This window comes from Oncorhynchus nerka, linkage group LG11 (genome assembly GCF_034236695.1).
Source record: "Oncorhynchus nerka isolate Pitt River linkage group LG11, Oner_Uvic_2.0, whole genome shotgun sequence".
Classification (NCBI taxonomy): Eukaryota; Metazoa; Chordata; class Actinopteri; order Salmoniformes; family Salmonidae; genus Oncorhynchus; species Oncorhynchus nerka.
Genome location: NC_088406.1, coordinates 665,162 through 726,109, shown reverse-complemented (window position 1 = coordinate 726,109; position 60,948 = coordinate 665,162). Strand labels below are relative to the sequence as shown.

The 60,948-nt window shown below is 41.0% G+C and overlaps 1 protein-coding gene across 1 annotated transcript; it reads right to left on the bottom strand.

Annotated features, from left to right (window-relative positions):
* Nucleotides 1–968: 968 nt before the first annotated feature.
* On the bottom strand, nt 969–25,221 carry ttc36 (tetratricopeptide repeat domain 36). Its single transcript, XM_065024145.1, has 3 exons — nt 25,044–25,221; nt 5,929–6,117; nt 969–1,353 (listed from the first exon to the last, which is right to left on the bottom strand). Exons 1-3 carry the CDS (start codon nt 25,147–25,149, stop codon nt 1,085–1,087), a joined length of 564 nt encoding a protein of 187 aa, XP_064880217.1. The 5' UTR covers nt 25,150–25,221; the 3' UTR covers nt 969–1,084.
* Between the last annotated feature and the right edge of the window lie 35,727 nt (nt 25,222–60,948).

The following is a 60,948-nucleotide window of genomic DNA, read 5'->3' as shown; positions in this document are numbered from 1 at the left end:
CCAGTTGGAGATAACATGATTTATCTACCTGGAAAGCATTTTAAACCTCTCCACAGGTCAGTCTACAATACCATAGGTGCCTAACAGTCACTATTACTGCAACAAACACACTCAACAGGTTTTGACTCTCTCCACCGCACCTGCTGTGTCGACCTCTGAATGCTCGGCTATGAAAAGCCAACTGACATTTCCTCCTGGGGAACTGACCTGGTGCTGACCTCTACAACCACTGTGATTATTATGAACTGACCTCTACAACCACTGGGATTATTGTTTGATCTATGAACGTTTGAACATCTTGAAGAACAATCTGGCCTTAATGGCCATGTACTCTTATAATCTCCACCCAGTACAGCCAGAAGAGGACTGGCCACCCCTCAGAGCCTGGTTCCTCTCTACCCAGTACAGCCAGAAGAGGATTGGCCACCCCTCAGAGCCTGGTTCCTCTCTACCCGGCACAGCCAGAGGACTGGCCACCCCTCAGAGCCTGGTTCCTCTCTACCCGGCACAGCCAGAGGACTGGCCACCCCTCAGAGCCTGGTTCCTCTCTACCCAGTACAGCCAGAAGAGGACTGGCCACCCCTCAGAGCCTGGTTCTTCTCTACCCAGTACAGCCAGAAGAGGACTGGCCATCCCTCAGAGCCTGCTTCCTCTCTACCCAGTACAGCCAGAAGAGGACTGGCCACCCCTCAGAGCCTGGTTCCTCTCTACCCAGTACAGCCAGTAGAGGACTGGCCACCCCTTGGACCCTGCTTCCTCTCTAGGTTTCTTCCTAGGTTTCTGCCTTTCTAGGGAGTTTTTCCTAGCCACTGTGCTTCTACTTCTGCATTGCTTGCTGTTTTGGGTTCTAGGCTGGGTGTCTGTATAGTACTTTGTGACATCTGCTAACGTAAACAGGGCTTTATAAATACATTTTATTGAATGAATTCCACAGAATGACTCAGGATAACTCAATAAAATCTTTCACCTTCAATAAAACGTAAACGTTTATTAATTCATTTCTCAAGACAACAATTAATGCATGCACAAGTGATACAAATGTATTTGGTTTGCCAGTGTTGGGGTGGTAAGTCTTGTCCTTTGACTACTGTGTCTCTGACACCTCCGGGTTGCGTAGCTTGTTGATGACCTCCGTCAGCATGCGGTTGCAGAGGGCAGCGTACGGATTCAGAACCACTACCTGTTGCCGGGCGAACTCACTGCCCAGGACGGCTGCCCTCTTGAAGTCCTCCCGGGCCTTATCATCCTGGCAGGCCAGCCTCAGCAGCAAGCCTCTCTGGACCAGAGCCTGACACGCTGTACGCCCTACACCCCCACTCAGAGCGATGGCACGCTCCAGGTCCTCTAGGGCTCCTGGAGGAAAACAGAACCCACAGATAATAATAAGCTCCAGGTCCTCTAGGGCTCCTGGAGGAGTACAGAACCCACAGATAATAATAAGCTCCAGGTCCTCTAGGGCTCCTGGAGGAATACAGAACCCACAGATAATAATAAGCTCCAGGTCCTCTAGGGCTCCTGGAGGAATACAGAACCCATAGATAATGATAAGCTCCAGGTCCTCTAGGGCTCCTGGAGGAATACAGAACCCACAGATAATAATAAGCTCCAGGTCCTCTAGGGCTCCTGGAGGAATACAGAACCCACAGATAATGATAAGCTCCAGGTCCTCTAGGGCTCCTGGAGGAATACAGAACCCACAGATAATAATAAGCTCCAGGTCCTCTAGGGCTCCTGGAGGAATACAGAACCCATAGATAATGATAAGCTCCAGGTCCTCTAGGGCTCCTGGAGGAAAACAGAACCCACAGATAATAATAAGCTCCAGGTCCTCTAGGGCTCCTGGAGGAGTACAGAACCCACAGATAATAATAAGCTCCAGGTCCTCTAGGGCTCCTGGAGGAATACAGAACCCACAGATAATAATAAGCTCCAGGTCCTCTAGGGCTCCTGGAGGAGAACAGAACCCATCCTCCAGGTCCTCTAGGGCTCCTGGAGGAATACAGAACCCATAGATAATGATAAGCTCCAGGTCCTCTAGGGCTCCTGGAGGAATACAGAACCCATAGATAATGATAAGCTCCAGGTCCTCTAGGGCTCCTGGAGGAATACAGAACCCATAGATAACGATAAGCTCCAGGTCCTCTAGGGCTCCTGGAGGAATACAGAACCCATAGATAATGATAAGCTCCAGGTCCTCTAGGGCTCCTGGAGGAGAACAGAACCCATAGATAACAGCTCCAGGTCCTCTACTCCTGGAGGAATACAGAACCCATAGATAATGATAAGCTCCAGGTCCTCTAGGGCTCCTGGAGGAATACAGAACCCATAGATAATGATAAGCTCCAGGTCCTCTAGGGCTCCTGGAGGAGAACAGAACCCATAGATAAGCTCCAGGTCCTCTAGGGCTCCTGGAGGAATACAGAACCCATAGATACCTCCAGGTCCTCTAGGGCTCCTGGAGGAATACAGAACCCATAGATAAGCTCCAGGTCCTCTAGGGCTCCTGGAGGAAAACAGAACCCACAGATAATAATAAGCTCCAGGTCCTCTAGGGCTCCTGGAGGAGTACAGAACCCACAGATAATAATAAGCTCCAGGTCCTCTAGGGCTCCTGGAGGAATACAGAACCCACAGATAATAATAAGCTCCAGGTCCTCTAGGGCTCCTGGAGGAGAACAGAACCCATAGATAACGATAAGCTCCAGGTCCTCTAGGGCTCCTGGAGGAATACAGAACCCATAGATAATGATAAGCTCCAGGTCCTCTAGGGCTCCTGGAGGAATACAGAACCCATAGATACCTCCAGGTCCTCTAGGGCTCCTGGAGGAATACAGAACCCATAGATAACGATAAGCTCCAGGTCCTCTAGGGCTCCTGGAGGAATACAGAACCCATCTCCAGGTCCTCTAGGGCTCCTGGAGGAGAACAGAACCCATAGATAACGATAAGCTCCAGGTCCTCTAGGGCTCCTGGAGGAATACAGAACCCATAGATAATGATAAGCTCCAGGTCCTCTAGGGCTCCTGGAGGAATACAGAACCCATAGATAATGATAAGCTCCAGGTCCTCTAGGGCTCCTGGAGGAATACAGAACCCATAGATAACGATAAGCTCCAGGTCCTCTAGGGCTCCTGGAGGAATACAGAACCCATAGATAATGATAAGCTCCAGGTCCTCTAGGGCTCCTGGAGGAATACAGAACCCATAGATAATGATAAGCTCCAGGTCCTCTAGGGCTCCTGGAGGAATACAGAACCCATAGATAATGATAAGCTCCAGGTCCTCTAGGGCTCCTGGAGGAATACAGAACCCATAGATAATGATAAGCTCCAGGTCCTCTAGGGCTCCTGGAGGAATACAGAACCCACAGATAATAATAAGCTCCAGGTCCTCTAGGGCTCCTGGAGGAGAACAGAACCCATAGATAACGATAAGCTCCAGGTCCTCTAGGGCTCCTGGAGGAATACAGAACCCATAGATAACGATAAGCTCCAGGTCCTCTAGGGCTCCTGGAGGAATACAGAACCCATAGATAACGATAAGCTCCAGGTCCTCTAGGGCTCCTGGAGGAGAACAGAACCCATAGATAACGATAAGCTCCAGGTCCTCTAGGGCTCCTGGAGGAATACAGAAGCCACAGATGATGCAAGCGGCGAGAACAAGTGTTTGTATGTAGACATTAACAGGGTTACTTTCAAGGACATGTGGTTTTAAGATGAAAATGTGGTTGATATGATCACAAAAATCCCCATAAATGTATATTAGGTAGAACACTGTCACCGCATGTGGTTGATTTCAGAGACATATTTCATAACGTACTGTAACGTACTGAAATAAGGTAACTGTAAATTATGTCGATTGTAAACCACAATGGAAAGCTGCATAGTGGGTGATATGAAAGTGAAAAGTATGGTGACTGGCCCTTCTACAATGCCTTGCAAAAGTATTCACCCGCTTGGCGTTTTTCCTATTTTGTTGCATTACAACCTGTAATATAAATAGATTTCTATTTAGATTTCATGTAATGGACAGACACAAAATAGTCCAAATTGGTGAAGTGGAAAAAAAAACTTCAAAAACGGAAAGTGGTACGTGTATATGCATTCACCCCTTGAAGCACCTAAATAAGATCTGGTGCAACCAATTACCTTCAGAAGTCACATAATTAGTTAAATAAAGTCCACCTGTGTGCAATCTAAGTGTCACATGATCTGTCACATGATCTCAGTATATATACACCTGTTCAGAGTCTGGGGCCTTTCTGGGGACTTTCAGAAGCAGCACCATGAAGACCAAGGACTTCTCCACTAAGCAAAGGGCACCACCAAGCATGCGGCACCATTAACAAAATTGAAAGAATATGGCACCACAACAAACCTGCCAAGAGAGGGTCGCCCACCAAATCTCACAGACCAGGCAAGGAGGGCATTAATCAGAGAGGCAACAAGGAAACCAAATATAACCCTGAAGGAGCTGCAAAGCTCCACTGCGGAGATTGGAGTATCTGTCCATAGGGCCACTTTAAGCCATACACTCCACAGAGCTGGGCTTTACGGAGGAGTGGCCAGAAGAAAATAAGTAAACATGTTTGGTGTTCCCCAAAAGGTATGTGGGAGACTCCCCAACCATATGAACAAGGCAGTTAACCCACTGTTCCTAGGCCGTCATTGAAAATAAGAATTTGTTCTTAACTGACTTGCCTAGTTAAATAAAGGTAACAAAAAAAAATACCAAAAAAATGGAAGAAGGTCTGGTCAGATGAGACTAAAATGTATTTTTTTGGCCATCAAGGAAATCTGGCGCAAACACAACACCTCTCATCACCCCAGGAATACCACCCCGAAGGTGGAGCATGGTGGTGGCAGCATCATGCTGTGGGGATGTTTTTCATCGGCAGGGATTGGGAAACTCGTCAGAATTGAAGGAATGATGGATGGCACTAAATACAGGGAAATTCTTGAGGGAAACCTGTTTCAGTCTTCAAGAGATTTGAGACTTGGATGGAGGATCACCTTCCAGCAGGACAATGACCCTAAACATCCTGCTAAAGCAACACTCGAGCGGTTTAAGGGGAAACATTTAAATGTCTTGGAATGGCCTAGTCAAAGCTCAGACCTCAAGCCAATTGAGAATCTGTGGTATGACTTAAAGATTGCTGTACACCAGCGGAACCCATCCAACTTGAAGGAGCTGGAGCAGTTTTGCCTTGAAGAATGGGGAAAAAATTGCGGTGGCTAGATGTGCCAAGCTTACCCCAAAAAGAAAAGGTGGCTCTAAAAAGTATTGACTTTGTCACGCCCTGGTTGAAGTATATTGTGTTTGTCTTTATTTATTTGGTCAGGCCGGGGTGTGACATGGGTTTATTGTGGTGTGTTTTGTCTTGGGGTTTTGTGGGGTGTTGGGTGTGTGGCTTAGTGGGGGTATCTAGCAAAGTCTATGGCTGTCTGGAGTGGTTCTCAATCAGAGGCAGGTGGTTATCGTTGTCTCTGATTGGGAACCATATTTAGGCAGCCATATTCTTTGAGTGTTTTGTGGGTGATTGTTCCTGTCTTTGTGTTTGCACCAGATAGGGCTGTTTCGGTTTTCACATTTCATTATCTTCATGTATAGTTTTTTCCTTCATTAAAATATCATGAATCATCATCACACTGCATTTTGGTCCGACTCTCCTTCACCACAAGAAAGCCGTTACAGACTTTGAGGGGGTGAATTGTTATCCAAGCTCAAGTTTTTAGTTTTTTGTCTGATTTCTTGTTTGTTTCACAATAAAAAAAAATGGCATCTTCAAAGTGTGTTGAGTAAATCAAATGATACAAATACACCAAAAATCCATTTAATTCCAGGTTGTAAGAAAACAAAATAGAAGAAATGCCAAGGGGGTGAATAGTTTCCCAAGCCACTGTATAGGTGGCCTCAGCAGCCTACTACCTTCTGTGTCCTCCTGGAGTCGTCTGGTCTGGGCCCTGTTGTTGTAGCCAGAGGCTCTCTGCGGCAGTGTGTCTATGGCCTGGCTGAACCATTCCAGAGCTGTGGGTAGATCCCCAGCCTCTGCTGCTGCAACCCCCTCCATCTCCAGCTCTTTGACCTGCTGTAGTAGCCCAACCTCAAAGCCACTGTCTGGAGGAGACAGATAAACAGTGTTCTAATGGAATGACAGGTGTTATGGTATAGAAGACTGGACAACAATAACAGTGGTGTCACCAGACATTCATACACACAGGAATAATCCAGTTTTGAAATGCTCTGGAGTCAGAATAATATAATAATATAATATGTTACAAAATGATGAACATGAAACAGCACATCACCCCAACACACGACAACCACCAACACACAAGACAACCACCAACACACAACAACCACCAACACACAAGACAACCACCAACACACAACAACCACCAACACACGACAACCACCAACACACGACGACCACCAACACACGAAAACCACCAACACACACGACAACCACCAACACACACAACAACCACCAACACACAAGACAACCACCAACACACAACAACCACCAACACACAAGACAACCACCAACACACAACACCCACCAACACACAAGACAACCACCAACACAAGCAACAACCACCAACACACGACAACCACCAACACACGAAAACCACCAACACACACGACAACCACCAACACACACAACAACCACCAACACACACGACAACCACAACCACACAACACCACCAACACACAACCACCAACACACACAACAACCACCAACACACACAAGACAACCACCAACACACACAACCACCAACACACGACAACCAACAACACACACAACCACCAACACACACGACAACCACCAACACACACGACAACCACCAACACACGACAACCACCAACACACAAGACAACCACCAACACACGACAACGACCAACACACAAGACAACCACCAACACACGACAACCACCAACACACGACAACCACCAACACACACAACCACCAACACACAAGACAACCACCAACACACACAACCGCCAACACACACAACCACCAACACACGACAAACCAACACAAGACAACCACCAACACACACGACAACCACCAACACACACGACAACCACCAACACACGACAACCACCAACACAACATGATAACTACTAACACACATGATAACCACCAACACACGACAACCACCAACACACAAGACAACCACCAACACACAAGACAACCAACACACACGACAACGACCAACACACAAGACAACCACCAACACACGACAACCACCAACACACGACAACCACCAACACACGACAACCACCAATACAAAAGACAACCACCAACACACACAACAACCAACACACGACAACCACCAACACACACAACCACCAACACACAAGACAACCACCAACACACACAACCGCCAACACACACAACCACCAACACACGACAAACCAACACACGACAACCACCAACACACACAACAACCACCAACACACACAACAACCACCAACAACAACACCAACCAACACAACAACCACCAACACACACAACCACCAACACACACAACCACCAACACACGACAACCACCAACACACACAACAACCACCAACACACACAACAACCACCAACACACACAACAACCACCAACACACACAACAGCCACCAACACACACAACAGCCACCAACACACACAACAACCACCAACACACACAACAACCACCAACACACACAACCACCAACACACACAACCACCAACACACGACAACCACCAACACACACAACAACCACCAACACACACAACAACCACCAACACACACAACAACCACCAACACACACAACAGCCACCAACACACACAACAGCCACCAACACACACAACAACCACCAACACACACAACAACCACCAACACACACAACCACCAACACACACAACCACCAACACACGACAACCACCAACACACACAACAACCACCAACACACACAACAGCCACCAACACAACACAACAACCACCAACACACACAACAGCCACCAACACACACAACAGCCACCAACACACACAACCACCAACACACATGATAACCACCAACACTAACACAACTACTAACACACTACTAACACACATAACACTAACACATAACTACTAACACACATGATAACTACTAACACACATGATAACTACTAACACACATGATAACTACTAACTAACAACACTAACACACATGATAACTACTAACACACATGATAACTACTAACACACATAAACTACTAACACACATGATAACTACTAACACACACACTATAATAACTACTAACACACATGATAACTACTAACACACATGACTACTAACACACATGACACACATAACTACTAACACACATGATAACACTGACACATAACTACTAACACATGATAACTACTAACACACATGATAACTACTAACACACATGATAACTACTAACACACATGATAACTACTAACACACATGATAACTACTAACACACATGATAACTACTAACACATACTAACACACACATGATAACTACTAACACACATGATAACTACTAACACACATGATAACTACTAACACACATGATAACTACTAACACACATAACTACTAACACACATGATAACTACTAACACACATGACAACTACTAACACACATAACTAACTAACAACACATAACTACTAACACACATGACTACTAACACACATGATAACTACTAACACACATGACTACTAACACACATGATAACTACTAACACACATAACTACTAACACACATGACTACTAACACACATGATAACTACTAACACACATGACTACTAACACACATGATAACTACTAACACACATGATAACTACTAACACACATGATAACTACTAACACACATGACTACTAACACACATGATAACTACTAACACACATAACTACTAACACACATGACTACTAACACACATGATAACTACTAACACACATGATAACTACTAACACACATGACTACTAACACACATGATAACTACTAACACACATGATAACTACTAACACACATAACTACTAACACACATGATACTAACACACATAACTAACACATGATAACTACTAACACACATGACTACTAACACACATGATAACTACTAACACACATAACTACTAACACACATGATAACTACTAACACACATGATAACTACTAACACACATGATAACTACTAACACACATGATAACTACTAACACACATAACTACTAACACACATGATAACTACTAACACACATAACTACTAACACACATGACTACTAACACACATGATAACTACTAACACACATGACTACTAACACACATGACTACTAACACACATGATGACTACTAACACACATGACTACTAACACACATGATAACTACTAACACACATAACTACTAACACACATGATAACTACTAACACACATGATAACTACTAACACACATGACTACTAACACACATGATAACTACTAACACACATAACTACTAACACACATGATAACTACACATGATAACTATAACACATATAACTACTAACACACATAACTACTAACACACATGATACTAACACACATGACTACTAACATGATAACTACTAACACATGATAACTACTAACACACATAACTACTAACACACATGATAACTACTAACACACATGACTACTAACACACATGAACTACTAACACACATAACTACTAACACACATGATAACTACTAACACACATGATAACTACTAACACACATGACTACTAACACACATGATAACTACTAACACACATGACTACTAACACACATGACTACTAACACACATGACTACTAACACACATGATAACTACTAACACACATAACTACTAACACACATAACTACTAACACACATAACATAACACATGATAACTACTAACACACATGATAACTACTAACACACATGATAACTACTAACACACATAACTACTAACACACATGATAACTACTAACACACATGATAACTACTAACACACATGATAACTACTAACACACATGATAACTACTAACACACATGATAACTACTAACACACATGATAACTACTAACACACATGATAACTACTAACACACATAACTACTAACACACATGATAACTACTAACACACATGACTACTAACACACATGACTACTAACACACATGATAACTACTAACACACATGACTACTAACACACATACTACTAACACACATGATAACTACTAACACACATAACTACTAACACACATGATAACTACTAACACACATGATAACTACTAACACACATGACTACTAACACACATAACTACTAACACACATGATAACTACTAACACACATGATAACTACTAACACACATGATAACTACTAACACACATGATAACTACTAACACACATGATAACTACTAACACACATGACTACTAACACACATGATACTACTAACACACATGATAACTACTAACACACATGATAACTACTAACACATGATACTACTAACACACATGATACTACTAACACACATGATAACTACTAACACACATGATAACTACTAACACACATGATAACTACTAACACACATGACTACTAACACACATGACTACTAACACACATGACTACTAACACACATGATAACTACTAACACACATGACTACTAACACACATGATAACTACTAACACACATGATAACTACTAACACACATGACTACTAACACACATGATACTAACTACTAACACACATGATAACTACTAACACACATGAACTACTAACACACATAACTACTAACACACTATGATAACTACTAACTACACACATGACTACTAACACACATGATAACTACTAACACACATGATAACTACTAACACACATGATAACTACTAACACACATGACTACTAACACACATGATAACTACTAACACACATGACTACTAACACACATGATAACTACTAACACACATGATAACTACTAACACACATGATAACTACTAACACACATGACTACTAACACACATAACTACTAACACACATGATAACTACTAACACACATGACTACTAACACACATGATAACTACTAACACACATGATAACTACTAACACACATGATAACTACTAACACACATGATAACTACTAACACACTACTAACACACATAACTACTAACACACATGATAACTACTAACACACATGATAACTACTAACACACATGACTACTAACACACATGATAACTACTAACACACATGACTACTAACACACATGACTACTAACACACATGATAACTACTAACACACATGATAACTACTAACACACATGACTACTAACACACATGACTACTAACACACATGATAACTACTAACACACATGACTACTAACACACATGATAACTACTAACACACATGACTACTAACACACATGACTACTAACACACATAACTACTAACACACATAACTACTAACACACATGATAACTACTAACACACATGATAACTACTAACACACATGATAACTACTAACACACATGAAACTACTAACACACATGATAACTACTAACACACATGATAACTACTAACACATGATAACTACTAACACATATAACTACTAACACATGATACTACTAACACACATGATAACTACTAACACACATGACTACTAACACACATGATAACTACTAACACACACATAACTACTAACACACATAACTACTAACACACATAACTACTAACACACATGATAACTACTAACACACATGATACTACTAACACACATGATAACTACTAACACACATAACTACACACATAACTACTAACACACATGATAACTACTAACACACATAACTACTAACACACATGACTACTAACACACATGATAACTACTAACACACATGATAACTACTAACACACATGATAACTACTAACACACATGACTACTAACACACATGATAACTACTAACACACATGACTACTAACACACATGACTACTAACACACATGATAACTACTAACACACATGATAACTACTAACACACATGACTACTAACACACATAACTACTAACACACATGATAACTACTAACACACATGATAACTACTAACACACATGAACTACTAACACACATGATAACTAACACACATGAACTAACACACATGAACTACTAACACACATGACTACTACACACATGATAACTACTAACACACATGACTAACACACATGATACTAACTACTACTAACACACATGATACTAAACACACATAACTACTAACACACATGATAACTACTAACACACATGACTACTACACTACTAACACACATGACTACTAACACACATGACTACTAACACACATAACTACTAACACACATGATAACTACTAACACACATGACTACTAACACACATGATAACTACTAACACACATGATAACTACTAACACACATGATAACTACTAACACACATGATAACTACTAACACACATGATAACTACTAACACACATGACTAACTAACTACTACACACATGATAACTACTAACACACATGATACTACTAACACACATGATAACTACTAACACACACATAACTACTAACACACATAACTACTAACACACATGATAACTACTAACACACATGATAACTACTAACACACATGATAACTACACACATGATAACTACTAACACACATGACTACTAACACACATGATAACTACTAACACACATGATAACTACTAACACACATGATAACTACTAACACACATGACTACTAACTACTAACACACATGATAACTACTAACACACATGATAACTACTAACACACATAACTACTAACACACAACTACTAACACACATAACTACTAACACACATGATAACTACTAACACACATGATAACTACTAACACACATGACTACTAACACACAACTATAACACACATACTAAACACACATGATAACTACTAACACACATGACTACTAAACACACATGATAACTACTAACACACATGATAACTACTAACACACATGATAACTACTAACACACATGATAACTAACTACTAAACACACATGATAACTACTAACACACATGATAACTACTAACACACATGATAACTACTAACACACATGATAACTACTAACACACATGATAACTACTAACACACATGATAACTACTAACACACATGATAACTACTAACACACATGATAACTACTAACACACATGATAACTACTAACACACATGATAACTACTAACACACATGATAACTACTAACACACATGATAACTACTAACACACATGATAACTACTAACACACATGATAACTACTAACACACATGACTACTAACACACATGATAAACACACATACTACTAACACACATGACTACTAACACACATGAACTACTAACACACATGATAACTACTAACACACATAACTACTAACACACATGACTACTAACACACATGATAACTACTAACACATGATAACATGACACATAACTACTAACACACATGATAACTACTAACACACATGATAACTACTAACACACATGATAACTACTAACACACATAACTACTAACACACATAACTACTAACACACATGACTACTAACACACATGATAACTACTAACACACATAACTACTAACACACATGATAACTACTAACACACATGATAACTACTAACACACATGACTACTAACACACATAACTACTAACACACATGACTACTAACACACATAACTACTAACACACATGATAACTACTAACACACATGACTACTAACACACATGATAACTACTAACACACATGACTACTAACACACATGACTACTAACACACATAACTACTAACACACATGATAACTACTAACACACATGACTACTAACACACATGACTACTAACACACATGATAACTACTAACACACATGACTACTAACTGATAACTACTAACACACATGATAACTACTAACACACATGATAACTACTAACACACATGACTACTAACACACATGATAACTACTAACACACATGATAACTACTAACACACATGATAACTACTAACACACATGACTACTAACACACATGAACTACTAACACACATGATAACTACTAACACACATAACTACTAACACACATATAACTACTAACACACATAACTACTAACACACATGATAACTACTAACACACATGATAACTACTAACACACATGATAACTACTAACACACATGATAACTACTAACACACATGATAACTAACTACTAACACACATGATAACTACTAACACACATGATAACTACTAACACACATGATAACTACTAACACACATGATAACTACTAACACACATAACTACTAACACACATGATAACTACTAACACACATGATAACTACTAACACACATGACTACTAACACACATAACTACTAACACACATGATAACTACTAACACACATAACTACTAACACACATGATAACTACTAACACACATGATAACTACTAACACACATAACTACTAACACACATAACTACTAACACACATGATAACTACTAACACACATGACTACTAACACACATGACTACTACTAACACACATGACTACTAACACACATAACTACTAACACACATGACTACTAACACACATGATAACTACTAACACACATGACTACTAACACACATGACTACTAACACACATAACTACTAACACACATGATAACTACTAACACACATGACTACTAACACACATGATAACTACTAACACACATGATAACTACTAACACACATAACTACTGACTACTAACACACATGATAACTACTAACACACATGATAACTACTAACACACATGATAACTACTAACACACATGATAACTACTAACACACATGATAACTACTAACACACATGACTACTAACACACATGATAACTACTAACACACATGATAACTACTAACACACATAACTACTAACACACATGATAACTACTAACACACATGATAACTACTAACACACATGATAACTACTAACACACATGATAACTACTAACACACATGACTACTAACACACATGACTACTAACACACATGATAACTACTAACACACATAACTACTAACACACATGACTACTAACACACATGACTACTAACACACATAACTACTAACACACATGATAACTACTAACACACATGATAACTACTAACACACATGATAACTACTAACACACATGATAACTACTAACACACATGATAACTACTAACACACATGATAACTACTAACACACATGATAACTACTAACACACATAACTACTAACACACATAACTACTAACACACATAACTACTACTAACTACTAACACATGATAACTACTAACACACATGATAACTACTAACACACATGATAACTACTAACACACATGATAACTACTAACACACATAACTACTAACACACATGACTACTAACACACATGACTACTAACACACATGACTACTAACACACATAACTACTAACACACATGATAACTACTAACACACATAACTACTAACACACATAACTACTAACACACATAACTACTAACACACATGATAACTACTAACACACATGATAACTACTAACACACATGATAACTACTAACACACATGATAACTACTAACACACATGACTACTAACACACATGATAACTACTAACACACATAACTACTAACACACATGACTACTAACACATACTAAACACACATGACTACTAACACACATAACTACTAACACACATGATAACTACTAACACATGATAACTACTAACACACATGATAACTACTAACACACATGATAACTACTAACACACATAACTACTAACACACATGATAACTACTAACACACATGATAACTACTAACACACATAACTACTAACACACATGATAACTACTAACACACATGACTACTAACACACATGATAACTACTAACACACATGATAACTACTAACACACATAACTACTAACACACATAACTACTAACACACATGATAACTACTAACACACATGATAACTACTAACACACATGATAACTAACTAACACACATAACTACTAACACACATGACTACTACTAACACACATGATAACTACTAACACATAACTACACATGATAACTACTAACACACATAACTACTAACACACATGACTACTAACACACATGATAACTACTAACACACATGAAACTACTAACACACATGATAACTACTAACACACATAACTACTAACACACATAACTACTAACACACATGATAACTACTAACACACATGATAACTACTAACACACATGACTACTAACACATGATAACTACTAACACACATGATAACTACTAACACACATGACTACTAACACACATAACTAACTACTAACACACATAACACACATAACTACTAACACACATGATAACTACTAACACACATGATAACTACTAACACACATGAACTACTAACACACATAACTACAACACACATGACTACTACTAACACACATAACTACTAACACACATGATAACTACTAACACACATGATAACTACTAACACACATGACTACTAACACACATGATAACTACTAACACACATGATAACTACTAACTACATAACACACATGATAACTACTAACACACATGACTACTAACACACATGATAACTACTAACACACATAACTACTAACACACATGATAACTACTAACACACATAACTACTAACACACATGATAACTACTAACACACATGATAACTACTAACACACATGATAACTACTAACACACATGACTACTAACACACATGATAACTACTAACACACATGACTACTAACACACATGACTACTAACACACATAACTACTAACACACATGACTACTAACACACATAACTACTAACACACATGATAACTACTAACACACATACTACTAACACACATGATAACTACTAACACACATGATAACTACTAACACACATGATAACTACTAACACACATAACTACTAACACACATGATAACTACTAACACACATGACTACTAACACACATGACTACTAACACACATGATAACTACTAACACACATGACTACTAACACACATGATAACTACTAACACACATGATAACTACTAACACACATGATAACTACTAACACACATAACTACTAACACACATGACTACTAACACACATAACTACTAACACACATAACTACTAACACACATGACTACTAACACACATGATAACTACTAACACACATGACTACTAACACACACTAACACACATACTACTAACACACATGATAACTACTAACACACATGATAACTACTAACACACATGATAACTACTAACACACATGACTACTAACACACATGATAACTACTAACACACATGATAACTACTAACACACATGACTACTAACACACATGATAACTACTAACACACATGATAACTACTAACACACATGAACTACTAACACACATGATAACTACTAACACACATGATAACTACTAACACACATAACTACTAACACACATGATAACTACTAACACACATGACTACTAACACACATGATAACTACTAACACACATGATAACTACTAACACACATGACTACTAACACACATGATAACTACTAACACACATGATAACTACTAACACACATGATAACTACTAACACACATAACTACTAACTACTAAACACACATGAACTAACACACATAACACACATAACTACTAACACACATGATAACTACTAACACACATGATAACTACTAACACACATAACTACTAACACACATGATAACTACTAACACACTATAACACACATACTACTAACACACATAACTACTAACACACATGATAACTACTAACACACATAACTACTAACACACATAACTACTAACACACATAACTACTAACACACATGATAACTACTAACACACATGACTACTAACACACATGACTACTAACACACATGATAACTACTAACACACATAACTACTAACACACATGATAACTACTAACACACATAACTACTAACACACATGATAACTACTAACACACATGATAACTACTAACACACATAACTACTAACACACATGATAACTACTAACACACATAACTACTAACACACATGACTACTAACACACATGATAACTACTAACACACATGATAACTACTAACACACATGATAACTACTAACACACATGATAACTACTAACACACATGACTACTAACACACATGATAACTACTAACACACATAACTACACACATAACTACTAACACACATAACTACTAACACACATGATAACTACTAACACACATGATAACTACTAACACACATGATAACTACTAACACACATGACTACTAACACACATGACTACTAACACACATGATAACTACTAACACACATGATAACTACTAACACACATGATAACTACTAACACACATGATAACTACTAACAACACATGATAACTACTAACACACATGATAAACACACATACTAAACACACATGACTACTAACACACATGACTACTAACACACATGATAACTACTAACACACATAACTACTAACACACATGATAACTACTAACACACATGATAACTACTAACACACATGACTACTAACACACATGATAACTACTAACACACATAACTACTAACACACATGATAACTACTAACACACATGACTACTAACACACATAACTACTAACACACATGATAACTACTAACACACATGACTACTAACACACATGATAACTACTAACACACATGACTACTAACACACATGACTACTAACACACATGACTACTAACACACATGATAACTACTAACACACATGATAACTACTAACACACATGATAACTACTAACACACATGATAACTACTAACACACATGACTACTAACACACATGACTAAACACACACTAACACACATGAACTACTAACACACATGATAACTACTAACACACATGATAACTACTAACACACATGATAACTACTAACACACATGACTACTAACACACATGATAACTACTAACACACATGATAACTACTAACACACATGATAACTACTAACACACATGATAACTACTAACACACATGATAACTACTAACACACATGACTACTAACACACATAACTACTAACACACATGATAACTACTAACACACATGATAACTACTAACACACATGATAACTACTAACACACATGATAACTACTAACACACATAACTACTAACACACATGATAACTACTAACACACATAACTACTAACACACATAACTACTAACACACATGATAACTACTAACACACATGATAACTACTAACACACATGACTAAACTAACTAACACATGATAACTACTAACACACATGATAACTACTAACACACATGATAACTACTAACACACATGATAACTACTAACACACATGACTACTAACACACATGATAACTACTAACACACATGATAACTACTAACACACATGACTACTAACACACATGATAACTACTAACACACATAACTACTAACACACATGATAACTACTAACACACATGATAACTACTAACACACATAACTACTAACACACATGATAACTACTAACACACATAACTACTAACACACATGATAACTACTAACACACATAACTACTAACACACATAACTACTAACACACATAACTACTAACACACATGATAACTACTAACACACATAACTACTAACACACATGATAACTACTAACACACATGATAACTACTAACACACATGACTACTAACACACATGATAACTACTAACACACATGAACACACACAATAACTACTAACACACATGATAACTACTAACACACATGATAACTACTAACACACATGATAACTACTAACACACATAACTACTAACACACATGATAACTACTAACACACATGATAACTACTAACACACATGACTACTAACACACATAACTACTAACACACATGATAACTACTAACACACATGATAACTACTAACACACATAACTACTAACACACATGACTACTAACACAACTACTAACACACATGACACATGACTACTAACACACATGATAACTACTAACACACATGATAACTACTAACACACATGACTACTAACACACATGACTACTAACACACATAACTACTAACACACATGATAACTACTAACACACATAACTACTAACACACATGACTACTAACACACATGATAACTACTAACACACATGACTACTAACACACATGACTACTAACACACATGATAACTACTAACACACATGATAACTACTAACACACATGATAACTACTAACACACATAACTACTAACACACATGACTACTAACACACATGATAACTACTAACACACATGATAACTACTAACACACATGATAACTACTAACACACATGATAACTACTAACACACATGATAACTACTAACACACATGATAACTACTAACACACATAACTACTAACACACATGATAACTACTAACACACATGATAACTACTAACACACATGATAACTACTAACACACATAACTACTAACACACATGATAACTACTAACACACATAACTACTAACACACATGATAACTACTAACACACATGACTACTAACACACATGACTACTAACACACATGATAACTACTAACACACATGATAACTACTAACACACATGATAACTACTAACACACATAACTACTAACACACATGATAACTACTAACACACATGACTACTAACACACATAACTACTAACACACATGATAACTACTAACACACATGACTACTAACACACATAACTACTAACACACATGATAACTACTAACACACATGATAACTACTAACACACATAACTACTAACACATGATAACTACTAACACACATGATAACTACTAACACAACACATAACTACTAACACACATGATAACTACTAACACACATGACTACTAACACACATGACTACTAACACACATGATAACTACTAACACACATGACTACTAACTACTAACACACATGATAACTACTAACACACATGATAACTACTAACACACATGACTACTAACACACATGATAACTACTAACACACATGACTACTAACACACATAACACTACATGATAACTACTAACACACATGAACTACTAACACACATGATAACTACTAACACACATGACTACTAACACACATGATAACTACTAACACACATGATAACTACTAACACACATGACTACTAACACACATGATAACTACTAACACACATGATAACTACTAACACACATGACTACTAACACACATGATAACTACTAACACACATGACTACTAACACACATGACTACTAACACACATGATAACTACTAACACACATGATAACTACTAACACACATGACTACTAACACACATGATAACTACTAACACACATGACTACTAACACACATGATAACTACTAACACACATGATAACTACTAACACACATAACTACTAACACACATGATAACTACTAACACACATGATAACTACTAACACACATGATAACTACTAACACACATAACTACTAACACACATGACTACTAACACACATAACTACTAACACACATAACTACTAACACACATGATAACTACTAACACACATGATAACTACTAACACACATGATAACTACTAACACACATGATAACTACTAACACACATGACTACTAACACACATAACTACTAACACACATGATAACTACTAACACACATGATAACTACTAACACACATGATAACTACTAACACACATGATAACTACTAACACACATGACTACTAACACACATGATAACTACTACTACTAACACACATGATAACTACTAACACACATGATACTACTAACACACATGATAACTACTAACACACATGATAACTACTAACACATGATAACTACTAACACACATGATAACTACTAACACACATGATAACTACTAACACATGATAACTACTAACACACATGACTACTAACACACATGATAACTACTAACACACATAACTACTAACACACATGATAACTACTAACACACATGACTACTAACACACATAACTACTAACACACATGACTACTAACACACATGACTACTAACACACATGACTACTAACACACATGATAACTACTAACACACATGATAACTACTAACACACATGATAACTACTAACACACATGACTACTAACACACATGATAACTACTAACACACATGATAACTACTAACACACATGACTACTAACACACATGATAACTACTAACACACATGACTACTAACACACATGACTACTAACACACATGATAACTACTAACACACATAACTACTAACACACATGATAACTACTAACACACATGATAACTACTAACACACATGATAACTACTAACACACATGACTACTAACACACATAACTACTAACACACATGACTACTAACACACATAACTACTAACACACATGATAACTACTAACACACATGATAACTACTAACACACATGATAACTACTAACACACATGATAACTACTAACACACATGATAACTACTAACACACATGATAACTACTAACACACATAACTACTAACACACATGATAACTACTAACACACATGACTACTAACACACATGATAACTACTAACACACATGATAACTACTAACACACATGACTACTAACACACATAACTACTAACACACATGATAACTACTAACACACATGATAACTACTAACACACATGATAACTACTAACACACATGATAACTACTAACACACATGACTACTAACACACATGATAACTACTAACACACATAACTACTAACACACATGATAACTACTAACACACATGACTAACTACTAACACACATGATAACTACTAACACACATGACTACTAACACACATGATAACTACTAACACACATGATAACTACTAACACACATGATAACTACTAACACACATGATAACTACTAACACACATGACTACTAACACACATGACTACTAACACACATAACTACTAACACACATGATAACTACTAACACACATAACTACTAACACACATTATAACTACTAACACACATGATAACTACTAACACACATGATAACTACTAACACACATGATAACTACTAACACACATAACTACTAACACACATGATAACTACTAACACACATGATAACTACTAACACACATGATAACTACTAACACACATGATAACTACTAACACACATGATAACTACTAACACACATGACTACTAACACACATGACTACTAACACACATAACTACTAACACACATAACTACTAACACACATGATAACTACTAACACATGATAACTACTAACACACATAACTACTAACACACATGATAACTACTAACACACATGATAACTACTAACACACATGACTACTAACACACATGATAACTACTAACACACATGATAACTACTAACACACATAACTACTAACACACATGACTACTAACACACATAACTACTAACACACATGATAACTACTAACACACATGATAACTACTAACACACATGACTACTAACACACATGACTACTAACACATGATAAACACACATAACTACTAACACACATGATAACTACTAACACACATGACTACTAACACACATGATAACTACTAACACACATGACTACTAACACACATGATAACTACTAACACACATGATAACTACTAACACACATGACTACTAACACACATGATAACTACTAACACACATGACTACTAACACACATGACTACTAACACACATGACTACTAACACACATGATAACTACTAACACACATGATAACTACTAACACACATGATAACTACTAACACACATGATAACTACTAACACACATGATAACTACTAACACACATGACTACTAACACACATGACTACTAACACACATGATAACTACTAACACACATGATAACTACTAACACACATGATAACTACTAACACACATGATAACTACTAACACACATGATAACTACTAACACACATGATAACTACTAACACACATGACTACTAACACACATGATAACTACTAACACACATGATAACTACTAACACACATGATAACTACTAACACACATGACTACTAACACACATGACTACTAACACACATGATAACTACTAACACACATGATAACTACTAACACACATGATAACTACTAACACACATGATAACTACTAACACACATGATAACTACTAACACACATGATAACTACTAACACACATGATAACTACTAACACACATGATAACTACTAACACACATGATAACTACTAACACACATGATAACTACTAACACACATGATAACTACTAACACACATGACTACTAACACACATGATAACTACTAACACACATGATAACTACTAACACACATAACTACTAACACACATGATAACTACTAACACACATAACTACTAACACACATGATAACTACTAACACACATGATAACTACTAACACACATAACTACTAACACACATGATAACTACTAACACACATGATAACTACTAACACACATAACTACTAACACACATGATAACTACTAACACACATGACTACTAACACACATGACTACTAACACACATGATAACTACTAACACACATGATAACTACTAACACACATGACTACTAACACACATAACTACTAACACACATGATAACTACTAACACACATAACTACTAACACACATGACTACTAACACACATGATAACTACTAACACACATAACTACTAACACACTTGACTACTAACACACATGATAACTACTAACACACATAACTACTAACACACATGACTACTAACACACATGATAACTACTAACACACATAACTACTAACACACTTGACTACTAACACACATGATAACTACTAACACACATAACTACTAACACACATGACTACTAACACACATGATAACTACTAACACACACGATAACTACTAACACACACGATAACTACTAACACACATGACTACTAACACACATGACTACTAACACACATGATAACTACTAACACACATGATAACTACTAACACACATGATAAATCCATTGTAAAAAAAGGTGTTCACCATCGTCTGTCAGTTCCTCCTCTTGGTTTAATCCAGGGACGTCTCCTGGAGGGCTGGTGGGGTTAAAGATGGCCTGAAGTACAGCTCTGTCATGGGCTGAAGCCATTGTTACAGATGGGTGGATAGCAGAAGGCAGAGTAGTGGAATTGCGATCCTAAGTGGTGGGTGAGGGGTGCATTTTCTGCTCAAATTCTCACAGATTTCTCCTCAACCAATCGAAGCAGGGGGTGGAAACAGGCAGACTTTGAGATCATTGGGCAGAGAGGACATCTGTATTTGGTTAACTCTGCTGAGAGTGTATACTTTGAAACACTGGACACACGCACACAGAGAAATCCCCACTGACACATGATATTGAGCAACATTGAATGGATATTTTTACGTTTGTTTTCAGTGTATCAGACTAAGTTGATTTGAAGACGTTTATATGTTTAAGTTTAAATGGTGCTGGAATAGAGGAGGCAGTGCTCCTGTTTCTCTCACACACACACACACACACACACACACACACACACACACACACACACACACACACACACACACAGGTATCTTGTTTGTACATGACTGTAAAGATCAGCCACTTTCACAATTATAGTGACGTTAAATGTATGAAGTGTATTAAATATGGAGTCTGAAACATTAACAGTTTAGTTACAACAGTATCTTTGTTCTTCCAGATGTGTTTCCATATTCACAAAGAGACAGACCTCTATATACCTGACCAGACAGGCCTCTATATATATCTGACCAGACAGGCCTCTATATACCTGACCAGACAGGCCTCTATATACCTGACCAGACAGGCCTCTATATACCTGACCAGACAGGCCTCTATATATCTGACCAGACAGGCCTCTATATACCTGACCAGACAGGCCTCTATATACCTGACAAGTCAGGCCTCTATATATCTGACCAGACAGGCCTCTATATATCTGACCAGACAGGCCTCTATATACCTGACCAGACAGGCCTCTATATACCTGACCAGACAGGCCTCTATATATCTGACCAGACAGGCCTCTGTATATCTGACCAGACAGACCTCTATATATCTGACCAGACAGGCCTCTATATATCTGACCAGACAGACCTCTATATAACTGACCAGACAGGCCTCTATATAACTGACCAGAAAGACCTCTATATATCTGACCAGACAGACCTCTATATACTGTATCTGACCAGACAGGCCTCTATATACCTGACCAGACAGGCCTCTATATAACTGACCAGACAGGCCTCTATATAACTGAGCAGACAGACCTCTATATATCTGACCAGACAGGCCTCTATATATCTGACCAGACAGGCCTCTATATAACTGACCAGACAGGCCTCTATATAACTGACCAGAAAGACCTCTATATATCTGACCAGACAGACATATATATACTGTATCTGACCAGACAGGCCTCTATATACCTGACCAGACAGACCTCTATATACCTGACCAGACAGGCCTCTATATATCTGACCAGACATACCTCTATATACCTGACCAGACAGGCCTCCATATACCTCACCAGACAGGCCTCTATATATCTGACCAGACAGATCTTTATATACTGTATCTGACCAGACAGGCCTCTATATACCTGACCGGACAGGCCTCTATAAATTTGACCAGACAGGCCTCTATAAATTTGACCAGACAGGCCTCTATAAATTTGACCAGACAGGCCTCTATATATCTGACCAGACAGGCCTCTATATATCTGACCAGACAGGCCTCTATATATCTGACCAGACAGGCCTCTATAAATTTGACCAGACAGACCTCTATATACCTGACCAGACAGGCCTCTATACACCTGACCAGACAGACCTCTATACACCTGACCAGACATACCTCTATATATCTGACCAGTCAGGTCTCTATATACCTGACCAGACAGAAAGACAGACGTCTATATATCTGACCAGACAGACCTCTATATATCTGACCAGACAGCCCCCTATATACCTGACCATACAGACCTCTATATATCTGACCAGACAGACCTCTATATACCTGACAGACAGAAAGACAGATCTCTATATTCCTGACATACAGAAAGACAGACCTCTGTATACCTGACCAGCTACCTTACCAGCCAACCCCCTGACTACAGTAGACAGACCTCCAGCTACCTTACCAGCCAACCCCCTGACTACAGTAGACAGACCTCCAGCTACCTTACCAGCCAACCCCCTGACTACAGTAGACAGACCTCCAGCTACCTTACCAGCCAACCCCCTGACTACAGTAGACAGACCTCCAGCTACCTTACCAGCCAACCCCCTGACTACAGTAGACAGACCTCCAGCTACCTTACCAGCCAACCCCTGACTACAGTAGACAGACCTCTGTATACCTGACCAGCCGTCCACTCACTACAATACAGACCTCTAGCTACATGGCCAGCCAACCCCCTGACTACAGTAGACAGACCTCCAGCTACCTTACCAGCCAACCCCCTGACTACAGTAGACAGACCTCCAGCTACCTTACCAGCCAATCCCCTGACTACATTAGACAGACCTCCAGCTACCTTACCAGCCAACCCCCTGACTACAGTAGACAGACCTCCAGCTACCTTACCAGCCAACCCCCTGACTACAGTAGACAGACCTCCAGCTACCTTCCCAGCCAACCCCCTGACTACAGTAGACAGTCCTCTGTATACCTGACCAGCCGTCCACTCACTACAATACCTACCTCTAGCTACCTGACCAGCCAATCCCCTGACTACAGTAGAGAGACAGACAGACCTCTAGCTACCTGACCAGCCATCCACTGACTACAGTAGAGAGACAGCCAGACTTCTAGCTACCTGACCAGCCATCCACTGACTGCAGTAGAGAGACAGACAGACTTCTAGCTACCTGACCAGCCATCCACTGACTACAGTAGAGAGACAGACAGACCTCTAGCTACCTGACCAGCCATCCACTGACTGCAGTAGAGAGACAGACAGACCTCTAGCTGCCTGACCAGCCATCCACTGACTACAGTAGAGAGACAGACAGACCTCTAGCTGCCTGACCAGCCATCCACTGACTGCAGTAGAGAGACAGACAGACTTCTAGCTACCTGACCAGCCATCCACTGACTACAGTAGAGAGACAGACAGACCTCTAGCTACCTGACCAGCCATCCACTGACTGCAGTAGAGAGACAGACAGACCTCTAGCTACCTGACCAGATTATCCTCTGCTTCCGTGACTCCAGTGTAAAACACAAATGCATGGAGACCATATGTTAATCTCCTCTGACCAGCCATCCACTGACTACAGTGGAGAGACAGACAGACGGAGACCATATGTTAATCTCCTCTGCCCAGACGTCCATGTACATGATACGTAGCTCTGCATGTCCATGTCTTCATGTGTTCATGGTCACACTTCTTTACATGATGCTATTCCAAGTAGGCCTGCTTTGGCAGCAGTTCAGCAGAGTGGTGCTTCACCTGCCGTTATTCAAAGTAGGCCTGCTTTGGCAGCATGTCAGCAGAGTGGTGCTTCACCTGCCGTTATTCAAAGTAGGCCTGCTTTGGCAGCAGGTCAGCAGAGTGGTGCTTCACCTGCCGTTATTCAAAGTAGGCCTGCTTTGGCAGCATGTCAGCAGAGTGGTGCTTCACCTGCCGTTATTCAAAGTAGGCCTGCTTTGGCAGCATGTCAGCAGAGTGGTGCTTCACCTGCCGTTATTCAAAGTAGGCCTGCTTTGGCAGCAGTTCAGCAGAGTGGTGCTTCACCTGCCGTTATTCAAAGTAGGCCTGCTTTGGCAGCAGTTCAGCAGAGTGGTGCTTCACCTGCCGTTATTCAAAGTAGGCCTGCTTTGGCAGCATGTCAGCAGAGTGGTGCTTCACCTGCCGTTATTCAAAGTAGGCCTGCTTTGGCAGCATGTCAGCAGAGTGGTGCTTCACCTGCCGTTATTCAAAGTAGGCCTGCTTTGGCAGCAGGTCAGCAGAGTGGTGCTTCACCTGCCGTTATTCAAACCAGGCCTGCTTTGGCAGCATGTCAGCAGAGTGGTGCTTCACCTGCCGTTATTCAAACCAGGCCTGCTTTGGCAGCATGTCAGCAGAGTGGTGCTTCACCTGCCGTTATTCAAAGTAGGCCTGCTTTGGCAGCATGTCAGCAGAGTGGTGCTTCACCTGCCGTTATACAAAGTAGGCCTGCTTTGGCAGCAGGTCAGCAGAGTGGTGCTTCACCTGCTGTTATCGGACAATTCACATCCATGAAATACATCAATCAACTGATTTCTGTTGATCTGTTGAGCTGCCTGACTCTTTCTAGAGAGAACAGAATAACATGATACAACTATTATATACAGACCGAGCCGACAAGGTAAAAAATATGTCGATGTGCCCTTGAGCAAGGTACTTGACCCTAATTACTACCATGGCTGACTCTGTAAAACAACACGTTTCACTGCAGCTAACCGGTTACATGATTAATGTTAGTATCATTATGTGAGGCAGTAGGAAGTGACATGTGGGCCCACAGTGCAGCCTTGTTGATGCTCCCACGGTAATGTAGTACTGTTGGCCCAAAGTGCAGCCTTGTTGATGCTCCCACGGTAATGTAGTACTGTTGGCCCAAAGTGCAGCCTTGTTGATGCTCCCACGGTAATGTAGTACTCTTGGCCCAAAGTACCTTGTTGATGGTTCAACGGTAATGTAGTACTCTTGGCCCACAGTGCAGCCTTGTTGATGCTCCCACGGTAATGTAGTAATGTGGGCCCACAGTGCAGCCTTGTTGATGGTTCAACGGTAATGTAGTACTCTTGGCCCACAGTGCAGCCTTGTTGATGCTCCCACGGTAATGTAGTAATGTGGGCCCACAGTGCAGCCTTGTTGATGGTTCAACGGTAATGTAGTACTCTTGGCCCACAGTGCAGCCTTGTTGATGCTCCCACGGTAATGTAGTACTGTTGGCCCACAGTGCAGCCTTGTTGATGCTCCCACGGTAATGTAGTACTGTTGGCCCACAGTGCAGCCTTGTTGATGCTCCCACGGTAATGTAGTACTGTGGGCCCACAGTGCAGCCTGTCTAGACTCCCACGGTAATGTAGTAATGTGGGCCCACAGTGCAGCCTTGTTGATGCTCCCATGGTAATGTAGTAATGTGGGCCCACAATGCAGCCTTGTTGATGCTCCCACGGTAATGTAGTAATGTTGGCCTACAGTGCAGCCTTGTTGATGCTCCCACGGTAATGTAGTACTGTTGGCCCACAGTGCAGCCTGTCTAGACTCCCACGGTAATGTAGTAATGTGGGCCTACAGTGCAGCCTTGTTGATGCTCCCACGGTAATGTAGTACTGTTGGCCCACAGTGCAGCCTTCTTGATGCTCCCACGGTAATGTAGTACTGTTGGCCCACAGTGCAGCCTTCTTGATGCTCCCACGGTAATGTAGTACTGTTGGCCCACAGTGCAGCCTTGTTGATGCTCCCACGGTAATGTAGTACTGTTGGCCCACAGTGCAGCCTTCTTGATGCTCCCACGGTAATGTAGTACTGTTGGCCCACAGTGCAGCCTTCTTGATGCTCCCACGGTAATGTAGTACTGTTGGCCCACAGTGCAGCCTTGTTGATGCTCCCACGGTAATGTAGTACTGTTGGCCCACAGTGCAGCCTTCTTGATGCTCCCACGGTAATGTAGTACTGTTGGCCCACAGTGCAGCCTTGTTGATGCTCCCACGGTAATGTAGTACTGTTGGCCCACAGTGCAGCCTTGTTGATGCTCCCACGGTAATGTAGTACTCTTGGCCCAAAGTGCCTTGTTGATGGTTCAACAGTAATGTAGTAATGTGGGCCCACAGTGCAGCCTTGTTGACACTCCCACGGTAATGTTGAAATATAAGTCCCACAGTCCAGCCTTACGGCTGTAGTGCTCTGAAGGAAGGGGCCGTGGCAAGAGGTCAGAGTTCTAGGGAGTTGCATCAAGGCCACCCGTAACATCCAAATAGGACTGCAGGACAGAGACAACTGGTGGCAGTATGATCTTCACTTCTCTATTTTACATTCGCCTCCACTCTTCGACCACACACAGTAACTTTTGGGCTCATCATGGGTCTCATTTATACACGTGTATGCACAAGATATCACCCACAACATGACGTACCCGTTTTTACGCAAAACCTGGCATTTGCAAAAACTGAAATTGACGTGAGAATGTGATGATCCTCCAGTTGACTTTAGCCCACGCTACGCACAAGTTTCTACTGGTTAGCCCACGCTACACAAAGGTTTCTACTGGTTAGACAACGCTACACAAAGGTTTCTACTGGTTAGCCCACGCTACACAAAGGTTTCTACTGGTTAGCCCACACTACACAAAGGTTTCTACTGGTTAGCCCACGCTACACAGGTTTCTACTGGTTAGCCCACGCTACACAAAGGTTTCTACTGGTTAGCCCACGCTACACACAGGTTTCTACTGGTTAGCCCACGCTACACAGGTTTCTACTGGTTAGCCCACGCTACACAGGTTTCTACTGGTTAGCCCACGCTACACAAAGGTTTCTACTGGTTAGACAACGCTACGCACAAGTTTCTACTGGTTAGCCCACGCTACACAAAGGTTTCTACTGGTTAGCCCACGCTACACAAAGGTTTCTACTGGTTAGCCCACACTAAACAAAGGTTTCTACTGGTTAGCCCACGCTACACAGGTTTCTACTGGTTAGCCCACGCTACACAAAAGTTTCTACTGGTTAGCCCACGCTACACACAGGTTTCTACTGGTTAGCCCACGCTACACAGGTTTCTACTGGTTAGCCCACGCTACACAAAGGTTTCTACTGGTTAGACAACGCTACGCACAAGTTTCTACTGGTTAGCCCACGCTACACAAAGGTTTCTACTGGTTAGCCCACGCTACACAAAGGTTTCTACTGGTTAGCCCACGCTACACAAAGGTTTCTACTGGTTATCCCACGCTACACAAAGGTTTCTACTTGTTAGACAACGCTCACACAAGTTTCTACTGGTCAGCCCACGCTACACAGGTTTCTACTGATCAGCCCACTCTACGCACCGGGTGTTGTTTGTGGAGGATGAGGGCAGCAGCAGATATCTCAGATAAGGGGGTTTTATAAATAAACATCAACCAGTGGTCTTGCGATGGGTATACAGAGATGACCAGTTCACAGAGGAGTATAGGGTGCAGTTATGTGTCCTAGTGAGAAGTCCTTAGAGGTGCATTGGTGACAAATCTGATGGCTGAATGGTAAAGAAATTCTAGCTGCTCGAGAGTAAGTCGTGATTAAAAAAACTCTGGCATGTGGAACTTGTCGTTAACAACCACATCATCAACTTTAAGGGACATGGGCAGCTGTGAGGTGGGTTTATTCTCCACGTCTTTAACCATTTTCCAGAACTTCTTGGGGTTAGACCCACAGAGACAGAGAGAGAGCTGCTCCTTAAAGTAACTCACTTTGGGCCCACTGGATAGCACGAGTGCATTTTATTCTCATATGCCTGAACGAGAGCCAGTCAACCTGAGTATGTGTGTGCCGAGCCGTGCTCCAAATGAAATTCTTGAGGTGGAGTAACTCTGCCAGATCACAGTCGAAGCAGGAGCTGAACCTGTTTGCAATTATATTTTTCTTTATGGGAATTAACAATACCACTGAAAATATTTAAGTTAAATAATGTCTAAGCATCTTGAACAGAGGGGATCAAGCTGATTCTATACCGATTTACAGAGGCCAGGTCATGAAGGAAGGCTTGCTCATTAAAGGTTTTTAGTAAGCTTCTATGACAAATCAAAACAGGTCATTAGAGAAAACACCAGACTGACACCTATCAGGATTATTAGTGGGGATAACATCTAGGAGAGTAGCCTTGTCTTGGTGTTCGGAGTCAGACCTTGTGGGATTGGTAATAATCTGAGAAAGAGTTAGGGAGTCCCATTGCTTTAGGACTTGGTCAGGTGGTTTAAGCATGTCCCAGTTTAGGTCACCTAGCAGGACAAATTGAGACTAAGTGTAAGGGGTCTGTAGAGAACTTCGGGCAGGTAGGGTACAGGTAGGGTACAGGTAGGGTACAGGCAGGGTACAGGCAGGGTACAGGTAGGGTACAGGTAGGGTACAGGTAGGGTGCAGGTAGGGTACAGGTAGGGTACAGGTAGGGTACAGGCAGGGTGCAGGCAGGGTACAGGTAGGGTACAGGTAGGGTACAGGCAGGGTGCAGGCAGGGTACAGGTAGGGTACAGGCAGGGTGCAGGCAGGTTACAGGTAGGGTACAGGTAGTGTACAGTTAGTGTACAGGTAGTGTACAGGTAGGGAACAGGTAGTGTACAGGTAGGGTACAGGTAGGGTACAGGCAGGGTACAGGTAAGGTACAGGTAGGGTACAGGTAGGGTACAGGTAGGGTACAGGTAGTGTACAGGTAGGGTACAGGTAGAGTACAGGTAGGGTACAGGTAGGGTACAGGCAGGGTACAGGTAAGGTACAGGTAGGGTACAGGTAGGGTACAGGTAGTGTACAGGTAGGGTACAGGTAGGGTACAGGTAGGGTACAGATAGGGTACAGGTAGGGTACAGGTAGGGTACAGGCAGGGTACAGATAGGGTACAGGTAGGGTACAGGTAGGGTACTGGTAGGGTACAGGTAGGGTACAGGCAGGGTACAGATAGGGTACAGGTAGGGTACAGATAGGGTACAGGTAGGGTACAGGTAGGGTACAGATAGGGTACAGATAGGGTACAGGTAAGGTACAGGTAGGGTACAGGTAGGGTACAGGTAGGGTACAGGTAGGGTACAGGCAGGGTACATATAGGTTACAGGTAGGGTACAGGTAGGGTACAGGTAGAGTACAGGTAGGGTACAGGTAGGGTACAAATAGGGTACAAGTAGGGTACAGGTAGGGTACAGGTAGGGTACAGGTAGGGTACAGGCAGGGTACAGATAGGGTACAGGTAAGGTACAGGTAGGGTACAGGTAGGGTACAGGCAGGGTACAGATAAGGTACAGGTAGGGTACAGATAGGGTACAGGTAGGGTACAGATAGGGTACAGATAGGGTACAGGTAGGGTACAGGTAAGGTACAGGTAGGGTACAGGTAGGGTACAGGCAGGGTACAGATAGGGTACAGGTAGGGTACAGATAGGGTACAGGTAGGGTACAGGTAGGGTACAGGTAGGGTACAGACAGGGTACAGATAGGGTACAGGTAAGGTACAGGTAGGGTACAGGCAGGGTACAGGTAGGGTACAGGTAGGGTACAGGCAGGGTACAGATAAGGTAGAGGCAGGGTACAGATAGGGTACAGGTAAGGTACAGGTAGGGTACAGGCAGGGTACAGGTAGGGTACAGGTAGGGTACAGGCAGGGTACAGATAGGGTACAGGTAAGGTACAGGTAGGGTACAGGCAGGGTACAGGTAGGGTACAGGCAGGGTACAGGTAGGGTAGAGGCAGGGTACAGGTAGGGTACAGGCAGGGTACAGGTAGGGTACAGGCAGGGTACAGGTAGGGTACAGGCAGGGTACAGGCAGGGTACAGGTAAGGTACAGGTAGGGTACAGGCAGGGTACAGGTAAGGTACAGGTAGGATACAGGTAGTGTACAGGTAGTGTACAGGTAGGGTACAGGTAGGGTACAGGCAGGGTACAGGCAGGGTACAGATAGGGTACAGGTAAGGTACAGGTAGGGTACAGGCAGGGTACAGGTAGGGTACAGGCAGGGTACAGGTAGGGTACAGGTAGGGTACAGGTAGAGTACAGATAGGGTACAGGTAGGGTACAGGTAGGGTACAGGCAGGGTACAGGTAGGGTACAGGTAAGGTACAGGTAGGGTACAGGTAGGGTACAGGTAGGGTACAGGCAGGGTACAGATAAGGTACAGGTAGGGTACAGATAGGGTACAGGTAGGGTACAGATAGGGTACAGGTAAGGTACAGGTAGGGTACAGGTAGGGTACAGGCAGGGTACAGATAGGGTACAGGTAGGGTACAGATAGGGTACAGGTAGGGTACAGGTAGGGTACAGGTAGGGTACAGACAGGGTACAGATAGGGTACAGGTAAGGTACAGGTAGGGTACAGGCAGGGTACAGGTAGGGTACAGGTAGGGTACAGGCAGGGTACAGATAAGGTAGAGGCAGGGTACAGATAGGGTACAGGTAAGGTACAGGTAGGGTACAGGCAGGTTACAGGCAGGGTACAGGTAAGGTACAGGTAGGGTACAGGCAGGGTACAGGTAGGGTACAGGCAGGGTACAGGTAGGGTAGAGGCAGGGTACAGGTAGGGTACAGGCAGGGTACAGGTAGGGTACAGGCAGGGTACAGGTAGGGTACAGGCAGGGTACAGGCAGGGTACAGGTAAGGTACAGGTAGGGTACAGGCAGGGTACAGGTAGGGTACAGGTAAGGTACAGGTAGGGTACAGGTAGTGTACAGGTAGTGTACAGGTAGGGTACAGGTAGGGTACAGGCAGGGTACAGGCAGGGTACAGATAGGGTACAGGTAAGGTACAGGTAGGGTACAGGCAGGGTACAGGTAGGGTACAGGTAGGGTACAGGCAGGGTACAGATAGTGTACAGGTAAGGTACAGGTAGGGTACAGGCAGGGTACAGATAGGGTACAGGTAAGGTACAGGTAGGGTACAGGTAGGGTACAGGCAGGGTACAGGTAGTGTACAGGCAGGGTACAGGTAGGGTACAGGCAGGGTACAGGCAGGGTACAGCTAAGGTACAGCTAAGGTACAAGTAGGGTATAGGTAGGGTACAGGCCGGTGCTGATGATGGACGTTAACACCCAGCAACAGTCAACAATGTAGATTTAAAAGTGTAATGCTTAAAACCAGCTAATCAATTTGTTTGAGGACAGACCTGGTGGAGACAACCCAGCACTGAAGGTGATCCTTGGTGAAGATTGCCACTCCACCACCTTTCGAAGATCTGTCTTTCCGAAAAGGTTATAAACAGAAAGGTTAACATATTCAAAACACTCTTCCTTAACCACGTCTCAGTAATGACCAACACATCTGGATTGGAGCTGAACCCACACTTTCAGATTGCACAAGCACATTTCTATATATCATCAGCAGTAATACAATCAAGGCATGGCAGAGGACAGGGAGAGCTCTGCAGTGCTGATTTATGACATCTGAATGTGCATCAGAGGCCAAGACTGTGTAACCAATAGAAAGTCAGAGTTCCGTGTGGGAACAAAAACAGTCTGTCCCACAGTTGGATAAACAAGCAAGTTCATAGTCCACAAAGCTCAAAGGAGTCATGAGGCAAATAACCCAAGAAAGAAATAACGACTTGGGGATAGACATTGTCAGTTCAAAGAGTCACTCACCCCAACAAGATAACTTGAGAGAGTAGGTCTCTATGAGTCCAGTATGCTAAACTATTCTTAGATAAAAATAAATAAATAAAAATAGTAAGCCTATACTACTTAGAGTTTCTAATTAAGCTCACATAATAAGATTCACAAGTTAAGTAGCCTACCTAAAATTCCGATCAGTCCAAAGCCTGCTGTGTGTACGTGTACGTGTGCTGGAGGCGAGCGACAGCTCGGGAGAGTAACGGGGGTACCTGTACCAGAGTGAGGGAGACCGGCCAGGGCAGATGGTGAACAGATCGCCAGGTGGAATCCAAGCAGCAGTGCAGCAGGATTAGGTGTCACCCGTTTGGGAGCAAGCTAGCTAATGTAGCTAGCAACGTTTTCCACATGCAAAAATAGGTTTTTGCTTCAGTTTCGGTGATAGGTCCAAACAAAGTTGTCCTGTGGAGATTACGGGGATTTCTGAGGTGATCAAAGCAACAACATTGATTCTTGTTGAGGTTATTTAGAACCGAAGTACCTGCCTGCCAATCAGTTCAACATTTCATATAAACTAATATCTACCGTTGAAGTCAGAAGTTTACATACACCTTCGCCAAATACATTTAAACTCAGTTTTTCACAATTCCTGATATTTAATCTGAGTAAAAAAATCCCTGTTTTAGGTCAGTTAGGATCACCACTTTATTTAAAAAATGTGAAATGTCAGAATAATAGTAAGAGAGAATGATTTATTTCTGCTTTTATTTATTTCATCACATTCCCAGTGGGACATAACTTTACATACACTCAATTAATATTTTGTAGCATTGCCTTTAAATTGTTTAACTTGGGTCAAACATTTTGGGTAGCCTTCCACAAGCTTCCCACAACAACTTGGGTGAATTTTGGCCCATTCCTCCTGACAGAGCTGGTGTAACTGAGTCAGGTTTGTAGGCCTCCTTAATCACACACAATCTTTCAGTTCTGCCCACACATTTTCTATAGGATTGAGGTCAGTGCTTTGTGATGGCCACTCCAATACCTTGACTTTGATGTCTTTAATCCATTTTGCCACAACCTTGGAAGTATGCTCGGGGTCATTGTCCATTTGGAAGACCCATTTGCGACCAAGATTTACCCTGACTGATGTATTGAGATGTTGCTTCAATATATCCACATAATTTTCCACCCTCATGATGCTATCTATTTTGTGAAGTGCACCAGTCCCTCTTGCAGCAAAGCAAACTCACAATATGATGCTGCCACCCCCGTGCTTCAGGGTTGGGATGGTGTTCTTCAGCTTGCAAGCCTCCCCCTTTTTCCTCCAAACATAACAATAGTCATTATGGCCTAACAGTTCTATTTTTGTTTCATCAGACCAAAGGACATTTCTCCAAAAGGTATGATCTTTGTCCCAATGTGCAGTTGCAAACCGTTGTCTGGCTTTTTTATGGCGGTTTTGGAGCAGTGGCTTCGTCCTTGCTGAGTGGCCTTTCAGGTTATGTCGATATAGGACACGTTTTACTGTGGATCTAGATACTGTTGTACCCGTTTCCAACAGCATCTTCACAAGGTCCTTTACTGTTGTTCTGGGATTGATTTGCACTTTTCACACTAAAGTACGTTCCTCTCTAGGAGACAGAATGCGTCTCCTTCCTGAGCGGTATGACGACTGTGTGGTCTCATGGTGTTTATACTTGTGTACTATTGTTTGTACAGATGAACGTGGTATCTTCAGGCATTTGGAAATTGCTCCCAAGGATGAACCAGACTTGTGGATGTCTACAAAAAAAAATTCTGAGGTCTTGGCTGATTTATTTAGATTTTCCCATGTCAAGAAAAGAGGCACTGAGTTTGAAGGTAGGCCTTGAAATACATCCACAGGTACACCTCCAATTGACTCAAATGATTTCAATTAGCCTATCAGAAGCTTCTAAAGTCATGACATCTAACCGACTTGCCAAAACTATAGTTTGTTAACAAGAAATGTGTGAAGTGGACAAAAAACTAGTTTTAATGACTCCAACCTAAGTGTATGCAAACTTCCAACTTCAACTGTATAGATATATATCTATATACACACACACACACACACACACACACACACACACACACACACACACACACACAAAGCATTCAGACCCCTCGACTTTTCCACATTTTGTTACATTACAGCCATATTCTAAAATGGATGACATTTTAGAATAAGACAAAGCAAAGAGGTTTTTAGAATTTAAAAAAAAATAAATAATAAATTACAACTTAAATATCACATTTACATAAGTATTCAGACCCTTTACTCAGTACTTGGTTGAAGCATCTTTCACAGCGATTTCAGCCTCTTCTTGGGTATAACTATACAAGGTTGGTACACCTGCATTTTGAGAGTTTCTTCCATTCTTTGGGGAGCTTTGCTGCAGAGCTATTTCAGGTCTCTCCAGAGATGTCTGAGCTCTAGCTGGATGGACAATCATAGACTTGTCCCGAGGCCACTCCTGCTTTGTAAGTCGCTCTGGATAAGAGCGTCTGCTAATTGACTTAAATGTAATGTAATGTATGCTTAGGGATGTTGTCCAGTTGGAAGATGAACCTTCGCCCCACTTTAAGATCGTGGGCACTCTGGAGCAGGTTTTCATCAAATAAAATGAAATTTTATTGGTCACAAACACATGGTTAGCAGATGTTAATGCGAGAGTAGCAAAATGCTTGTGCTTCTACTTCCGACAGTAATATTTAATAACAAGTAATCTAACAATTCCACAACAACTTCCTGATTCACACAAATCTAAATGGTGAATGAAAATATGTACATATAAATATATGGATGAGCGATGGCCGAGCGGCATAGGCAAGGTGCAATAGATGGTATAAAATACATTATATACATGTGATATGAGTAATGTAAGATATGTAAACATTTTTAAAGGTTTTTGAGAAAACAAAGTTTGCTGCTTCAGTGTCTTTAGATATTGTTGTCAGATGTTACTATTGAATACTGAAGTATAATTACAAGCATTTCATAAGTGTCAAAGGCTTTTATTGACAATTACATGAAGTTGATGCAAAGAGGCAATATTTGCAGTGTTGACCCTTCTTTTTCAAGACCTCTGCAATCCGCCCTGGCATGCTGTCAATTAACTTCTGGGCCACATCTTGAATTGATGGCAGCCCACTCTTGCATAATCAATGCTTGGAGTTTGTCAGAATTTGTGTGGTTTTGTTTGTCCACCCGCCTTTTGAGGATTGGCCACAATTTCTCAATGGGATTAAGGTCTGGGGAGTTTCCTGGCCATGGACCAAAAATATCGATGTTTTGTTCCCCTAGCCACTTAGTTAACACTTTTGCCTTGAGGCAAGGTGTTCCATCATGCTGGAAAAGGCACTGTTCGTCACCAAACTGTTCCTGGATGGTTGGGAGAAGTTGCTCTCGGAGGATGTGTTGGTACCATTCTTTATTCATGGCTGTGTTCTTAGGCAAAATTGTGAGTGAGCCCACTCCCTTGGCTGAGAAGCAACCCCACACATGAATGGTCTCAGGATGCTTTACTGTTGCCATGACACAGAACTGATGGTAGCGCTCACCTTGACTTCTCCAGAAAAGCTTTTTTCCAGATGCCCCAAACAATCAGAAAGGGGATTCATCAGAGAAAATGACTTTACCCCAGTCCTCAGCAGTCCAATCCCTGTACCTTTTGCAGAATATCAGTCTGTCCCTAATGTTTTTTCTGGAGAGAAGTGGCTTCTTTGCTGCCCTTCTTGACACCAAGCCATCCTCCAAAAGTATTTGCCTCACTGTGTGTGCAGATGCACTCACACCTGCCTGCTGCCATTCCTGAGCAAGCTCTGTACTGGTGGTGCCCCGATCCGGCAGCTGAATCAACTTTAGGAGACGTTCCTGGCGCTTGCTGGACTTTCTTGGGCGCCCTGAAGCCTTCTTCATAACAATTGAACCGCTCTCCTTGAAGTTCTTGATGATCCGATAAATGGTTGATTTAGGTGCAATCTTACTGGCAGCAATATCCTTGCTGTGAAGCCCTTTTTGTGCAGAGCAATGATGACGGCACATGTTTCCTTGCAGGTAACTGTGGTTGACAGAGGAAGTTCAATGATTCCAAGCACCACCCTCCTTTTGAGGCTTCAAGTCTGTTATTCAAACTCAATCAGCATGACAGCGTGATCTCCAGACTTGTTCTCATCAACACTCACACCTGTGTTAACGAAAAAATCACTGACATGATGTCAGCTGGTCCTTTTGTGGCAGGGCTGAAATACAGTGGAAATGTTTTTGGGGGATTCAGTTCATTTGCATGGCAAAGAGGGACTTTGCAATTAATTGCAATTCATCTGATCACTCTTCATAACATTCTGGAGTATATGCAAATTGCCATCATACAAACTGAGGCAGCAGCCTTTGTGAAAATGAATATTTCTGTCATTCTCAAAACTTTTGGCCACGACTGTAGGCCTTGTGGTTGAGGGCGGTGCAGTTGCCGTACCAGGCTGTGATAAAGCCCGACAGGATGCTCTCAATTGTGTATCTGTAAAAGTTTGTCAGGGTTTTTTCCATTCATTTTTCCCTTTATCATGACTAGTCTCTGAGTCCATGCCACTGAAAAAAATCCCCACAGCATGATGCTGCCACCATCATTCCTCACCGTAGGAATGGTGCCAGGTTTCCTCCAGATGTGACGTTTGGCATTCAGGCTTCCACAGATGGACTCCAATCAAGTTGTAGAAACATCTCAAGTATGATCACTGGAAACATCAATTTCGAGTCTCATAGCAAAGGGTCGGAATACTTACGTAAATAATAAAATACATTTTTAAAATGATTTGTAATACATTTCTCAAAACCTGTTTTCACTTTGTCATTATGGGGTATTTGGTGTAGATTGATGAGGAAAAACATTTGATTAATATATTTTTTTATAAGGCTGTAGCATAACAAAATGTGGAAAAAGTCCTCTCTTCCTCGCCCCCTCTCCCTATCTCCCTCTCTCCCCCTCTCCAATACCTGCTGGGGCAAAAACAAACCAACAACTTTATAATACATCATGAAGCACTTAACTAGAGGAGGATTCTCAGCCCTGCAGATTTCCCCCAGCTAAATCTCTATTCACTCTAACAGTTATTGTCATCTCTTGATTGAAATGGGAGATGTCTCCACTCACTGGTGGGTATTCATATCCAGGTATTCATCCGCTCTCTCAGCTCAGAAGTGTTTTATATGCAAACACAACACCATTCAAAAAATATATATATATTTTTCCAATCTTCAAGCTATCAGACGGAGGTCATGTCCTATTTTATACCCTCTTGATATCCACTTGATACACCGCAGGAGAAAATAAATACTTATTACAGATAAAGCTATGACGACCTGTCTGCCTATCTGAGACTGGAGTCAGTAACACATTGTGGGTTACAGCCCAGATAACATCTAGGATCAACTGAAGAGGACAGAGACTCCCAGATAACATCTAGGATGCACTGAAGAGGACAGAGACTCCCAGTATCATCCCAGATAACATCTAGGATCCACTGAAGAGGACAGAGACTCCCAGTATCATCCCAGATAACATCTAGGATCAACTGAAGAGGACAGAGACTCCCAGATAACATCTAGGATAAACTGAAGAGGACAGAGACTCCCACTATCATCCCAGATAACATCTAGAATCCATTGAAGAGGACAGAGACTCCCAGTATCATCCCAGATAACATCTAGGATCCAATGAAGAGGACAGAGACTCCCAGTATCATCCCAGATAACATCTAGGATCCCACTGAAGAGGACAGAGACTCCCAGATAACATCTAGGATCCATTGAAGAGGACAGAGACTCCCACTATCATCCCAGATAACATCTAGGATCGACTGAAGAGGACAGAGACTCCCAGTATCATCCCAGATAACATCTAGGATCCACTGAAGAGGACAGAGACTCCCAGATAACATATAGGATCCATTGAAGAGGACAGAGACTCCCACTATCATCCCAGATAACATCTAGGATCAACTGAAGAGGACAGAGACTCCCAGTATCATCCCAGATAACATCTAGGATCCCACTGAAGAGGACAGAGACTCCCAGTATCATCCCAGATAACATCTAGGATCAACTGAAGAGGACAGAGACTCCCAGTATCATCCCAGATAACATCTAGGATCAACTGAAGAGGACAGAGACTCCCAGATAACATCTAGGATCCACTGAAGAGGACAGAGACTCCCACTATCATCCCAGATAACATCTAGGATCCACTGAAGAGGACAGAGACTCCCACTATCATCCCAGATAACATCTAGAATCCACTGAAGAGGACAGAGACTCCCAGTATCATCCCAGATAACATCTAGGATCGACTGAAGAGGACAGAGACTCCCAGATAACATCTAGGATGCACTGAAGAGGACAGAGACTCACAGTATCATCCCAGATAACATCTAGGATCGACTGAAGAGGACAGAGACTCCCAGATAACATCTAGGATCAACTGAAGAGGACAGAGACTCCCACTATCATCCCAGATAACATCTAGGATCCATTGAAGAGGACAGAGACTCCCAGTATCATCCCAGATAACATCTAGGATCAACTGAAGAGGACAGAGACTCCCAGTATCATCCCAGATAACATCTAGGATCAACTGAAGAGGACAGAGACTCCCAGTATCATCCCAGATAACATCTAGAATCCACTGAAGAGGACAGAGACTCCCAGTATCATCCCAGATAACATCTAGGATCCATTGAAGAGGACAGAGACTCCCAGTATCATCCCAGATAACATCTAGGATCCATTGAAGAGGACAGAGACTCCCAGTATCATCCCAGATAACATCTAGGATCAACTGAAGAGGACAGAGACTCCCAGTATCATCCCAGATAACATCTAGGATCAACTGAAGAGGACAGAGACTCCCACTATCATCCCAGATAACATCTAGGATCCACTGAAGAGGACAGAGACTCCCAGTATCATCCCAGATAACATATAGAATCCACTGAAGAGGACAGAGACTCCCAGTATCATCCCAGATAACATCTAGGATCAACTGAAGAGGACAGAGACTCCCAGATAACATCTAGGATCAACTCAGATAACATCTAGGATCAACTGAAGAGGACAGAGACTCCCAATCATCCCAGATAACATCTAGAATCCATTGAAGAGGACAGAGACTCCCAGTATCATCCCAGATAACATCTAGGATCAATGAAGAGGACAGAGACTCCCAGTATCATCCCAGATAACATCTAGGATCCCACTGAAGAGGACAGAGACTCCCAGATAACATCTAGGATCCATTGAAGAGGACAGAGACTCCCAGATCCCAGATAAGATAACATCTAGGATCCACTGAAGAGAGAGACTCCCAGATACAGAGACTCCCAGTATCATCCCAGATAACATCTAGGATCCACTGAAGAGGACAGAGACTCCCCAGATAACATCTAGGATCCATTGAAGAGGACAGAGACTCCCACTATCATCCCAGATAACATCTAGGATCAACTGAAGAGGACAGAGACTCCCAGATAACATCTAGGATCCACTGAAGAGGACAGAGACTCCCAGTATCATCCCAGATAACATCTAGGATCCACTGAAGAGGACAGAGACTCCCAGTATCATCCCAGATAACATCTAGGATCCACTGAAGAGGACAGAGACTCCCAGATAACATCTAGGATCCACTGAGATAACATCTAGGATCCACTGAAGAGGACAGAGACTCCCAGATAACATCTAGGATCCACTGAAGAGGACAGAGACTCCCAGTATCATCCCAGATAACATCTAGGATCCACTGAAGAGGACAGAGACTCCCAGATAACATCTAGGATCAACTGAAGAGGACAGATAACATCTAGGATCAACTCCCAGATAACATCTAGAAGAGGACAGAGACTCCCATCCCAGATATCATCCATTGAAGATAACATCTAGGATCCATTGAAGAGGACAGAGACTCCCAGTATCATCCCAGATAACATCTAGGATCAACTGAAGAGGACAGAGACTCCCAGTATCATCCCAGATAACATCTAGGATCAACTGAAGAGGACAGAGACTCCCACTATCATCCCAGATAACATCTAGGATCCACTGAAGAGGACAGAGACTCCCAGTATCATCCCAGATAACATCTAGAATCCACTGAAGAGGACAGAGACTCCCAGATAACATCTAGGATCAACTGAAGAGGACAGAGACTCCCACTATCATCCCAGATAACATCTAGAATCCACTGAAGAGGACAGAGACTCCCAGATAACATCTAGGATCAACTGAAGAGGACAGAGACTCCCACTATCATCCCAGATAACATCTAGGATCCACTGAAGAGGACAGAGACTCCCAGATAACATCTAGGATCCATTGAAGAGGACAGAGACTCCCAGATAACATCTAGGATCCACTGAAGAAGACAGAGACTCCCAGATAACATATAGGATCCACTGAAGAGGACAGAGACTCCCAGATAACATCTAGGATCCACTGAAGAGGACAGAGACTCCCAGATAACATCTAGGATCCACTGAAGAGGACAGAGACTCCCAGTATCATCCCAGATAACATCTAGGATCCACTGAAGAGGACAGAGACTCCCAGATAACATCTAGGATCCACTGAAGAGGACAGAGACTCCCAGTATCATCCCAGATAACATCTAGGATCAACTGAAGAGGACAGAGACTCCCAGATAACATCTAGGATCCATTGAAGAGGACAGAGACTCCCAGTATCATCCCAGATAACATCTAGGATCCACTGAAGAGGACAGAGACTCCCAGTATCATCCCAGATAACATCTAGGATCAACTGAAGAGGACAGAGACTCCCAGTATCATCCCAGATAACATCTAGGATCAACTGAAGAGGACAGAGACTCCCAGTATCATCCCAGATAACATCTAGGATCCACTGAAGAGGACAGAGACTCCCAGTATCATCCCAGATCCCAGAACATCTAGGATCCACTGAAGAGGACAGAGACTCCATCTAGGATCCACTGAAGAGGACAGAGACTCCCAGATAACATCTAGGATCCACTGAAGAGGACAGAGACTCCCAGTATCATCCCAGATAACATCTAGGATCCACTGAAGAGGACAGAGACTCCCAGATAACATCTAGGATCCACTGAAGAGGACAGAGACTCCCAGTATCATCCCAGATAACATCTAGGATCAACTGAAGAGGACAGAGACTCCCAGATAACATCTAGGATCCATTGAAGAGGACAGAGACTCCCAGTATCATCCCAGATAACATCTAGGATCCACTGAAGAGGACAGAGACTCCCAGTATCATCCCAGATAACATCTAGGATCAACTGAAGAGGACAGAGACTCCCAGTATCATCCCAGATAACATCTAGGATCAACTGAAGAGGACAGAGACTCCCAGTATCATCCCAGATAACATCTAGGATCCACTGAAGAGGACAGAGACTCCCAGTATCATCCCAGATAACATCTAGGATCCACTGAAGAGGACAGAGACTCCCAGATAACATCTAGGATCCACTGAAGAGGACAGAGACTCCCAGATAACATCTAGGATCCACTGAAGAGGACAGAGACTCCCAGATAACATCTAGGATCCACTGAAGAGGACAGAGACTCCCAGTATCATCCCAGATAACATCTAGGATCCACTGAAGAGGACAGAGACTCCCAGATAACATCTAGGATCCACTGAAGAGGACAGAGACTCCCAGTATCATCCCAGATAACATCTAGGATCAACTGAAGAGGACAGAGACTCCCAGATAACATCTAGGATCCATTGAAGAGGACAGAGACTCCCAGTATCATCCCAGATAACATCTAGGATCCACTGAAGAGGACAGAGACTCCCAGTATCATCCCAGATAACATCTAGGATCAACTGAAGAGGACAGAGACTCCCAGTATCATCCCAGATAACATCTAGGATCAACTGAAGAGGACAGAGACTCCCAGTATCATCCCAGATAACATCTAGGATCCACTGAAGAGGACAGAGACTCCCAGTATCATCCCAGATATCACCCAGGATCCACTGAATCCACTGAAGAAAACAGACACATGGAATCTAAGGTCACACTCTATTCCTCATAGTGCATCTGTGAAGACGAAAATCAATAGTTAACCCTCAAAGTCACAGTGTACAGAAATAAAAACATAGCAAACCATTTACTGCAGCAGCTCAAAGGCTAGTTCTATTACCAATTAGGGCATCTAAAGGAACATAGCACGACTTAAAAGGTACATCTGAGAAAACAATTATATATCTTCCCTTCTCCCTTTGACAAAGGAAACATAATGAATATGAGAGGACTTAGCCCGAGGTCCAACACACTGATAACAAATATCCTGGTTATAAATGCAATGTATGCACAGATAATTATCCTGGTTATAAATGCAATGTATGCACAGATAATTATCCTGGTTATAAATGCAATGTATGCACTGATAATTATCCTGGTTATAAATGCAATGTATGCACTGATAATTATCCTGGTTATAAATGCAGTGTGTTCACTGAAAAAAATATAATTTGTATATATCCATTAAGACACTATTTAGAATGTAGAGGTTATGACGTAATTGTAATTTAAAATAAAATGTATTTTAGGTAAAAACGGCAACTGCCAGGACAACATTTGTCAGAGTAAAATATAATCAAGGTAAATTAGTATACTTTTTATTCAAAGTTATTTGATATTAGAGGTAATGATGAATCCAAATGTAGAATACATGTGGACATTGATGTAAATCAACCTGCATACTGAGTACCACAGAGCTGTCTCTAATCAACCTGCATACTGCGTACCACAGAGCTGTCTCTAATCAACCTGCATACTGAGTACCACAGAGCTGTCTCTAATCAACCTGCATACTGAGTACCACAGAGCTGTCTCTAATCAACCTGCATACTGAGTACCACAGAGCAGTCTCTAATCAACCTGCATACTGAGTACCACAGAGCTGTCTCTAATCAACCTGCATACTGAGTACCACAGAGCTGTCTCTAATCAACCTGCATACTGAGTACCACAGAGCTGTCTCTAATCAACCTGCATACTGAGTACCACAGAGATGTCTCTAATCAACCTGCATACTGAGTACCACAGAGCTGTCTCTAATCAACCTGCATACTGAGTATCACAGAGCTGTCTCTAATCAACCTGCATACTGAGTACCACAGAGCTGTCTCTAATCAACCTTCATACTGAGTATCACAGAGCTGTCTCTAATCAACCTGCATACTGAGTACCACAGAGCTGTCTCTAATCAACCTGCATACTGAGTACCACAGATCTGTCTCTAATCAACCTGCATACTGAGTATCACAGAGCTGTCTCTAATCAACCTGCATACTGAGTACCACAGAGCTGTCTCTAATCAACCTTCATACTGAGTACCACAGATCTGTCTCTAATCAACCTGCATACTGAGTACCACAGAGCTGTCTCTAATCAACCTGCATACTGAGTACCACAGAGCTGTCTCTAATCAACCTTCATACTGAGTATCACAGAGCTGTCTCTAATCAACCTGCATACTGAGTACCACAGAGCTGTCTCTAATCAACCTGCATACTGAGTACCACAGAGCTGTCTCTAATCAACCTGCATACTGAGTACCACAGAGCTGTCTCTAATCAACCTGCATACTGAGTACCACAGAGCTGTCTCTAATCAACCTGCATACTGAGTACCTCAGAGCTGTCTCTAATCAACCTGCATACTGAGTACCACAGAGCTGTCTGTAATCAACCTGCATACTGAGTACCACAGAGCTGTCTCTAATCAACCTGCATACTGAGTACCACAGAGCTGTCTCTAATCAACCTGCATACTGAGTACCACAGAGCTGTCTCTAATCAACCTGCATACTGAGTACCACAGAGCTGTCTCTAATCAACCTGCATACTGAGTACCACAGAGCTGTCTCTAATCAACCTGCATACTGAGTACCACAGAGCTGTCTCTAATCAACCTGCATACTGAGTACCACAGAGCTGTCTCTAATCAACCTGCATACTGAGTACCACAGAGCCGTCTCTAATCAACCTGAGCTGTCTCTCTAATGTAACACCGTCCTATAAACTGTAGACACACATACAGCATTGATTTATCCAATCAACTTTAGACTATTCACAAGTAATCAATCAAACCATTTAAAAACATTTTTTTAAATGTAAAAAAATGATATATTTTCAATCTCATTTTCAGTTTTTTTTTGTATGTCTGGTCATTGAAATGCTGTGTAGAATTGTGATGGTCTTAGGAACACTTTAGCATATAACAATATTAGTGGAGGCTGCTGAGGGGAGAAAGGCTCATAATAATGACTGTGAATGGAATGGTATCAAACACTTTGAAACCATGTGTTCCATGTACTTGAGACCATTCCAACAATTCCCTTCAAGCCATTACTATGAGCCCATCCTCCCAAATTAATTTGCCACCAGCCACCTGTGAACAATATATTATTGCTGTTCAATATTTTTACTGTATATTTTAATTTGTTAATCATTTACTGTAATATCGGATAAATATCTAGGTTGTATCTAATACACCCGGATGTATTTCCAGAGATACTGCACTGATTGTATTCAGACCTGGAAAGCAGCTGGGCGTTTCCATCCTGGGCGTTTCCATCCTGGGCGTTTCCATCCTGTGGGCGTTTCCATCCTGGGCGTTTCCATCCTGGGCGTTTCCATCCTGGGCGTTTCCATCCTGGGCGTTTCCATCCGTTTCCATCCTGGGCGTTTCCATCCTGGGCGTTTCCATCCTGGGCGTTTCCATCCTGGGCGTTTCCATCCTGGGCGTTTCCATCCTCCGACAGTAAATCTCATGCATTATTTTACAGCCAACTACTCTCATGCCAGGATGCACTCCAGATACCCTATCTAGTTGTGGCAAAGAGCCATCTGCATTGCAAATTTAAATGAGCAACACAGAATATCCCTAGAGCGTTTACCTGAACGGGTAAACGGGAAAATACGATTTTTATGCAAGAGCAGACTGTGCAGTGGCTGTGGTAGAATAGATTGCCTGGGTCCAAAGGCCTATTTAACAGTTGATGTCGTGCGCCTACATCATTTGTCCAGGCGGCACAGCTCGTTTGGAAAATGTAAGTTCCTTGAATTGCTGCGGGGGGGGGAGATCTAATCGGTCTGCAGTAGAAGAGAGCCTGCAGATTAACCATGTCTGTCACAGCCCTGGGATGCTGCATCTACAACGTCTATAGTGTCTTTAAAGGGACTGGGGCAGGGAAGGGACACATTAGTTTTGAATAAATGGCCATTCATCTTGTAATAGGGAGATTCGCAGTATCCTGGTATTTAAAGAGAAGCAAAGATAATGTTTTCCAACTGCAGACCACCCAGGTCAAACTGACATTGTTTTACTCAGGAACAGATAAAACATCAACAACATTGTGTTGATAAAGTATTATTCTAGAGACAGGAGTGTCTATGTATTATTCTAGAGACAGGAGTGTCTAGTGACCATGTATTATTCTAGAGACAGGAGGGACCATGTATTATTCTAGAGACAGGAGTTCTATGTATTATTAGAGAGACAAGAGTGTCTAGTGACAATGTATTATTCTAGAGACAGGAGTGACCATGTATTATTCTAGAGACAGGAGTGTCTATGTATTATTAGAGAGACAGGAGTGTCTATGTATTATTAGAGAGACAGGAGTGTCTAGTGACCATGTATTATTAGAGAGACAGGAGTGTCTAGTGACCATGTATTATTCTAGAGACAGGAGTGGCCATGTATTATTCTAGAGACAGGAGTGTCTAGTGACCATGTATTATTAGAGAGACAGGAGTGTCTAGTGACCATGTATTATTAGAGAGACAGGAGTGGCCATGTATTATTATAGAGACAGGAGTGTCTAGTGACCATGTATTATTAGAGAGACAGGAGTGTCTAGTGACAATGTATTATTCTAGAGACAGGAGTGACTAGTTACAATGTATTATTCTAGAGACAGGAGTGTCTAGTGACCATGTATTATTAGAGAGGCAGGAGTGGCCATGTTTTATTCTAGAGACAGGAGTGTCTAGTGACCATGTATTATTAGAGAGACAGGAGTGTCTAGTGACCATGTATTATTCTAGAGACAGGAGTGGCCATGTATTATTCTAGAGACAGGAGTGTCTAGTGACCATGTATTATTAGAGAGACAGGAGTGTCTAGTGACCATGTATTATTAGAGAGACAGGAGTGGCCATGTATTATTATAGAGACAGGAGTGTCTAGTGACCATGTATTATTCTAGAGACAGGAGTGTCTAGTTACAATGTATTATTCTAGAGACAGGAGTGGCCATGCATTATTCTAGAGACAGGAGTGACCATGTATTATTCTAGAGACAGGAGTGGCCATGTATTATTCTAGAGACAGGAGTGACCATGTATTATTCTAGAGACAGGAGTGTCTATGTATTATTCTAGAGACAGGAGTGTCTATGTATTATTCTAGAGACAGGAGTGTCTATGTATTACTCTAGAGACAGAAGTGTCTATGTATTATTCTAGAGACAGGAGTGTCTATGTATTATTCTAGAGACAGGAGTGTCTATGTATTACTCTAGAGACAGGAGTGACCATGTATTATTCTAGAGACAGGAGTGTCTAGTGACCATGTATTACTCTAGAGACAGGAGTGACCATGTATTATTCTAGAGACAGGAGTGACCATGTATTATTCTAGAGACAGGAGTGTCTAGTGACCATGTATTACTCTAGAGACAGGAGTGACCATGTATTATTCTAGAGACAGGAGTGACCATGTATTATTCTAGAGACAGGAGTGTCTAGTGACCATGTATTATTCTAGAGACAGGAGTGTCTATGTATTATTAGAGAGACAGGAGTGATCATGTATTATTCTAGAGACAGGAGTGTCTATGTATTATTCTAGAGACAGGAGTGACCATGTATTATTAGAGAGACAGGAGTGTCAATGTATTATTCTAGAGACAGGAGTGTCTATGTATTATTCTAGAGACAGGAGTGTCTAGTGACCATGTATTATTCTAGAGACAGGAGTGACCATGTATTATTCTAGAGACAGGAGTGTCTATGTATTATTCTAGAGACAGGAGTGTCTAGTGACCATGTATTATTCTAGAGACAGGAGTGACCATGTATTATTCTAGAGACAGGAGTGTCTATGTATTATTCCAGAGACAGGAGTGACCATGTATTATTCTAGAGACAGGAGTGGCCATGTATTATTCTAGAGACAGGAGTGACCATGTATTATTCTAGAGACAGGAGTGTCTATGTATTATTCTAGAGACAGGAGTGTCTATGTATTATTCTAGAGACAGGAGTGTCTATGTATTACTCTAGAGACAGAAGTGTCTATGTATTATTCTAGAGACAGGAGTGTCTATGTATTATTCTAGAGACAGGAGTGTCTATGTATTACTCTAGAGACAGGAGTGACCATGTATTATTCTAGAGACAGGAGTGACCATGTATTATTCTAGAGACAGGAGTGTCTAGTGACCATGTATTACTCTAGAGACAGGAGTGACCATGTATTATTCTAGAGACAGGAGTGACCATGTATTATTCTAGAGACAGGAGTGTCTAGTGACCATGTATTACTCTAGAGACAGGAGTGACCATGTATTATTCTAGAGACAGGAGTGACCATGTATTATTCTAGAGACAGGAGTGTCTAGTGACCATGTATTATTCTAGAGACAGGAGTGTCTATGTATTACTAGAGAGACAGGAGTGATCATGTATTATTCTAGAGACAGGAGTGTCTATGTATTATTCTAGAGACAGGAGTGACCATGTATTATTAGAGAGACAGGAGTGTCAATGTTATTCTAGAGACAGGAGTTATGTATTATTCTAGAGACAGGAGTGTCTAGTGACCATGTATTATTCTAGAGACAGGAGTGACCATGTATTATTCTAGAGACAGGAGTGTCTATGTATTATTCTAGAGACAGGAGTGTCTAGTGACCATGTATTATTCTAGAGACAGGAGTGACCATATTATTCTAGAGACAGGAGTGTCTAGTGTGACCATGTATTTTCTAGAGACAGGAGTGACCATGTATTATTCTAGAGACAGGAGTGTCTATGTATTATTCTAGAGACAGGAGTGTCTAGTGAGACAGGAGTGTCTATGTATTATTCTAGAGACAGGAGTGTCTATGTATTACTCTAGAGACAGAAGTGTCTATGTATTATTCTAGAGACAGGAGTGTCTATGTATTATTCTAGAGACAGGAGTGTCTCTAGTGACCATGTATTCTAGAGACAGGAGTGTCTAGTGACCATGTATTACTCTAGAGACAGGAGTGACCATGTATTATTCTAGAGACAGGAGTGACCATGTATTATTCTAGAGACAGGAGTGTCTAGTGACCATGTATTACTCTAGAGACAGGAGTGACCATGTATTATTCTAGAGACAGGAGTGACCATGTATTATTCTAGAGACAGGAGTGTCTAGTGACCATGTATTATTCTAGAGACATGTATTATTATTAGAGAGACAGGAGTGAGATGACAGGAGTGTCTATGTATTATTCTAGAGACAGGAGTGACCATGTATTATTCTAGAGACAGGAGTGTCTATGTGAGACAGGAGTGTCTGTATTATTCTAGAGACAGGAGTGTCTAGTGACATGTATTATTCTAGAGACAGGAGTGACTATGTATTATTCTAGAGACAGGAGTGACCATGTATTATTCTAGAGACAGGAGTGTCATGTATTATTCTAGAGACAGGAGTGTCTAGTGACCATGTATTATTCTAGAGACAGGACCATGTGTCAGGAGTGTCTATGTATTATTCTAGAGACAGGAGTGACCATGTATTATTCTAGAGACAGGAGTGTCTATGTATTATTCTAGAGACAGGAGTGTCTATGTATTATTCTAGAGACAGGAGTGTCTATGTGATTCTAGAGACAGGAGTGTCTATGTATTACTCTAGAGACAGGAGTGTCTATGTATTATTCTAGAGACAGGAGTGTCTATGTATTATTCTAGAGACAGGAGTGTCTATGTATTACTCTAGAGACAGGAGTGACCATGTATTATTCTAGAGACAGGAGTGACCATGTATTATTCTAGAGACAGGAGTGTCTAGTGACCATGTATTACTCTAGAGACAGGAGTGACCATGTATTATTCTAGAGACAGGAGTGACCATGTATTATTCTAGAGACAGGAGTGTCTAGTGACCATGTATTACTCTAGAGACAGGAGTGACCATGTATTATTCTAGAGACAGGAGTGACCATGTATTATTCTAGAGACAGGAGTGTCTAGTGACCATGTATTATTCTAGAGACAGGAGTGTCTATGTATTACTAGAGAGACAGGAGTGATCATGTATTATTCTAGAGACAGGAGTGTCTATGTATTATTCTAGAGACAGGAGTGACCATGTATTATTAGAGAGACAGGAGTGTCAATGTATTATTCTAGAGACAGGAGTGTCTATGTATTATTCTAGAGACAGGAGTGTCTAGTGACCATGTATTATTCTAGAGACAGGAGTGACCATGTATTATTCTAGAGACAGGAGTGTCTATGTATTATTCTAGAGACAGGAGTGTCTAGTGACCATGTATTATTCTAGAGACAGGAGTGACCATGTATTATTCTAGAGACAGGAGTGTCTATGTATTATTCTAGAGACAGGAGTGTCTAGTGACCATGTATTTTTCTAGAGACAGGAGTGACCATGTATTATTCTAGAGACAGGAGTGTCTATGTATTATTCTAGAGACAGGAGTGTCTATGTATTATTCTAGAGACAGGAGTGTCTATGTATTATTCTAGAGACAGGAGTGACCATGTATTATTCTAGAGACAGGAGTGTCTAGTGACCATGTATTACTCTAGAGACAGGAGTGACCATGTATTATTCTAGAGACAGGAGTGACCATGTATTATTCTAGAGACAGGAGTGTCTAGTGACCATGTATTATTCTAGAGACAGGAGTGTCTATGTATTATTAGATGATCATATTCTAGAGACAGGAGTGTCTATGTATTATTCTAGAGACAGGAGTGTCTAGTGACCATGTATTACTCTAGAGACAGGGTGTCTAGTGACCATGTATTACTCTAGAGACAGGAGTGTCATGTATTATTCTAGAGACAGGAGTGTCTATGTATGTATTATTCTAGAGACAGGAGTGTCTATGTATTATTCTAGAGACAGGAGTGTCTATGTATTAGAGACAGGAGTGTCTAGAGACAGGAGTGTCTATGTATTATTCTAGAGACAGGAGTTATTCTAGAGACAGGAGTGTCTACTAGAGACATGTATTATTCTAGAGACAGGAGTGTCAATGTATTATTCTAGAGACAGGAGTGTCTATGTATTATTCTAGAGACAGGAGTGTCTAGTGACCATGTATTATTCTAGAGACAGGAGTGACCATGTATTATTCTAGAGACAGGAGTGTCTATGTATTATTCTAGAGACAGGAGTGTCTAGTGACCATGTATTATTCTAGAGACAGGAGTGACCATGTATTATTCTAGAGACAGGAGTGTCTATGTATTATTCTAGAGACAGGAGTGTCTAGTGACCATGTATTTTTCTAGAGACAGGAGTGACCATGTATTATTCTAGAGACAGGAGTGTCTATGTATTATTCTAGAGACAGGAGTGTCTATGTATTATTCTAGAGACAGGAGTGTCTATGTATTATTCTAGAGACAGGAGTGACCATGTATTATTCTAGAGACAGGAGTGTCTAGTGACCATGTATTACTCTAGAGACAGGAGTGACCATGTATTATTCTAGAGACAGGAGTGACCATGTATTGTTCTAGAGACAGGAGTGTCTAGTGACCATGTATTATTCTAGAGACAGGAGTGTCTATGTATTATTAGAGAGACAGGAGTGATCATGTATTATTCTAGAGACAGGAGTGTCTATGTATTATTCTAGAGACAGGAGTGTCTAGTGACCATGTATTACTCTAGAGACAGGAGTGTCTAGTGACCATGTATTACTCTAGAGACAGGAGTGTCTAGTGACCATGTATTATTCTAGAGACAGGAGTGTCTATGTATTATTCTAGATACAGGAGTGACCATGTATTATTCTAGAGACAGGAGTGTCTATGTATTATTCTAGAGACAGGAGTGTCTATGTATTATTCTAGAGACAGGAGTGTCTATGTATTATTCTAGAGACAGGAGTGTCTATGTATTATTCTAGAGACAGGAGTGTCTATGTATTATTCTAGAGACAGGAGTGTCTATGTATTATTCTAGAGACAGGAGTGACCATGTATTATTCTAGAGACAGGAGTGTCTAGTGACCATGTATTACTCTAGAGACGGTAGTGACCATGTATTATTCTAGAGACAGGAGTGACCATGTATTGTTCTAGAGACAGGAGTGTCTAGTGACCATGTATTATTCTAGAGACAGGAGTGTCTATGTATTATTAGAGAGACAGGAGTGATCATGTATTATTCTAGAGACAGGAGTGTCTATGTATTATTCTAGAGACAGGAGTGACCATGTATTATTAGAGAGACAGGAGTGTCAATGTATTATTCTAGAGACAGGAGTGTCTATGTATTATTCTAGAGACAGGAGTGTCTAGTGACCATGTATTATTCTAGAGACAGGAGTGACCATGTATTATTCTAGAGACAGGAGTGTCTATGTATTATTCTAGAGACAGGAGTGTCTAGTGACCATGTATTATTCTAGAGACAGGAGTGACCATGTATTATTCTAGAGACAGGAGTGTCTAGTGACAATGTATTATTCTAGAGACAGGAGTGTCTAGTGACCATGTATTACTCTAGAGACAGGAGTGTCTAGTGACCATGTATTACTCTAGAGACAGGAGTGTCTAGTGACCATGTATTATTCTAGAGACAGGAGTGTCTATGTATTATTCTAGATACAGGAGTGACCATGTATTATTCTAGAGACAGGAGTGTCTATGTATTATTCTAGAGACAGGAGTGTCTATGTATTATTCTAGAGACAGGAGTGTCTAGTGACCATGTATTACTCTAGAGACAGGAGTGTCTAGTGACCATGTATTACCTTAGAGACAGGAGTGACCATGTATTATTCTAGAGACAGGAGTGTCTAGTGACCATGCATTATTCTAGAGACAGGAGTGACCATGTATTATTCTAGAGACAGGAGTGTCTAGTGACCATGTATTACTCTAGAGACAGGAGTGACCATGTATTATTCTAGAGACAGGAGTGACCATGTATTATTCTAGAGACAGGAGTGACCATGTATTATTCTAGAGACAGGAGTGTCTAGTGACCATGTATTACTCTAGAGACAGGAGTGACCATGTATTATTCTAGAGACAGGAGTGACCATGTATTATTCTAGAGACAGGAGTGTCTAGTGACCATGTATTACTCTAGAGACAGGAGTGACCATGTATTATTCTAGAGACAGGAGTGACCATGTATTATTCTAGAGACAGGAGTGTCTAGTGACCATGTATTATTCTAGAGACAGGAGTGTCTATGTATTATTAGAGAGACAGGAGTGATCATGTATTATTGTAGAGACAGGAGTGTCTATGTATTATTCTAGAGACAGGAGTGATCATGTATTATTCTAGAGACAGGAGTGATCATGTATTATTCTAGAGACAGGAGTGGCCATGTATTATTCTAGAGACAGGAGTGTCTATGTATTATTAGAGAGACAGGAGTATCTATGTATTATTAGAGAGACAGGAGTGTCTAGTGACCAGAATTATTCTAGAGACAGGAGTGGCCATGTATTATTCTAGAGACAGGAGTGTCTATGTATTATTAGAGAGACAGGAGTATCTATGTATTATTAGAGAGACAGGAGTGTCTAGTGACCAGAATTATTCTAGAGACAGGAGTGACCATGTATTATTAGAGAGACAGGAGTGTCTATGTATTATTCTAGAGACAGGAGTGATCATGTATTATTCTAGAGACAGGAGTGATCATGTATTATTCTAGAGACAGGAGTGGCCATGTATTATTCTAGAGACAGGAGTGACCATGTATTATTAGAGAGACAGGAGTGTCAATGTATTATTCTAGAGACAGGAGTGTCTATGTATTATTCTAGAGACAGGAGTGTCTAGTGACCATGTATTATTCTAGAGACAGGAGTGACCATGTATTATTCTAGAGACAGGAGTGTCTATGTATTATTCTAGAGACAGGAGTGTCTAGTGACCATGTATTATTCTAGAGACAGGAGTGACCATGTATTATTCTAGAGACAGGAGTGTCTAGTGACAATGTATTATTCTAGAGACAGGAGTGTCTAGTGACCATGTATTACTCTAGAGACAGGAGTGTCTAGTGACCATGTATTACTCTAGAGACAGGAGTGTCTAGTGACCATGTATTATTCTAGAGACAGGAGTGTCTATGTATTATTCTAGATACAGGAGTGACCATGTATTATTCTAGAGACAGGAGTGTCTATGTATTATTCTAGAGACAGGAGTGTCTATGTATTATTCTAGAGACAGGAGTGTCTATGTATTATTCTAGAGACAGGAGTGTCTAGTGACCATGTATTACTCTAGAGACAGGAGTGTCTAGTGACCATGTATTACCTTAGAGACAGGAGTGACCATGTATTATTCTAGAGACAGGAGTGTCTAGTGACCATGCATTATTCTAGAGACAGGAGTGACCATGTATTATTCTAGAGACAGGAGTGTCTAGTGACCATGTATTACTCTAGACACAGGAGTGACCATGTATTATTCTAGAGACAGGAGTGACCATGTATTATTCTAGAGACAGGAGTGACCATGTATTATTCTAGAGACAGGAGTGTCTAGTGACCATGTATTACTCTAGAGACAGGAGTGACCATGTATTATTCTAGAGACAGGAGTGACCATGTATTATTCTAGAGACAGGAGTGTCTAGTGACCATGTATTACTCTAGAGACAGGAGTGACCATGTATTATTCTAGAGACAGGAGTGACCATGTATTATTCTAGAGACAGGAGTGTCTAGTGACCATGTATTATTCTAGAGACAGGAGTGTCTATGTATTATTAGAGAGACAGGAGTGATCATGTATTATTGTAGAGACAGGAGTGTCTATGTATTATTCTAGAGACAGGAGTGATCATGTATTATTCTAGAGACAGGAGTGATCATGTATTATTCTAGAGACAGGAGTGGCCATGTATTATTCTAGAGACAGGAGTGTCTATGTATTATTAGAGAGACAGGAGTATCTATGTATTATTAGAGAGACAGGAGTGTCTAGTGACCAGAATTATTCTAGAGACAGGAGTGGCCATGTATTATTCTAGAGACAGGAGTGTCTATGTATTATTAGAGAGACAGGAGTATCTATGTATTATTAGAGACAGGAGTGTCTAGTGACCAGAATTATTCTAGAGACAGGAGTGACCATGTATTATTAGAGAGACAGGAGTGTCTATGTATTATTCTAGAGACAGGAGTGATCATGTATTATTCTAGAGACAGGAGTGATCATGTATTATTCTAGAGACAGGAGTGGCCATGTATTATTCTAGAGACAGGAGTGTCTATGTATTATTAGAGAGACAGGAGTATCTATGTATTATTAGAGAGACAGGAGTGTCTAGTGACCAGAATTATTCTAGAGACAGGAGTGGCCATGTATTATTCTAGAGACAGGAGTGTCTATGTATTATTAGAGAGACAGGAGTATCTATGTATTATTAGAGAGACAGGAGTGTCTAGTGACCAGAATTATTCTAGAGACAGGAGTGACCATGTATTATTAGAGAGACAGGAGTGTCAATGTATTATTAGAGAGACAGGAGTGTCTAGTGACAATGTATTATTCTAGAGACAGGAGTGTCTATGTATTACTCTAGAGACAGGAGTGACCATGTATTATTCTAGAGACAGGAGTGTCTATGTATTATTAGAGAGACAGGAGTGTCTAGTGACCATGTATTATTCTAGAGACAGGAGTGACCATGTATTATTCTAGAGACAGGAGTGACCATGTATTATTCTAGAGACAGGAGTGTCAATGTATTATTAGAGAGACAGGAGTGTCTAGTGACCATGTATTATTCTAGAGACAGGAGTTACCATGTATTATTAGAGAGACAGGAGTGTCTAGTGACCATGTATTATTCTAGAGACAGGAGTGACCATGTATTATTAGAGAGACAGGAGTGTCTAGTGACAATGTATTATTCTAGAGACAGGAGTGTCTAGTGACAATGTATTATTCTAGAGACAGGAGTGACCATGTATTATTCTAGAGACAGGAGTGACTAGTTACAATGTATTATTCTAGAGACAATAGTGTCTATGTATTACTCTAGAGACAGGAGTGTCTAGTGACCATGTATTACTCTAGAGACAGGAGTGTCTAGTGACCATGTATTACCTTAGAGACAGGAGTGACCATGTATTATTCTAGAGACAGGAGTGTCTAGTGACCATGCATTATTCTAGAGACAGGAGTGACCATGTATTATTCTAGAGACAGGAGTGTCTAGTGACCATGTATTACTCTAGAGACAGGAGTGACCATGTATTATTCTAGAGACAGGAGTGACCATGTATTATTCTAGAGACAGGAGTGACCATGTATTATTCTAGAGACAGGAGTGTCTAGTGACCATGTATTACTCTAGAGACAGGAGTGACCATGTATTATTCTAGAGACAGGAGTGACCATGTATTATTCTAGAGACAGGAGTGTCTAGTGACCATGTATTACTCTAGAGACAGGAGTGACCATGTATTATTCTAGAGACAGGAGTGACCATGTATTATTCTAGAGACAGGAGTGTCTAGTGACCATGTATTATTCTAGAGACAGGAGTGTCTATGTATTATTAGAGAGACAGGAGTGATCATGTATTATTGTAGAGACAGGAGTGTCTATGTATTATTCTAGAGACAGGAGTGATCATGTATTATTCTAGAGACAGGAGTGATCATGTATTATTCTAGAGACAGGAGTGGCCATGTATTATTCTAGAGACAGGAGTGTCTATGTATTATTAGAGAGACAGGAGTATCTATGTATTATTAGAGAGACAGGAGTGTCTAGTGACCAGAATTATTCTAGAGACAGGAGTGGCCATGTATTATTCTAGAGACAGGAGTGTCTATGTATTATTAGAGAGACAGGAGTATCTATGTATTATTAGAGAGACAGGAGTGTCTAGTGACCAGAATTATTCTAGAGACAGGAGTGACCATGTATTATTAGAGAGACAGGAGTGTCTATGTATTATTCTAGAGACAGGAGTGATCATGTATTATTCTAGAGACAGGAGTGATCATGTATTATTCTAGAGACAGGAGTGGCCATGTATTATTCTAGAGACAGGAGTGTCTATGTATTATTAGAGAGACAGGAGTATCTATGTATTATTAGAGAGACAGGAGTGTCTAGTGACCAGAATTATTCTAGAGACAGGAGTGGCCATGTATTATTCTAGAGACAGGAGTGTCTATGTATTATTAGAGAGACAGGAGTATCTATGTATTATTAGAGAGACAGGAGTGTCTAGTGACCAGAATTATTCTAGAGACAGGAGTGACCATGTATTATTAGAGAGACAGGAGTGTCAATGTATTATTAGAGAGACAGGAGTGTCTAGTGACA

Excerpts from the sequence above, each read along its gene's own strand:
- ttc36 (XM_065024145.1), bottom strand. The coding sequence starts at position 25,149 with ATGGCTTCAGCCCATGACAGAGCTGTACTTCAGGCCATCTTTAACCCC. Across the intron at positions 6,118-25,043 it reads GGAGGAACTGACAGACGATG|ACAGTGGCTTTGAGGTTGGG; the intron begins GTGAACACCTTT and ends TGTCTCCTCCAG. Across the intron at positions 1,354-5,928 it reads ACTCCAGGAGGACACAGAAG|GAGCCCTAGAGGACCTGGAG; the intron begins GTAGTAGGCTGC and ends GTTTTCCTCCAG.